General features: G+C 34.4%; 2 non-coding genes across 2 annotated transcripts; one reads left to right on the top strand and one right to left on the bottom strand.

Moving 5' to 3' along the window:
- Positions 1–21,402: 21,402 nt before the first annotated feature.
- LOC121218831 (small nucleolar RNA R71) lies at positions 21,403–21,508 on the bottom strand. The gene has a single exon (XR_005915308.1). It is a non-coding gene; the product is annotated as a small nucleolar RNA R71 (small nucleolar RNA).
- Positions 21,509–48,391: 26,883 nt separating this feature from the next.
- Positions 48,392–48,498, top strand: LOC121218846 (small nucleolar RNA R71). Its single transcript, XR_005915322.1, has one exon. It is a non-coding gene; the product is annotated as a small nucleolar RNA R71 (small nucleolar RNA).
- The last annotated feature ends 23,591 nt before the right edge of the window (positions 48,499–72,089 follow it).

Below are 72,089 nucleotides of genomic sequence, written 5' to 3'. Positions count from 1 at the left end.
GTTACATGGTCGTATTGCTTTAGGAATGCCTGTGCTAAATCTCTCCATGAATTAATCTTGGTACGACTCAGTTGATTGTACCATTTGGATGCTGCCCCTATGAGGCTATCTTGGAAACAATGTATCAGGAGTTGGTCGTTATTGACATAACCAGTCATTCGTTAGAGCCCGATCCAACTTGGAAATTCATTGGTATTGAAGCATCGGCACGAAACTGTTGAGGCTTAATGGTGACAGAGGATTTGCGCGGATATACTTCCTCACACTAAGGAGTAAAGGCTGGAAGATAAACAGGTCCATCACTATCTCCTTCTTCAACATTGAGCACAGAGCCCTTTCCTTTATCAGTTCTCGTGGTCAGCAACTGAGTTAATTGAGCCATCATACTCCCTTGAGATTCCATCATTTTGTCCATCATTTTTTGCTGAATTTTCTCAAGCTGTTCATTCATTTGTTGTTGAAGTTGATCCTGCATTTCTTTTTGGAATTGTTCTAACCTCTCCATCCTTTGGTCCATGTTTTTAGTTTTTGATTGAGTACCGTAGTGGTGTGTGGTGGGTTGGTTGGTTTCCAGATTAACTGAGGAATGATTTATATCAATTAGAATCTTTTAGTGAACTTTAATGCTATGATATCATGTAATGCGAATGCATGAAATGAATGCATAAAGAGACGTTGATTCTGATTCAACTCCATTTAGAGAACTTTACTAGAAAACAAATCTTTTTACATAAAATGAATATTTATACAGCCTTTCCCTCATAGGCGAAGATATTCGATCCTCTTCTTCATTCGAGCGTTAAGATAAATCTCACGAACTTTTCAAAAAGGACGTCTCTTCTATCTCCTTTTTGCTCGATCCGGGCCGTAATTCGTTGCTCACTCATCCTCATAATGCTCGTTGGCTTCTCTTGAAGAAAGTTCAGCGGCTCTCGAATAATCTTTGTCATCTTGAATCCTTGGGAAACAGAGCCATAATCGTGTAGTCCTCCATTAAACTATCATCCTTTTCTTATCACATTTTCTTGGACCATATTCGGACAACCATATTGTCATTCACTTTATCAAGAAACCCATTTTCTTATGACAAGCTCTCTATTTTGAAACTGAACGTGAATCAACACCTCTTTTTTAAGATGCAAATGCAATGTCATGTCATGCAATCAAAATAAAACACAAAAAGTCAGTATCATATAAACATAGAATATAATAGTAAAATTTCTACTCGGATATCTACTAGGGTTTAGTATAGTTCTACTTAAGGTGGATTCCTAAGGTTCATTATATGAGGTTTGGCTTCTAGAGCAAGGGTACCCGAACTAGCAGGTTCCTCGATCTTCACCCATTATAGGCTCATACGGACCAAGTTCAATTCAGGGGAATACATTTCCCTATGGCTGCACGGAGATGAAAATCTCACGAAGACATAGGTACGGATGTATCCCGAAAGCAATCCGCTACCCTGCACAGAGGTGAAGACCTCACGAAGGAAATAGCTTCTCACTCCCACTTAAAACGATAAAATCAAGTGGTATGTAATGCAATATGCAGAAACATCAAAATTCAAACCAATAAAGTAATTACAAACTGAAGTAATTATAATCGTAACAAAAATGGACAAAATACAACAAAATGATTGTAAATTTAAACCAAGTTTTCAGGTGACCTCTAGAAATTCGGTGTGATTCTACCTAGGGTAGGCTCCTAAGGCTCATTATATGCAGTTCGGTTCTAAAGTAAGGGTACCCGAACCAGCAGATTCCTCAATCTTCACCCATTATAGGCTCATATAGATCAAGTTCTGTTCAGGGGAACACATTTTCCCTATGACTATACGGAGATGATAATCTCACGAAGGCATAGGTACCGATGTATTCCGAAAGCGATCCACTATCCTATACGGAGGTGAAAACCTCACGAAGGAATAGTTTCTCACTCCCACTTAAAACGGTAAAATCATTCAACTCATGTAATGTATAATGCAAAGATCAATTAAGCAAGAAAATAATGAATGCAAAAGGATCTCATGAATTTTTAAAAAAATATTTTCTCGACCTTAAGACAAAAATTAATCAACTTTGTGGCTCGACTCTCTTAATTTTTTAAAAAGTCCCCAGTGGAGTCGCCAAACTGTCGAAACCATTTTTTATTTTTTTGAAAAAAATAAAAATTTAGTTGTCGATGAAAATTTGGAGTCACCACCAATCTTTTATTAAGGTGTGATGGGTCACCTAAAAACGACTTTGGTCTACGAATTTTAGAAAAACGGGTCCAGGAGTCGGTTACATATGAGGAAGGATTAGCACCCTCATAACGCCCAAAAATTGGTACCAAGTTAATTAATTAATGTCTTAATGTCAAAAATTTGAAAATATATAATCCTTAGCAAAAAACTTAAAAACGTTACGTATTAAGACCCTTATCATTTCAGAGAAAGAAAATGTCACACCCAATGCGTTGAGCACGACATTCTAATTTCCTTAAAAAATGAATTAGGCCAGAATACTTGTGTAATAAAAATTTAAAAGAATATCCATTTATTCAAAATTTAAGAAATCATGGCCCAATACGTTAGGGCACAATTCCTCCAAAATCCCAAACTTGGAATATTTCCTTTATTATTTTTTAGAAAAAATCTTCATTTCGAGAAATCAATGCGTCACATCCAATACGTTAGGACACAACGTGTTGAATTCCCAATAATGAGTTCTTATTTTTTTGATTAAAGAGAAATGCTCGATTGTTAGATTTAATGAACAAAATCGGAACCCAATACGTTAGGGCTCAATTTCCTTGAAAATCCTAAATACAAGCATTCTCTCAATTTTGAAAAGTTTGAAATCGAGTAAAAAAATTGATGTGATGCTACAGTAAATATACAATGCAATAATAAATATCACAATGGCATAGAAATAATATGAATAAATGAATAAACAAAATCGATAACATGCAAAGTATCAAATAAATAAAAATATGAAAACATAAATCAACAAAAAAGAAAAGAGAGCGCGTAACATATGCATTGGAATTATGAGAAATAAAATATAAAATTTGAATTATAAAATTTATATAATGCATTTATGAAAATAAAGAAAAATATATAAATATACATATGTAAAATTTTTAAATATATGTGTTAAAGATATAATTATGCATTTAAGCATTTTCAAAAAAAACATATGTATTATAAAATGTAAAAATATATGTATATAAAAATTAGGAAATAAAGATAAAACGTATTTACATGTATTTATAAAAGTTTAAAATATATACATATACTATAAAAAATGTGGAAAATATATTTACGATAATTTAAAATAGTGTATGAATATATATATGTATTTGTCTGTAGAAAATATGAAGAATAATATACATGTAAAATATATATAAATATACGTGTATACACATTTATAAAAGCAGAAAAAGGGTTTTTGAAACTAAGATATAAAAAGTATATATATGTTTTATAAATAATTTAAAAAAAATAAAAAGCTTAAACTAAACTAGTAAGGATTAAAATGAACCTAAAACAAAATGAGAGGACCAAACGTAAATAAAATAAATAAAGGACCCAATTTTAAGGCGTGAATAACTCAGAGGGACCGAATGGGAAAATATCCCTACCCTCTGAAATGCACTGCTTTATCGGGATCAAATCAGAAGCCCACCAAAATTTTAATGCTCAATTTAAAAAAGTAAAAATATAAATTAAAATGATTGAAAACTCGGAGGGACTATATGCTCAAATTTCACATTCAAGCCAGAACTCGCGGACCCTGATTGCGGGTTGGGTCGACGCGCAGGTCTGGCCTTCTAAATGGCGCCGTTTTGCTAGCATGATTTAAAACAAATTTTTTTTAAAAAAAAACATTGTTTGCAGCATAAGAAACAAAGAAAACAAAAAAAAACAAAGGCTCTCTACTGGGGTTTTTAACCCCAGCCCTCTGACGCCACCGTTCACTCTTGCCGATGCTCCGATTACGACGGAGACGACACTAATCTGGTGATTCCGACGTGAGAAGTAAGCCCTTTCCTCCTTTCTTTATATTTTAAGCAAAAATAAATAAAGAAATAAAGAAAATACAAATATATATATCTATGTATAAATGAAAAATAAAAGAACGATAATCCTCAAGGTAATATAGAGAGAAAAAAACCTTTGTATTCAAAAAGAAAATTTTCTATTTGCCTTTGTATTTCTCTCGGTCCTTCTCTCTATTTTCCGTCTTCCCCCCCCCCCCCCCCCGCACAAAAAAAAATTCCCTTATTACAGTATATTCAATATGCTTTTATAGCCATTATGAAAATAATAATATAAAGAATCAAATCTTGCTCATATTTGATTCGAAATATTTGATTTTCTTGCCATTTCTGTTGCAGGTGAAGATTTCGGCTCGTGGTGCTTGGTGGCTGCGGCGTGAAAGTTTCCTCAGAAACCCTCGGAGTTTCTGACATTTTTTTGGGCCATTTTTTTGGGCCTCTGTTCATTTCGGGTTTTTGGCCACATAAGCCCATAGTAATTTGGACTGTTTTTGTAGTCCGAGTAAAATTTGGGTATTACAAACGTGATAAAAACATTAGTTATATATATAATACTAAATACTAAATACTAAATATAAAATCGATTATGTTATGTATATATATTCAAAATGAAATAAATAGGTGGAACCATTTGCATAACTCATTTCTAATCCCCATCGTCTTATTGGATTTAAACCGGCTATGCTCATTCGCCGCGGGTGATGCAAACACCTTCGGCATCTTTGTTCTATTAAGGTGGGTTATCTTTCCAACACCCACAACCAGAAGCTGATCCTGAACGACCACAACCTCGATCGGAAGTTGAAGTAAGAAGGAATCTAGCGCATAACCATATACCACCCTTATGTGGCTCAGATTCTAACTGGTACATGCATTGATTTATTTTTGAATATTTTTGTACAAATTATTTTTATATTTTTTCATTTAATAAAATAATTTTTTTTAAAAATATTTTTGTCCAAACCGAATAATATTGTTTCATTTAATAAATTAGTTCTTTCGTTGTGGACATGTTAGCATTGTATGACCTGGGTTACTACACCACTCGTATAACTTTTTTTGGCTTGTTCTTTCTTGGATATCCATATTATCATGTATTCTAGTCGAGAACGGTCGACCTTTTGGTTTGTGACACAATTCTCTATGCGGTAACAACTTAAATGAAACAAGCGATATAGCCACTTACGTTCTTCTAGGATTGGTGGGAATACGTGTCTCCATACGTTGTACATGTATTCTAATTTGTACACTTTGTCGACATAGCTAATGAGATCCAAATGGAGATTCTGAAAAAATGCAATTATATAAGCGCATACGAAATGCGTCAAAACTCCCACAGTCGCATGTCATATTTCTAAGGTGTACATGATATTGTCCGTTAGCAATACCTTAATTCGGTTTGTCGATCTCCATCACCCGAAACAACAGGTTGTTGTGATCGTGACACACTGCATGTATGGAGTTGGATTGTGTCTTAGCCTTTTTAATTTCTTGTAGTACCTTCCGACATCATACATGGCCTCCCTACATTTGGCCTTTATAACTCGCTACATGGTTTGGGAACAGTGCCGCTAAACGGAAGTATGCTTCATTTACAATCAAGGTTATCGGTAAATGACACGTTCATTTTAAAACAGAATTGATGCATTCTGCCAGGTTTGAGGTCATCTGACCATATCGTAGGTCTCCATCATATGATTGGGTCCACTGATCGAAAGGTATGTTGTGAAGGTAGTTTGCACCTTGATCGTTAATTGATCGCAAAATCACCAACATCTCATTAAAACGGTTCTTATTTATCTCGTACCCTGTCAATATAAGTGGATAGCAATAATTACATATCACTCTTTCATTCAAAACAAATTGAATATTACAAACCAAGTAATACCCATGTTGGTCACTTGTCGTCGTTCAGTGATAGACCGATTTTACCCGTAGTAGTTGGACGCAACGTGCCTTAGACAATATCGATGGTGTGTGTGATCTCAGAGGCTTTCCTGTAGTTCAATTGCGATTAGTATTTTAGGACCCCGATCTGATATCACGAAGATATCAGGTTTGGGGCAGACATGCCCCCTCAACCTAGAAAGAAAGAAATGACAGTTGTCACCTAACTCCTCCGGTGTCATTGCAAATGCAATTGGAAGGATCCTCCCATCACCATCCTATGCCACAACTAGCAATAGCTGATGGGTATATCTACCATAAATAAATGTACCGTCAATTTGTACCAATGGATTACAGTACTGAAATGCATTTTGGCATTTCTTAAAGCTCCAAAATAGATGCTTGAACGCTGGGCATCCTCGGAGAAAGTGCCCATTATAGTACGCAGGGCCCATTTCAAGGTCTGTTACGCAACCTGAGACGTACCACTACCACACCTCATTGTATGAAGTGTCCCACCCACTGTGTATCTTCTCCAACACCTTCTACTTAGCTAACTAGACCTTGTGGTAAGAAGACTTGTAGCTAAATTGGCTACAAATATTGGCAATTAAGACCGACACAGCAGTTTTTGGATCCGCCTTCACCATTGGTAGTATTAAGGCCGCTATCATTTTTGAATCTAACTTGGGATGATCTTGTGAGACACCTACCACCTCACGAGTACGTTAAATAATGCAACATTAAATAATAACCATAAGATTCAAAAACCTTAGACACCTAGTGGTACTGTACTAGAGGCAGCACACGTATGCAGATCGATGAACTTCTTTATATTCCACAACCTTGTCTTTTTCTTTACCGAACCCAAAATTTTCCATTAACATGTATCCTCTCACACTACACACTTGGTCTTAAACTTCTTGAATTAGGATTTAGCCACGTGGTAGTTAACCTCGTTCTTGATGTTATATTGTTTTAATGCACCGAGAAAACCATCATTACTAGAAAACTTCTTACCAACATACAAGTCACTCGAATCCAACGACGAACTTGTGTGGCCATGCTTCTTGTGTGGTAGATTTAGAGACTCAAACATATCATCTGTTGATAGATTGACTTTATGCATGCGAGCTGGAGGCGAGTACGCGATGAATCACAGATTTTTTTCTTTATCTAAGCCCCTTTCACCATCTTTAGGTTTGGTTGGAACATGTTCCAGTTTAGAAAATAATGTATCATCCTCATCGGGCTCCTGTGGTGGATCCACATCAAACTCATCATCTGACTCACCAACATCTGCCATGTAAGAGGTCCCTTCGTCCATGGACATCGTAAGGATGTCATCCCTTCTTGTGTACTTTTCAGAACGTCCCCAATCAGATGTGGATCGCCAATCACAAGAAGTTGATGTATTTTCAGCATTGACATCAACCCACCAAGGTGCATGTCTCATCCACTAACGAAGTGTCGTGCAACGATCGTGTATTTCGTCCTGCCACCAAAAATGGATGGTTTTGTGTTCAGCCTCCTACTAATGGAGTGTGGGGTAAAGGTCATATATTCCTCTCAGATAATAGTAGATGTTGAAGTCGCAAGTGTTTTATCTGGCTTTAAAAATTACACATATAGCTTAAGATAGGGTGATCCACTAGCAAGGTGCGTCCGCAAAGTTGCCTCCAAGTGACGAGCACCTTTGATATCAAATGAGTCATATGTCACAGGATCAGTCGAAGCACACAATCGATACTTAATAGACAAAACTCTCATTAGCGTCGTTCTAAATATTTTGCTTCTAATTCTTTGACGAAGTTCTGACAATTCTATGTTCTAGTTAAAAACCAGTCGCGCTATGTTCTTCGATAAAAAACATCGTTCTCGGTGTCACGAACCTCATCGTCGTAGTAAATAACAGCACTAATACGTCCACTCATTTTCAACCAAATTATTTGTCGAAAGAAATTCAAAATAAGAAACATTAGGAAAAAATATAATGATTCGTGTAAATATTAACACGAAAAATTAACTTATACCTTTTCAACCTCTTCAATTTCTATAATTCTAAACTTCTTTAATTTCTCTTGCTATAACGTATGCAACTAGAGAATGAAATATGGGTCATTTATAGCCTAAGGGATAGTGGGATGCTAATTTATGTATAATTCCACAGATAGTGGGGGTTGAAATTTGTAGGACAAACGTTCGAAGGAGGATGCACTGTCACCAGCACTACTGAAAAGGCGCCCAACTTGGAGCTTTTTCAGTACTGTTGCTGACAGTGTATCCTGCTTGGAGCCTTTTCAGCCTCAACTATCAGATTTCCCGAGATTCCAGGGATATTTTTTCAAAACCATTTCCTTAAATTTATTTTTTCAAAATCATTAGTACAAAAAAAGCTTCAAGTTGGAAGCTTTTTCTGTAATATTACTGACTGTGCATCCTACTTAAAACGCTTTAAAAAAAACAAATCTATCTCGTAAAAATAATTTTTTCAGAACATATCACATCAAATTTATTTTTTCAGAACCCATCTTGTTAAATTTAATTTTCCAAAACAATACTTAGCAATTAAATAAAATTAAACTCTAAAACCCTAAACAATTGAAAACTTAAGACTCTAATTTAATTATTCCTAAACTCTAATCAAATCCAAATACCCTAAACCTAGGCCTCAATTTGCAAATAATCCACTAGAGATTACACGGCCAAAAACGCATCCTCGTCAGTGTTTTTTCCTAAAATGTGTCTACGTCAGCGCGCTTTTGCCTGACACAAGGAAAAGAAGTTCTGACGTGGAAGTATTTTTTTGGGATATCCCTTGAAAATGCATCCACATCAACGCATTTTTGAGTTTTCGGTCCATACTTGTCATTAGTTTTAGAACGACTCATTTCTGTAAACAATTTCAAAAATATAACTTTATTGATAGTAAACCCGTTATTGTTAGCACCTATTAGACGAAAGTGGCATAAAACTTTTGGAGTATAGCGAGGAAAAGAACTATAATAACTAAAATAATAATATTGTTTCAATGGGTAAATATGAAGTTAACTTTATATAGTTAGATGCAGAAACCTGTAAGAAATAACAAAGACGAGTATACCAAGTGTTGTATTAATACATCAAATTATATAACATTATGAATAAAAAATCATAAAATCATTATACAGAAGACTTGTGGGGGCTTGCCGGGGAGAGAGTTCTACAATGGGAAATAAACAACAAAATGAAAATGAATAGAATATGAATTAAGTCCCTCTTTTTGTTTTGTTTATATTTAGTAGTATTATTATTACCTGTTATTATTTAAATGTAATTATACTTTTTGTTTGAGCGATGCCCTTTCCCTTTCAGCTTATTAAAGTCTTAATTTTGTTTTGGGTTCTTATTTAACATTGTGCTGGAATTTTAATTTTTAATATATAAAAAAAGAAATAATATAATAACCATGAAACATCATTCTTTTTGTTTTTATGTTATTTTAAGGCATCATGGCATGATATTTTGATGATTAGATATCAAAGATAAAAGTGCGAAGAATATGGACTTGGAATCTGAATATAAACTAGAATGTAATTAAAGCTAAGTACCATTATTTAGGCCAATATAAACTTAAAACCTTGCGCTATGTAATCTCATACCCAAATCAAATTGCAAACCAGCCAACTCGTGTAATGGCTCAAATTTAAGGTTATTGAAATAGTGGTTTCGGGATCACAAATTCGATGAGGAAAAATTTATTTTTATTATATTTCAATGGCCTACAATTTCACAGAAAGATTTCATGAAAATTTTGTTCAAAAATTTTGACGTTTGGACACTCAATTTAGTCAAAAGGACTAAATTGTAAAAAGTGCAAAAGTTGATTTCTATATGTTAGAGGTGTCCAATTGTTATGAAATTTTAATTTGGAGGTCTTTATATGATAATTAGACCACTGGTTAAGTTGGTGGACAAAAATGGACATGGTTAGGCATGTTTCCAAAGTTTTTCATTAAGGGCATTTTAGTCATTTAGTTATTAAAATGAATTAAAAACAAAATTAAAAGCCAATTTTTGATCATCTTCTTCATTAGGCAAAATTTAGCAAGGGGAGAAGCCATAGTTAGGGTTTTCAAGCTTTCAAGCTCCATAATCAAGAAGAACGAAACTCGAGGTTAGACAAAGGAAAGAATAAAGTTGAAGGCTAAGTTGGTGAATTTTGCTATATTTTGTACCGAGGTAAGTTTACCGTAAATAAATAAAATGTTTCAATAATTATTATTAATATTGTTATTTTCCAACAATTATGCATTTATTTTATGAATTTATTTAATGTTGACTCAAGTATGAGATGACAGAGAATCGGTGTTAAAAAGCCCCGTTGAAACATGAGGAATGTATCGGATACAAATGTCATGACATTTGGGTAAAGAGGTCCCATGTAAGACCATGTCTGGGACATGGCGTTGGCACCAAGATGAGAGGTCCCATGTACGACCATGTCTGGGACATGGCGTTGGCATCGAGATGAGAGGTCCCCCGTAAGACCATGTCTGGGACATGGCATGGGCATCGATATGAGAACATCCCATGTAATACCATGTCTAGGACATGGCTTTGGCATGTTATTATTAGAAAAGACCCAAGTATCCTTATTATTCCAACGTGGCTCAACGGGCTAGTAAACGAATCATGTTAATGAAAGTTCATTTAAAAGCATAAATGGCAAGCTCAGATGAGTTATAAGAGTTAAGAACTTACTATATTATCAATTGATACTCAATGTTTCAGCAAGAGAAGAATAAGTTACGATCATGAGTTAACTAAGTAAACCAGCAAGAGAAGGAGAATGAGATTAAATAAAGAGTAAACTAGAGATCTTGACATTTGAGTTTAATTATTTGCGTTAAATGTTGTTATTTATTTGCTAGTAAACTTACTAAGATTTATGCTTACTTCTTTTATTTTTCTTTCTCTTATAGTATTGTAAAACTTACTTTCAGGAACTTAAAGACGTCGGAGATCGTCCACACTATCAACGACAACAACTCGATATTTTATGATGAACCATGTTTAGGTTATGGCATGTATAGGGACTCAGTTATTTTGAATGTTTGTATTTATGATTTTGTTAAAGAATGATATGTAAGTATTTGATGATGAATGGTTGTTAAAATGACTAAGTATGAAGGTGTTTGATGTTACAAATGTTTAGGTGATAAATCATGCATAGAAATCATGAAAGAGTAAAATTTGCAAAGAAACAGATTTCAAGCAGCAACAGTGATGTGACTTTGAAAAATCACCTATGATAGTATAAAATGAATTAGAAGGTGAATGATATATAGAATTAAATCTTATTGAGTCTACTTTCAAGAAAAATAATGGTGTAGCAAAATGAATTTTATATTTTAAGATATGTGAATTTTAGTGAGACAGGGTCTGAACTGTTTTTGGAGTTCTCTATTCTGAGTTTAGAAAATCATTAAAAATTGTAAAAAAATGGTTATGAGTTTTAGTTTATGTATCTAGATTCCTTATTGAGTATATTTTATTTAGAAACAAGTAAAAAAACCATATGAAAATCCTACAATGAGAAAGCTTATTTTTAGTGACAAGAGGTCAGGATAGTTGAGTGGTGAAACAGGAGAGACTTTAACTAATAAACTGTACTAATTGAATGAACCAAAAATTCTAAAAAAGTTATTATAAGGATAAATATGAGTCTAGTTTCAGGGAAAATTTACGGATTTAAATTTTAAATTTCGTAGCTCAAGTTATAACTAAATTAGTAACTGGTGCGCAGGTGGACAGCTTTGTTGTGAATAGTGAAATTAATTTCAAAAGTAAAATTTTATGCCCCGAATTTTTAAGTTAAGTAAAGTAATGCCTCGAGCTCGACTCCAGAAACGGTCTCAGATAAGGGGTGTTACAACTCTTATACTTGATTTATACCTATGTTACTATTTGCTGAATCATGTATAGACATATATGTGTTTTTAAATAATTTATAGTTGTTATGCTTTTAAAACAAGCAATTTCATTACCTTTTTATTGCATTATTGTATTGATTACTTGAATGGCCTTTATCATTTTCGAAGACTCTTGAATATGGGATCAAATAGCATCTTTCTGTTACGGACATGCTTGCATCAAATATATCAGTGAGGGAAGATATTCAAAGAAGGCAATTTATGTAAGAACTATCGATAAGTTTATAGCTCTAGTTTTTTTTATAAAAATATCTAAATTTTTTATTATTTATGAAAATGAACCACTTTAAAAATCATGTATGTAAATAACTTGTTTTGAATAGTAATCGTTGGTGACGCCATACCGTCTATCATTGTCAACCAATCACTAGCCGCGAGTAATAGAAAAATATTTTCTGTTGTGCCAATGCTTTTGGCGTCACTAGTATTTGTTCACGTCCAAAATACATGTAAGTTGAAGGGAGAATAAGAAAAAAAACATTTTTTAAATAGGTAGCGCCAAAGGTATTGGTGTCACCAATTTGTTGGTGGTGCCATAACATTTGGCATCACCAGTGTAAAGGAATCTGGTAAATTTTTTTGGTGGGGTGCCATAGTGAATGTCGTGGCCACCCTGGTGGTGCCATAGAGAATGGGATGACCCACCCTGGTGGTGCCTTAGAAAATGACATCACTAGCCTTAGATATACTGATATTTTTTTAACATTGGTGTAATTGTTTAACCGAAAAAGAAAAAAATAGAAAGAGAGATTGTTGTGTTTAGTAGAAGAGAGCCCAAAAATTGTTTTGAAGATGAACAACCTAGTGTTTTAGTGTATGTTATTTTTTATGGAGAAATTGTAGAAGGTTACGTTGGTTGTATGTTTCAAGGATATGATTTAATAAAATTGTAAAGCTAGAAGAAATAAAAAGAAAGATCAAGCAAATTTTAGTTGTTTATTGAAGAAGGGTGATGTTAAGATTATTTTGCAAGTATCTAATTTTTACAGATCCATGGAAATGACAAATATGGTGTTTGATTGGGAATGAGAATTCCCAACTAGTTGAGTTGTTCACTGAGATAGCTGATTTAAGGTTCGTTGAGAATGTCACTTCAATAAGTCAACATTGTGGGTTTGACTTTAATCTTAATGTCGGATGAATAGATTAGTCAGGATGTGTAGGGATATCGCAAATGCCTAAAAATCCAAAATATGTTGGAAGTTTATATAATAACCCTATGTTGAGTCTCCGTCTATAGATACATTTGGAGGTAATAGGCACCAAAGCATATAGTGAAGAAGAGTTTGATAATGATGAAGATTCTCATACGATGTTGAAAATTATAGTGGCCCTGATCTGGATGAGGTTTTGAGCGGTATCGACGATGTTGAAACTCTTCCAACTACGAATTCCAATCAATACATTCATCGTCGATATCACCCAATAATTCATGCACACTCTCCATATGATCAATAAACGGTAAGGGAAAGTAGTCATTCCTAGTTGCCTTATGGAGCTTGTGATAATCAATGCACACTCTCTATTCCATGGCAGTGCGAGTTGGTATGAGTTTTTTGTTATCATTGTTGACTACTGTGACACCTCCTTTCTTGGGCACACATTGTACATGAGTCACCCAAGAACTATCAAATATAGGATAGATAATACTAACATTGAGCCACTTGATAATCTTCTTCTTAAAACACTTTTTCCCTATTACGTAATTCCAATCAATACTTTCATGTTGTATTGCTTGATGGCGAACACACAGTTTGCTTTGTTCTCAAATTGTTTCTTGGATAGATCTTTCAAGAGTTATATATCAGGCCTCTAAACTGAAATATTTGCTGGTAATTAAGAAAATATGTTTGCATTTTAGACTTATTACTAGAGCATTATATACTAAATCTTGGATTGTGTTTTAACTGTAAATTTATGTTACTTTTAATTCCTGAAAAAAGGTTTGGTAGTGTTTGGTAGTAGGTGCATGTAGGATGAAAGAGGCAAGAAGAAGGAAAAGAGGAAGAGCAAATGAGAACGAAGGATGTGAAATATTGCCATGGCATATAGTGAGATAGATTACCAACAGAAATGTCATGACAATTCTAGGAAGATGACACAACACTTAATCCACGTTACTCTTAGTCAGCTGTATATGTACTAGATAAATCACCCTGAAAAAGGGAAGTAAAATATGTGTGCTGAAAGGGATATATCTATCCTATAAAAGGAAGAGAGAGAAGAGGACACATGGATTGTGAGGAGAGAAGAAAGTGAGTAGTTTCTCTCTCTATAACAGAATCCCGTGGAGAAATTGCGTGGAAAATTTAGAAGAGAAGAAGGTAGCAGCTAAAAAGGGATCACATACGTGAAGAAGGGGAAGAGAAATCTATCTTGGGTTTTGCGTAAAATCTTAAGAAGAAGCTAAAGTGTAGCGAGAACTTATAGTTCTGGCTTTGTTCTATTTTTTTATTTTAATTTCTATGATTCGTAAAACTTGAAAAATGTTGATGAATGATTTAATTTTGGATTTCATTGCCCAACCTATGAGCTAATTATCTTTGGGTTGAAATAATTTGGGTGAATATTGAATTATCTGTAATGCCATTATATGATTTTGATTAAAATTACTTGGGTACAATCAATCTTTGCCATGGCAAAATGCCCAGCAAAATTCAGCTTAAGTTTTTCATCTATGGAAGGTTTATTGAAAGAGTATATGACCAAGAATTATGCTATCATTTAGAGCCAGAAAACATCTTTAAGAGCTTTGGAAAATCAAGTAGGGCAAATTGCCACTACATTGAATTCCAGACAGCAAAGAGCAATATCTAGTGACATTGAGAGTTCTCGATCTCAAGGGAAGGAATAGTGGAAAGCCATTACTCAATTACCAGGAGTTGTAAATGACACCATTACTGAAGAATGAATTTAAACTTTTGGAAATGAAAAGAATTCAAAATCAGTAAGAGAGCAAGTTATAAAGGAAAAAATCAACTAGAAAAATGCTGAAGTAGATGCAACTTGTATTTTTGATAAAAATGCCACGGCAAAATAAATTAGACAAATGGAAGGAAGGCCACCGCCACCTTTTTCTCAGCAGTTCCAAAAATCCAAGCAAGATGTTAAATTCAAGAAATTTCTGGAGGTCCTAAAATAATTACATATTAATATACTATTAATATAAGCATTCGAGCAAATGCCTAATTACGTGAAGTTCATGGAAGATATTTTATCAAAGAAGTGAAGGTTAAGAGAATTTGAAACTGTTGCTCTCACTGAAGGGTGCATAACAATGCTTAGAAACAAATTGCCACCAAAACTGAAGGATATAAGGGGTTTTACTAGACCTTGCTCTATTGACAATCATTATGTAGGCAATGCCTATCTCTGTATTCAAGAAGCTTGGAATAAGAAAGGCGAGATCCACAACTCACACTATAGTTAGTTGACTATACACATTTAGAAGGTAGAATCGAAAACGTGTTGGTAAGAGTTGACATTTATTTTTCCAGAAGATTTTATTATTCTAGAATGTGAGGCTGATAAAAAGGTATCAATCATACTTGTGAGACCTTTTTTAGCATCGGGTAGAACATTAATTGATGTCAAAAAAGTTGAATTAACAATGAGAGTTAATGATCAATAGTTAACTTGTAATTCTTGGATGTTATGAAGTATGTAGATGCTGATAAGAAAAAGTTGAAGATGTTTGTTTTGACAATTCAGAAAATGATACAGATGTATGTGAGTTAATTGACACAGACATGATTACAGATTTTGATAAACTAATGGAAGTTCAGCAAACTGGAAATGGATCAAGAAGAAGTTTTGAATAATTAAATCTATCCAACCATTCTTTTAAACCTCTTCGATCATCCATAAAAGACCCTTTTAGGTTGGAATTGAAGCCCTTTCCAGTACATTTGAAGTACGTATATCTGGAAGATAACAACACATTGCGAGTAGTTATCTCTATTGAGTTAACAATAGATCAAGAGGCTCAATTATTAGAAGTTTTAAGGAAATCTAAGAAAGTCTTGAGGTGGTCAATTGTGGATATTAAGGGAATCAGTCCAACAATTTGCATGCATAAGATAATACTAGAGGTTTGCGACAAATCTATTGAACAATAGAGAAAATTGAATCCCATCATGAAGTTGTGAAAAAGGAGATTATCAAATGGTTGGATGTTGGAATCATAGACCCAATTTCTAATAGTTCTTGGGTTAACCTTGTTTAGATTGTACTTAAAAAAGGGGTGTCACTATGGTAAGCAATGATAGCAACAAACTTTTTCACACTCGTACTATTACGGGATAGAGTGTTTGTATGGATTATCGAAAACTTAACAAAGCAACAAGGAATGACCATTTCCTTCTGTCATTTATTGATCAAATGTTGGATAGACTAGCGGGGAAAGCCTTCTTTTGCTTTCTGGATGGATACTCAGGGTACAATCAGATTGCCATAGCTTATTTTGATCAAGAGAATACCAAATTCATATGTTCGTATGAAACTTTTGCATTTCGAAAAATGCCATTTGGATTATGTAATGCCCCTGCAACTTTTCAATATTGCATGATGACAATATTTTCAGACATGGAGAAATTCTGAGAAGTCTTTATGAATGATTTCTCGATGTTTGGCGATACATTTGAAGACTATTTGCAAAATCTGGAGTTAGTTCTTTGTCGATTTCAAGAAATCAATGTTGTGCTAAATTGGAAAAAATGCCACTTCATGGTCTGTATAGGCATTGTTCTCGGACATAAGATTTCATAGCAAAGAATTACTGTTACCAAAGCAAAAATTGAGGGATTGAAAAATTGCCACCACCTACTTCAGTAAAAGGTATCCAAAGCTTCCTCGATCATGTAGGATTCTATCATCGATTTATCAAGCACTTTTCCAAAACATCTAAACCTCTTTACACATTATTGGAACAAAAAAAATCTTTTAATTTTGATGGGCTATGCTTGCAAGCATTTGAGGAATTTAAGAACTTTACCATAAGAGCAGTCCTAGGATAAAAAAAAGCCAAGGTATATCATGTTATATACTATGCAAACTGTGCGTTAACAGATTCACAACTAAATTACATTGATAACTTTTAAAACAAGTTATATTTAAGGCCTTTAAATAGAATCAACTGGTTGTAATTAAGTGAATACATTTTCATTTTTAGGATAATTTTAAAACATTGCATAACAAAGCTTGGATTGTGATATAATGGTCATTATTTGTTACTTTCATCACTTGGGGAGGAAATGTGTGGTTTTGTGTGAACACGGGTGTAGGAAGATCAAGAAGATGAAAAGGAATAAAAGAAGTGAAATATTTTCGTGACAATTGGCAATATTGATTGCCAACAGAATTGTCATGGCAATTTTGGGAAAATTACTCAGCACTCTATCCTTGTCACTCTTAGCCAGTTGGACGTGTACCAAAAAAACTAACTTGAAAAGAGGAATGAAAAATGTGTGCTGAGGTAGGATGGATCTACCCAATAAAAAGAGTGAAGAAAAAAAGGAGGAGAATTTGTGTGAGAAAGTGACTGGTGATAGCAATCCTCTATCTGCATAGAAAAAATCTTTATTGGAGAATTTCAGAAAAAGAAAGGGTAGCAACAACAGAGAGTAGAATGCAGACGTGAAGAAGGGGAAGATACATCTATCCTAAATTGACATATGATCAGAAGATAGAAGAGAAGCTGGAATGTGGCGAGAAATCCTGCAGTTCTGCCTTTAGTTTTCCTAATTTCTGTGATTCAAACTTCTTTAAATGTTGATGAATGATTTAAATTCGTTGTTTACTTTTCCACCCATGAACTAAATCTTTTTTGGGTTGGAGTTATTTGGGTGGATGTTATCATCTTGAATTTTCATGATTTGAGATTACCTATATCACTGTTTCATTCGATTTATGCCTATTTTAAATACATCCATGCAAGCTTTAGACATAACTGATTGTATGTTGTGTTCATAGATGTATTTTTAATTCTAAAAAAGTTTAATATACTGGATCTATAATCGTTTGATGCAAATGAATATTCGACAGAATATTCGTAGTACTTTAGACAAAGATGTTGCAAATTATGCAGAGAAGAACATTCATTACAGTTACTAATCTAGAGTTCTGTAGACATACAGTAACTTAGATTTTTAGATTAAATCTAGATATCGAAAGAGGCAGGTTACAGTAGTAATTCTCTAAACAGTTGATTAGACAATATTTTGTCATGACACTATTTTGATAAGAGTATTTTACCTGAATAATTCCAGCCTTATTCATTCAACAACAAAATTATTCTTGCTTTTATCTGTAATTTGCCGATACATTTTATTTTTCATATTAATTCTTTATTTTTAGCATTAAATTACATTAATTCATTATACCAACATCATATTCAATTTAAGAGTATTTCTTGCTATTTAGTATAGTTAATAGGATTATAATAACTTAATCACTTTCTTACCAATTTTCGATCCTTGTGGAGACAATACTTGTAACACCCCAAACCCGGCCTAGACGTTATGGCCGAATCTAACGATGTCACATGGAAAGAGATTTGAAGACAAGATTGTCGAGTTTAAAAACCGTTACAGTATGTTAGCTTTTATTTAATTCGAAAAAAAATTAGTTGATTTAATTTAAAACTTGTCACTTAGTGGAAGCTTTTGTAACTAATTAATTTAGGGAAAATCATTTCTATTTACGAAAAACCTTAATTTTTAGAAAAAAAACCGTGTTTTGTGGAGTTGCAGTTTAAAAAAAATCCATAAAAAATAGTATAAAGTCCCAAATTTATAGCCAACCAGTCCATAGTCCAGAAGATACATCAAAAACCCCAAATAAGTAATAAATTCTAGGCATTAATAGAAAACAATCTAAAATTTACGTGTGGCCACCGTCAAGTCCTCCGCTGCACCGACCCGTCAAGTCTGGGGATTACCTGTACAAATTAAACAGAGAAAGGGTGAGTTTTCGCAAACTCAGTGTGTAATCCTCATAGAAAACATGCATACAGATAATCAAAAGAATTCAGTTAGATATAGTCTGGGACCTGTGCCAATCACAGAATCAGTTTGGGCCTCAGCCCATTCAGATACAGTCTCAGAAATACATTAGGGCCTTGGCCTATATCAGATACAGAATGCAGATACAATAAATCAGAATCCTACCCACCATCCTCTACACACAATCTCCGTCCAAACCTACACACCATGTGAGGATTAAATCAACCCACGCATCCCTACACACCATGCTATACTGAAATGAGGAAAATAATTAGAAGGTTGCAGCTCAACTGCCAGATAACAGGCTTAATAGCATTTCAAGCATTTTCTCCAAATATCATCAACCTACCCCAATGCAATGCAACATACAAAATATGTCATGCCATTATGAAATTAATAGTACATACATTCAGATATCATAAGTCATGCTCGGTATAGAAATCAGACAGACAGATCACACATATAGAGGTCTAAGTAAAACTTACCGACCCTACAGTAGGTCCACAGTCGACTTGGGTGACCCGTGCAACCTTACAAAACTTTCAAAAAATGGGCTCATACGTCCATGTGACCCACACAGCCCAAATTGGCCTTGTCCACATGATCCATTTTTAATGTAACCCGTGCTAGTTAATTATTCATATATGTTTTCACTATTTACTTATATGTTCCTTCAAAGATGTCTACTTGAGTCATTATTACTAAATTATTTATATCTTGAGCTACAAAATTTAGAATTAATATCCGCTTGATTTCTTTGATACTAGACTCAAATACCTTTCTACCATAAAATTTTTAGAATTTTTTGTTTAGCCAATAAGTGCAGTAAAATCGTCAAACTTACTGTTGTTTTATTGTCTGACAGCTTCGTTTCTTCTTTGCTAAAAATTAATTATATATTAGTAAAAAATTTGGATGATGTTTCCTTTTGTTTCTATTGAAAATAGACTCATTAATAATTTAAAAATGTAAATTTTAACCCCTAATTATTTTTCTACAATTTTTGATGATTTTCCAAAGTCAGGACAGGGGAACCCGAATTCATTCTGACCTTAGCTCACAAAGTTTGTTATACCTCACTATTTACAAGTCCATTACTTACACCGTTTCCTCTATGAGAAACTAGACTAAATAAGATTTAATTCCATATATTTTTCATCGTCTAATTCAATTTCCAAAATTTATGGCAATTTTTCAAATTTAGCCTACTGCTGCTGTTCAAACAGCAAGCAATTTCGGCTTTTTGCCGAATCCCTTGTTTTTTACATTTCGGGTACACACCTAGTTTTCTTTGATGCTAAAATAGTCCCCGAGCACTCCAAAGCCTATAATCAAGATACTCAACATTAATTTAATGGATTTACAAGCGAATTGACAACTAAGAACGAATAGAAACCCAACTTACCACCAACGATAACCCTCCGTTTAACTATTGTTAAGACAAGAACACTGAATTCAGTAGTCTTAGCCTCCCCTTACGCCTAAATCGTAGAGAAAAAATATTACCACTTCAGTCGCTAAAAGATTCATGACAGAAACGAAGAGAAACACTTACTGAAACTAAGCGAGCACTAACCGCGTGCGAAAACAAAGGAAAATAAATGGAGTAGGGAAAAATCAAGAAGAAGAACAAGAAGAGAAAGATGGAAAAACTGAGAGAATTTTGGCAAGAGGAGAGGGAGAAGAATAGACGACTGAATTTTTTTAGAAAAGAGAGTCAAAATTTGGTTATGGGAAAAGAATAAAATAAAATCGCGATAACCCCTAAAATCCCTTAATTTTCTCCCCTAATTCTCACTACACATCCACTACTCAGAATCCCCCTATTACACAACTCTATCCCAAAATCTGAGCAAAAAAAAAATACCCTTGCTTGCATAAGGATTCGAACACAAGACCTCTACCATAATAACACACCATTTAACCACCAGACAGCAGACCCATTCTAATGTAATTTACCCTACAATCAAATAAAAGCCTAATGAACAAGAGTAAGGCCTAATTAATTCAAAATACAAAAATTTGCCCAAGCAAAGGCTCGAACTTGGGACCTCCCAAACACTCCCAGAACACATACCACTAAAACTGGCAGATATTTGTGTCATATTTTCACAATAATGAAATTAGAAATTTTGGGGTGCTACAATACTTACGTATCACTTTATTACTTGAACGACATGTACACTTGCACAATTGCATTAGTTATTTACACGCAACAAGTTTTTGGTGCCGTTGTTGAGGATCGGCAAAATTTGCGAAAAGTTGATTTGTTATTATTCTTGTTATTTTTGTTAGAACAATTAATTAGTATTTTATTTGATTTTTCAGGTTTTGTAATGGTGCATGAGAAGAAGCATTCAAGAGAATTCAAAATATTCTTTTGATCTTGAGATTGAAATGACATTAAGGCGAAGAGGGAAATGATTAAGAGAAATGGGGAGGACTATGAATGATCCAAACGGAGAATATCAGTTACTCCAGAATGGAAGGGAAGATCCAAGCTGAGGAATGACATTACATTGTTTAGGCAATTTGAAGATGAGACAATATACGAAGCATGAGAGAGTTTCAAGGAATTAATTAGAAAATTCCTATGCATGGTTTTTAGCATTGGACACAAATGAAAATGTTCTACAATTGATTAAATGCTCATATGCGAATGGTGGTGAATGCACTTGGTAATGGGACGTTGCTTGAAAAATCCTATAATGAAGCATACAAAATTCTAGAAAAAATAACAAATAATGATTATTAGTACCCCACTACCAGAGTTGGTACTGGTAGAAGAGTTGTTGGAGCAATGGAACTTGATGCGAGTACATCGTTAACAGCTCATGTATCATTTTTAATGAATATGACTAAAACTTTGGAAAGACCCTCTACAGTGTAGGAGACGAAGGTTGTAGAACTAGCCTGTGTATACTGTAGAGAAGATCATATTTTTGATGACTGCTCGTCCAATCTAGTCTCTACGTATTACATGGGAAATTTTAATCGTAGCAACAACAATTCCTACTCCAACACTTACAATTCAGGGTGGAAGTAACATCCAAATTTTAGTTGGAGTAATCAGGGAATGAAAAATGCCTGCACTATTAATAGGCAGAATACGGCTGGTGTACCACTGATCGGTTGTTTAACATCACAGCAATAATGTGCAAGTGTACACTGTCGATGCAAGTATCATGGACAGATGTGAGTCTGTTGGATATGATCCCACAGGGATGGGTGTCTTTTGTCTATTAATTCAATGCCATAACTTGATAATAACAAGCTAAATTGTGAGGATAGTTGTCAATGCAATAACTTGAGAACAGTAAAATAAAATATGATAATAATAAACTGGGATCCCCAACATGAATCTTCAGCAGAATACTAAGTGCTCACAAGGTAAAAAGTATAGGTGATTTTCGATGCAATAAAATTCAATGTATATCTTACTCAGAGTTACTCCTCTATTTAATCTCAAACTTAACCATGCATATTAACCTGACCTTCTAATGATGACACTATGGCACTATTAAGAACAAGTGGACCAAATTCCTCTAATCCTCACTTAATTTCTGTTGTAATGCTTGTTGGCTCAAATTGTCACTGCACTTTTTAGTGTCAGTGACTGCAATAACACTTCTGTATTAAAAACATTCAAACCCCAAGATTAAATAAGATAACAATTCACCAAGAATTCATTAGTACTTCCATACAATCAGAAATCAGAGAGTAATCACTAGCATTTAGAAAGAAATAAGAAAGAATCGAATGGAGAATACTATCGTTAGAAAAATCAACTGAATCTCTTTATTCCCTCTTGTTATGCACTTAGGTCTCCTCGTCAGGAGCTAGTCTACATCTGGTTTTCACATTGGCTCACCTGTGAGAGGTTTAAGCTGCCATGACCGCAAGCTCCAAGGTCAGATGATGAAGATGATGATGGAGAGAAAAAAAACTCAAGAATGCCCATTTTTCTTCTCATGTCCATATTTTATGTCCTCCCCCATAGTACAAGTGTCCTTTTCCTAAAATTATTATGTCCTTGTTCGTATAGGTTTGTTATACCAGACTGGACAGCTCATGCAATTTTGGTTAATATTCAGACAGCTGTCAGGTGCGGCGACAATTCTGGACACAATCTGGAATTAACTCATGCAGCGACATTAATGCAATAAGATAACAAAATTAAGGATAAAATAGGATAGGATTCATTGAGTTATAAAATGCAATTTAGTAAATTGAAAATACTAAAATGTATGCTAAGGATAACTAAATAGAAACAATTTAACCAATAATGAGGGGGAAAACTTATGTTCTTTCTAGTACTATCACACCCCCAAACTTGAGTTTTTACTTTTCCTCAAGTAAAACAAAAACTAGCAAGGCTACAAAAAATTTTACTAAGGCAAATGATCATTCTAGTAACTTGAACCTTCTAAATTCCCAATGGATGAATCACATTCAGATGAAAGAATATTACATCGACAATTCATAAGTATGAATGAATGAGGTTGCAACCTTATCAATGCTAACATCATAAACAATAGCAAAATTAATGGTGTTGATGCTCTTTTTGAATTGCTAGGGAGGTTTAATGTTTGGAAGATTATGCATACCAAAAGGATGAGAGTAATGGAGATCAAAATTAGTGTATTGTATTAGGGATTTCAAAGGATGGCAAAAATAGGTGAGGGGAGAAAGAGTCGTGTATCTATTATTGGTGAAGGGGGAAAATAGGGCGTTTTTGAAGTTTAAGTTTATTTACCCATGAACTACTCTTTATTTAAACCCTTTTTCAAAACAGTTCACTTCCTAAAATTAAAGGTCGTTTCCACATTATTTTCACAAATTGTTTAGTTTTAAAAAATCCATGGATGAAGACAGTTTTAGGTTACCACACTTCAAAATTTTTTATTTCATCTCGAGCCAAAATACCAAAATTACCCCTAAAACTTCTAGAACCAATTTCGAGATGTGACATAACCAGCTGAGGAATTTTTTTTCTCAATTCTGTTCTATATTGTCTTCTTCGATTACACCAAAGATAAAGAAGTTGAGAAAATCTCTACATGGGGCCTTGATCGTGAGGATTTAGACCAAGAAGTAAAGAATCTAAGAACTACTAAGTCCTTCTATCTTTCAGCATTCATGAGATTAGGGAAAGAGAAGTAAGAATTGCTAAAAAGCTTCTGTATAATTATGGATTCTAGGTTTTTAAGGTTTCAATACTTTCAGCTTAATCGATAAACATGGTTGTCATGCTTAGCTAACAGGACGAAGCAAGCTCCGACGTTTCGATAAGCTAAACTGATGAGGACGAAGGATTTCAAGTGAGTTATTGTATTTTACTTTTGGGATGATTGATGGATGAGTGTTGCTTGTGTGATTTGTGTCTATATTTTCTCTGCATTCTATCTGAAACCTATTGTAGTACATGATTATAGTGAATGAGTGTGACATGCATATTTAGGGTTGAATGAATTTATGAAAGTCTATAAGTATGTTCTGTATGATAGAACAGTGTGTTGATGTATCAAAGTGTGGTGTACTCCAAAATGTAATGTTGTTTGGAATGTTATGAATGAAACACATGTTTCACTATGTGGATTATGGAGGGAGTTACATTTTGGAATGGCGGAATGGACGGATTGAAAAGGGATTTGGAAAGGTTATGCGACATTATGGAATGGCTATCTACTGACTCGCTAGAGCAACACTGCGACAATAGTCTATTGACTCTATGGAGCAACATCCTGACGACATTTATCCACTAGTCTTTTGAGGTGACATCGTGTAAATGGTATATAGGTCCTTAAGGATGACACCGTGCAAACGGTAAACATGTCTTTAGGGGCACACCTCAAAAGAGGTTTACTGATTCTTCAGAATCAAAAGACCATCATTTGCCACAGAGATATGTAGTGATGAACAAGTGTACTTTACTGTGAAATAGAGTCTACCAGGATAGTAAACCAAGAAGCCTGCCAAGGCATAAAAATGAGAAGTCATTGAAAGACTCGCACAATGAGTAGTCTGATATGATGATTATTCTGTGTTTGAGAACATGGGATGTGTGCTAACGATAGGATCCACCAAATTACAAAGACAAGAAAAATTGGTTGGAGCATATTAAATGTGGGTATGCATGAAAGGAAGGGGTATTTCCTTTAAAATATTGGTAAATAAATATCCACCACTAAGAGCTCATCAGTATCGATGCATAAACCTCCATTTGGTGAGAGGTAATGAAATAGTTCTTAAGGGTTTAACTTTGAGTGTTATTAATAGGGGAGGCCACCAAAAAAATGGAAGCCCAATAAGGGCTCTCTTAGATGGAAAGACCGTCGAGAATTTACAAAAGAAGTGGATGTCTATAAGGACTGCTTAGTGTGGGAAAGTCCTTTGGATTAGCAAATGAGGAATTCTTCCAAGGGCATTTTAGTAAGAGATAGTCCACCGAGCACTATGTGTTAATTGGAGTATCTCTATGGAATGGGTTGAAATGGGAAAGTCTTTTGGGACTATCTTGCAAGCATGAGTTTACAAAAAAAAGAGGGGTGTGTATGAATCAACTAAATTTCATACTTGAGACCGCAAAGAAAGATGTTAGATTCGGTTTCAGTGTGGGAGGGTCTATGTCAGGTGTTAAGTCAGAGAAGTTAATCATCGGGGAATATAATAATCAGATGTTTAGTTTAGTATGGAGTGGATGGATCAAGGTAGGGATCCGCTAATATGCTGAAGACTCAATTCTGCCAGTAAAACAAGTAGTCACTGAACCGTATATACGCTTATATGGTCATCTAAAGAAGGCCAAACTAGGAAAGGTACAATGAGAATTTGTGATGAAGCAGGACAAGATCAAGTTCCTAAAAAAATTGTTGTTTGAAAAGAGCACGTTTGTGATTAAATTAGTGGGAAGGTCAGGCAATGGTGGGAATCAAGAAAGGCTAGGCGTCGATCACGACAGAAAAAACTATTGAGTTCCCAACCACACACAAAGAGTTTAAATTATGTGCCTTAATTCTTTTTCCCTGAAAATATAGAGTTGTAACATTTCACTGTTGTTTAGAATCTCACTGATTTCATTCTAAACTTATAATTGTGTTTCCTTTTATGCAGCAACAAGGATTTCAGGACCTTATGGGAAAGGACAAGCCAGATCGCCAGATTTACGCGTTAGGTGTTGGAACTATTTCATGTGTATAGAGGAGTTCCCTTAGAGGCTACGCCTCAAGGGTTGGATTAGCATATGGGTGCGGATTAAGTTTGATGTCATATGAGTGTAATATTAGGGCCTAGTATAGCCATTTGATTGTAAAAATTTAAGCATTTGTATAATATGAGATTTATTTGAAGATAATCTTTGAACCATGTTAATAAACAAGATTTGAAATAAATTGAATTGTAACACCGCACTCCCGACCTGATCTTTAGATCTGGGTATGGAGCGTGACAAGTTTAAACCATTGAACTGACTATACCTTTTTAAAACCAACTTTCTAGTTTGGCGAGTGCGAGCTTGTTAGAGCTTTGTCCCGATATTTTAAAAACATATAGTAGGTTGGAAGCGAGTTAAGAATAATATCACGCCACTTAAAAATTAGATACAAGTAAATAACTTTTGGCAGAAGCTTCATAAATTTTCACAAGTTCAAATGAAATTTCCCAATTGACTTATCACTTGAGTAGCAATTTAAAAATTCAATTCAGTCTGATATCACATAAAACCAATTTTGACATAAAACCCAACAAGGCTATAAATAAGCATCAATATTTGCAAAATATCATTTTCAAATATAGACTGATAATCTCAACTAGTGGCAACTAATAGACGTCCTAATACCCTAGCAAATGCATGTTATACCAAAGCAAGAGATGGCTCAAAATAGGTCGCTAATTTGGTTGATTCCTTCCTACGACAACGTCCAACCTAGGAGCCTGAAAATAAGAAGAAAGAAACTAAGTTCATAAGAATTTAGTGAGTTCCAGGAAAGTATATTCCAACAATAGGGTCCAACAAACATTAAAAGATTAACATTTAGATTGACAAAATAGTACGCCACATCTGGTGGATACAACTCTCTCAATCTTGAAGTATTCGTTGGCGGATACTTCCACAAGTAGACTCAGCCCCAAGGTGAACATTATTCGCAATTTGAAACCTGTGTATAGCGATCACACAACTACTCTACACATACACCACCTTGGCGGGCTGCCCCTATACAACTGTTTATCATACTATTTACATTTTCATGCAACGTTCACAGTTGTTTTACACAATATGCACCCTTTCATCCGCATACTTCTTTCCTTGTGCTAACTTATGATCCTAGTTTCGAAGACCATTATTCCTATATCCATATAATACTTATCAGAGCTAGTATTTCAGTCATAACTTTCATTCCTCCACCATTCCTCCTTGTATTTTGAAGACATAAGTGTTCCCCTGCAAAGTCAGGTAATCACCAATCACGATTTGCACCAAAGTGTCATACCAGAGGGAAAACATAATTTCCTATGTCTTCTTTTCCTCATCATACATAACAACCCTCCGATACCTCTTTACAACATTTTGGATATGGAGCTTTTGCACCAAGGAAAGGGTATTTAAACCTATGCACATGCATGACTTCTATTTCCAAATTACTTATTGTAGTCATACATGCATCGACTCCTTGAACACACCTCCATTGACAAGTACCAGGACCAAAAGTTAAATACACTTATTTGATTGTACAATAAGAAGGATTAAATGAAACAATGCATATAAGAGACTTGAGGTACAAAGGAACTCACTAGAAATCTTTATTCAAAGCTTTTCCTATTCAACGGGTTCTTTCCCTTTAGCATTGAGAACTTCTCCCGTTTCATTAGCTAAAATAATAAAACAAATTCTTTAAATATGAAAAACAACCAAAGCTTAATGAAGTAACACGAATCGATAGACATGCAAATAGTTTCTAGATGGAAGTTTCCTTCCTATCTAGTATTCAAAATGAAAACCCTACAAAACAACTCTTACAACAACTTCTTTCTATCCAGTAAAACTTAAAGAAAGATTTAAGAGTTTACTAGTAGACAACTTAGGACATAAGCTCCTATAAGATTGAAAAACAACACCTTATTTAACTACAAAAAACACTTTTCGTTTTATTTGATGATAAAAAAGGCAAGAAGAGAAGATGAAATTGAAATCTTCTCTCCACTACCAGGTTATCCTATTTATATTTATCTCTAACCCAAATTCCACTCAAGGTTAAACTCTAAGCAGTAATCATTCTCACACATTTCCACTAATGAATCACATCCTACGAGGCTCCCCAAGTGTCCTGGTTATTAACACGTTACCTCCAGTAGGATGCTAGATTACTTAAACGTGTCCTAGTAACCACTAGACTTACATCTGTAGTGACACAGAAACAAGGTTGGTAGACTTATTAGCTGAAGACTCTACCTAATATGGATCTTGCCATAATAATGAACTCACTAATCTAGGAAGTACGATTCTGTAGGCTCAACGAAGTTCAGCAAATACTTCACCCTAAAGTTACCAACCTTAACCTGTGTAAGTCTCGCGAATTAGGCGATTTTCACCAGCACAACCTCACAAACAATACCAACTCGCCAAATGAGGGTGTGACATGAACAAGTAAATCCTCAAATTTCTTGTTGTTTGAATTTATAATTAAGATAATTTTGAAAGGAGAACTTGTAACTCAATTTTTTATGATACTCGGTACCCAGACCTGGCGATCAAGTCTGGTATAGGGTGTTACATTAATTATAAATAATTTTAGCCTCAATCTTATATGTCCAATTGGTCCCTCTGCTAGCTCGTTGAAACTAGAAAAGAATTGTATGTTGAATCAAATGAACATAAATGGATAGAAATGGTGAAAATGGAGAAATGGGAAACATTTGGAAATGATTATAGTTTTCTCCAAAATGAAAATGAAAATGACTTGTAAATGAATTTATTTTTTTGAATTAAATAAAATTTGAAAATGAAAATAAATCATTTGGTAATAGTGAACCCGTTAAATGTAGAGATATTAAATATATTTCTGATAGATTCTTTTATGGTAAAGTCATCCTGATTTTAACAAAATTAAAATTGGGTTGAGAAGATTATTTAATTAAAATATATTGATATGCTTATTTTTGGAAATAGACAAACAAATATCAAGTTGGGTTAAATTATTAAAGTGTTGGGTTAAGTCTAGGAAGCTCTTGTAATTGGACCCGATATGGAAGAGGCCCAAAAGCCCTCATGTTAAAGGGAGGGACAACCAACCCTGGTATTATTCACTGGGGTTGTCGCCACCTATACTTCTAGTTAGACTAGTAACTAGGGTTGTTGCCACCTATATTTCTAGTTAGACTAGGACTTTGTTTTTCTAATTGAAATAAACTTCTACAATTTAACAAGGGCTTCACTTCTTCTTATAAATAGATGGAACCAGTAAGGCTAAATACAAACTTTTAAGATGTTGTTATTCTACTTGAAAATAGTGAGAGTTTTATACACTAAATATAAATTTTATTTTCTGAAAATAGTGAGAGTTTCTGTTGTGAGAGATTTTTCTTTCACACTGAAAGTATAAGAAAACTATTTCTGGTTTTATGTTTGATTCGAATCATTTGAGCCCACACTCAAAACAATTTGTGAATAGCGGAGAAGATTGTTCGATTGAAATCAAAGAACGACAAGGATCCGTCTAGCCAAAAGCACAAGTGCAATTTCAATAAAGGTTTTATTGCTATAAATATTACTATCCACCTCGATGATCAAAAACTTTTTTTTTGTGCAAGAAAATCATTTCCGAACGTGATTTTTTCCAACACCATCAACAAATCTAACCTTATTGTTGCAAGTAAAGCAATTTGCATAGTCCTGCTCTACACGATGTAATTCTCAAAACCAATTAATTGATTAGAAACTAACAAGGTTCTTATAGTACCAAATGGATGCAAATACTAACTAGAACGTTAAATTTTTAAACATGGTAGCCTACATGGCAATTTAGGTGTACTTCATGCAAGTTTTTTTAATTTTCATGAACTATTTATATATTTTTTTATTTTTTTGAATATTTATAGCTTTTCAATTATATTTTGAAGCGACATATATAACAAATGATGCCATGTCAACATGAAGTACACATAGATAGTCACGTGGTTCACAGGCTAACATTATTAAAATTTTAATGTTTTAGCCAACATTTTCGTTAAGAAAAGCAATTGGCTCTTTTTGAAAGGTTAAGGATCAAGTTTAGCTTAAAAAATAAAAGCCAAAATGACAAAAAATACAAACATTGAGAACTGAATTCATCATTATACCTTTCGTATAACACTAATTAAATTAAATAGTTTCAAAAATTATTACCATTTTTTAATATCTTGTGTGGTTACATTAAAAAAAGATATAATTGTATAACTACGCAAAACATTAACACTTAATAAAATATTATCCAATTGGGGAGTTTTATTTAAAAAGGAAAATATGTCAATAAGGAGGATATCCAACATTTCTCCCATAGCCCAAGATGGTTTACTCATGTTGGAGCAAACATGGGAGTGAATTTAGAAGGTAGGGAGTTCCATGATGAAGTGGAAAGCAAAAATATCGACCCAAATATGGCTCTAGTTGGGGAGGATTGCTGATCTACCACAACTCGTGGTGGTAAATTAGTGTCTTTCTGGCTCTTAACGAGTTTGTTTTCTAGCTGATTTACATTTATTTATTGCATTTTTAGTTTTATTAGCTTAGATTTGTTTTATTGCAAAATAAGCATTTTTACGAAATTTTTAGTGTTTCGATCACTTGGTCCTTGGGAATGACTAATATGCTATTTGAGTGTGTAGAGTGTCAATTCAGGCCAAAAAATGCAAAGAACAACAATCGTGTCGCGACTTAGGCATCTGGCGTCGCGACACAAAACTACGAAGCATCCAGGGTTCAAATAGGGTCGATGTCGTGACATGGAGAAACCTAACTTTTTGACATCATGATGTCGTGACATGGAGAAACCTAACTTTGTGATGTCATGATGTCGTGATGTCATGATGACATGTGCTAACTTCAACATCGCAATGTGGAGAAACCCAATGTCACAACGTCGTGACATCATAATGACATGTGCTGATGTCAGTAGAAGCATCTTGGCATATTTTTTATCTCAGTTATTTAATAGTAATAAGGGTATTTTAGGCATATATCACCCCAAGTTTAGCCTATATAAGGAGGTCATCGTAACTCTAAGAGGGATCAACCAAACCAACTAATTAGGGACTTGTTTTAGTTAAATAGTTTTCTTTAGTTTATTTTAGTTTTTATTATGTTCACTTAGTCAGAATTTTTCTACTCCGATGTGTAGACGATTGCGAGCGGAGATTGTTCTGGAATCGCACTTCAATTATTTATCAACAAGCACTCTCTTTTCTTTATTATTTTATTTCGTTATTTATCTTTCGTTAGCCTGGTCAACTGATATTTACATGAATAATGGGATAAATTATTGCGCGTATTTTATATCTTGCATGTTTAGGTTGTGGAATTGATTTATTAATTAAGTAATTATTTATCTGAAATTTGGTGTTTATTCAAGAGCACTTAGTATATTAGGGAGTGACGTCTCTAGTATAATATTTAGACAGGTGAGACCGATAGGGTATCCTGTCAAGTGTAACTTCTGTCAAGCGGTGAGATCGAAAAGATATTATGCTTAAGAAGAGGCCGAAAGGGTAACTTAGGTTGTAATCCTTAGTGAAGATGAGACCGAGAGGGTATTTGTAACTAAGGGTGGTAAATAACTCAGTTGAGGGTAATTAGAGGCTTAATTAATAATTAAGGATTTAATCAATCATAGGATGGGAACTTGCATCGCCGACACTAGGAATACGAAATTCCATTAGGTTATTTTAGATTTATTAAATTCTATTAGATTAATTTAGAATAATAATTTAATTAAGTTTAATTAATATTTTAAATATGCATAAACACTACTAATTTGTGATCAATTAGATTAGTGATTATTTTTTAATTAATTTAATAATAAATTTCTCCAATCCGCAACCCATTAGGTACGATCCTCGGAACACTTCCTGAAGTGTTTCATTGTAGCACTTTACTATATTATAATTTGACTCGTATACTTCTAGACACCCCTGCCTTGTTATTTTCCTTTTGTTGCAGTATTTCCAGTCCAGACATTCGCACGTCTAGCGACAGCCAATTGCCCAATGGAAATTGGGGAAGGAAGGAAGCGTCCCTGTAACACACCATACCCGGTCTGATCACTGGACTCGAGATATGGAATGCTACTATAGTTATCAAACAATATCAAATGCAATTCAGACCTAAAATCAATTAATCATTTCATAATCAATACAAAACATGATTTACAAACTAATCCAAGTCCCACTCGAGCTTACGAAAGCTCTAAAACAAGTTTGGGATTGAATGAGGACCAAATTAAAATTTTTGAAACAAAGAAGTGCAAACATGAAAACAGAGGTCACACGGTTGTGTGGTTAGGCCGTGTGAAAGACTGTGCCCATGTGTGCATAAGTCACACGGTTGTGTGTTGAGACTATGCAACTAGCTATGGTTGTGTGGTTCAAAACTTATCAAACCTACAGCACCCACATGTGTTTTAATTACCTATCATGTGGTGGGTCGCCCGGACGCTCTGTGGTGCAATAGAAAAATTATTTCGATGATCCAAACCAGGAATCCGCTGCTGATTTAATCCCCTTTGCACGCTGTCAATCCAAAGCCATAACAGAATCATCCTGACCTCTACATAGTCCACTCAGTTACGAACAAACAAACAAAAAAATTTTCTGAACGTTTCGGAGAGTTATTTCCAAAAAAATTACGGCTGCTAGACCTAGGTTTCTTTTTCTTTTGTGGTTAATGTTGGTAACACTCTCTCACCTTAGGGTTTTTATGATTCCTTTTTATTTTAATATCCATATTAAAATCGAAATCACCCTTGTACAATGAATTTGTACATATACTATGTTTATTAATTAACTGTCTAATTAAATTAATTCAATAATTAATATAATTTTCATAACAGTTTAATTTAATACCAATTGTATTTAGATTCTGTTAATTTCAAACATAGGGTGTAACCCTGTAGGCTCTTGTAACATTGATAGTAATACTAGAACACTTCTAATGTTACAAGCAATGAGTGGCATCTAGCAATATATCATCGCTACCAAAGTTACAAGAAGTCATGGTTCGACATAACCTTTCTGTGATAAATTTTCATGTATTATATCATTTTGTCCTTTATATCTCTATTGGACACAAGTCATGAAATAGTTACACTTGCAAAGTCCAATCTCATGTTTCTTGATACTCGAAGTAGACTACAATAAAAAATAGTGTAATATCTCATATTAACTTATTTTAGCATGATCATACATTTCTAGTCTCACTTCATCAAGTGGCCAAAGATATTGCTCCGATTATGTAGGAGGGACAAATCCTGTCTTGATCAATCATATCCTACTACATATATTGTGGCATACCCAACATCAGTCTTTATAGTACATCATGTTACAGTAGAGATTTGACTGTATCGAAATATATGACTCACTATGTTAGGACAATGATGACCTCAAGTCTAAGGATCGTATACATAGTTACCACTATGAGTAATTGTAACAACCCATTTTCAGTGAAATCAAAATAGTGGTTTTGGGACCACAAATCTGAATTTGAAAATTTTATTTTATTATTATTTTATTACCTACAGCATTGATACGAACTAGCCCGAGGGCTCAGCCAACTCCAAACAAAATCCACTTGAGCTGCCTATTAGACCAATCACTTGAGAACGAGCTAAACGATTTAAAAAGTCAATATCGGTTTTATTTTATCGAGTTTGGAAGGAAATTACAAATGGACTAGTCAATCAAGTGTTGGACGTTTCAACAAGGGATATCTTCAATTTATTTGAAGCTAAATTCGACTTAGCTAGCTAACTCAGCTGCAAAGATTTAGACATTTTAAATATTTAGCTTGCTTAATTAAGTTTTAGCTTTCTACAGCTTTAATAACAATCCTGATGATTTTGATGATTTATGTCTTTGTTTGTCCATTAAGTGTGTTTAATTTCGGACAGATTTAATGCATGATAGGTAGTCGGATTCGTTAAATGTGACTGAGTGTCTAAATCTAATTACATATTTATTTGAGAGTTTAATTTGTCTTGATGATATTGCCATGATTTATGAAATGTTTTGAATAAAATTTTTTAAGTTTTAAATTTTTTGGTAATGCTCTGTAACCTTATTCCGGCGACGAATACGGGTTAGGGGTGTTACATTACTTGTCTGATCTAAACCTACATCACATATATCTTTGAGTCCGCAAAAAATTCTAGAGCTCAGAATCATTGTGCACTGGAATGAAGGAAATGTGCAAGTGTACACAATCGCAACAAGTAATAAAGTGACAAGTAAATGTTGAGTTATTGTACCCACAGGGACTGTGAAAAGAATTATTTATGAATGCTATTTAAAACACTTTGGTGAAGAAAAATATTTTGTTTGAAGAGGGTGATTACAAACTAAGATTTTAAACTAAGTGAACTAAATAAATAACTCTCAAATGCATGATTTCAAAATACGATTTTAATCAAGATGACATAATTGTGTTAGATTAATTACATTTCTTAACTTAGAATTATTAAACTCATGTTTATATTGTTCCGAATAAGTTCACGGAAACTCGGTAATTTGCTAACTTATGAACATACTCACCTACCAAAATCCATTTATCTCTTGACTATATCCCTATGTCAATTAAACTGATTAAACAAATCGTAATAGGCAAATATTTTATTGCACATACGTACTTATTAAATCGAAATAATCTCTTGTACATATCCCTATGTCAATTCAAACAATTAACTCGATTTAATAAGCACATAAAAGACTATGTGAGGTAACAAAGTATCCTTACCTTGAAACAGTTTAATCACAATAATCTTGCAAGTTATGCAAGGCAAATGTATCGTCAGATACCGTTGCTAATCTAACCCTCAGCTACCTTAGATCATTAAACATGCACTGATTAAGTACTGTGTCCATTAATTATAATTCCAATTCGTTTAAATAATTAATTCATTAGTTACCTAACAATTGTAATGTAAGAATAACTTAGTCATGATTTTACTTAATCAAGCATCTTATCGAGGCCTATAACAACATAACACAATTTTAATAATTTTAACAAACGAAATGCAATCAACCTAACATGAATTAAATTCAAGCTAAATTGATTAAATTAACCATTCCAACAACATAAATATTCATAGATATGTTCAGCATAACAACAACAAAAATTAAATAGATAGGGAACAAGAATCAAATCCGATGTTTTTCCGTGGCTTAACTAGTTGTTCCGTTCTTCCTTCTCCGTTGTCCTCGTCGACCAAGGTTGCTATGAACACTTAATTACTGCTCCAAATAGCTGATGAATGCCCCTTTCCCAAGAGGAGAAATCGGCAAGAGAGAAAGGGAATTTTGGAATGGAAAAGAAGAGAGAAAGTGGAGAGAAGAGAGGAAGATGTGAGTGCTTGAGGTGTGTTTCTAAAATGACCAACCTAAGGGAGTTATTATAGCTGATGAGGGCTGCTAAAAATAACTAAATTATCAGCCAAAGAGCCCTCCCTTCGCAAGGTGGATAGTTTCAACTTTGCTAATTTAGGCTTGGGGCAAATCTATAAAGCCACCAATTGTGGAGGGGTTTGAATGCAACTTGAACAAGTCTTCAAGGGCCTATTTGCAATCTTAAATAATCAGATAATAAGTTGATTTGGGTCAGCTCTTGGGACGGTTTTTGGGCTGTCCATTTCTTGGTCGGTTTGGTTCACTCGGTTCAGTTCAACTAGACCACTTTTTCATAATTAATTAATAATAATTTATTAACCCTAATTTAATTGGATATAAATTAAATTAATTATATTATGAATTAATACATATAATTTTGGTCCGTCTTAGGCTGAAATTTAGTTCGCCTCGATACTTCAAATTGCTTCTCAGTTTTGTGCTTCTAGCAGTGTCTGCCGAGCCATTTTTCGCTCTTTTTGCAAATCTATCGAAAATAACCAAAATTTATCAAAATTAATTATAAAATTAACTAAAATTAAAAATTTTCATATTTTAAGTGCATTTTAATTATTTTGTAAAAATTAATTATTTTTTCGACAAGGATTTTATCAAAACTGTATGATTTTAAGTTAAAAAGGGTATGTAAAAATGTGTAAATTTTTGCGTTTCCACACCCCCAAACTTAATTCATTGCTCGTCCTGAGTAATGTACAAATTAAAAAGAATTACTCAAAAAACACCTTTGAATAATTTCTTCAAAATAACATTCTTCCAAGAATTATGAATTTAATATACTTATGCTCAAAAACAAAAAGTGGTGCCCGAGGCCTGGCCCATTTTCTAAACGGGCCTTGTTTTTTGGCCAAACCCATATTTTGGGCCTATATTTTTACCCGAAACCTCCCATATTTCAGGCGGGCCGTCGAGTCGGGTTGGGCCGCCCGGCCCATGGACACCTCTATGTTAGAGTATGCCCAAAGATCAATCATGAGATGGTTGTAATAACATACTTGATTTATCATGTTTATTATTATAAGGCCTTACCATTATTATTTCAGTTTCTTTTCTATGTGTATAAATAAACTGTTTATAATAATGTCCTGAGAATAATATGGTTATTCTTAAAAGGTCCTTAGTCAAGTATTATTGTTGGCTAGGACAACAATAATGCATTAAGACTAAAATGTAGTTGATTGATGATAAAGAGTTGTCATTGATATGGAATGTCAAAATCGATGCATGAATATGCGTGTTAGAGAACAACATATTGGACTGACCCGTTATGAGTATGTTTCTTGGATTATTATGTAATTTTCACAACATTACTCATAGTGATTAATATGTATATGATCCTCAGACTTGAGATCATCATACTCCCAACATCGTGAGTTGTATATTTTGATACAGCCAAACATACACTGTAACTGGTTGTTCTATAAAGGCTGATGTTGGATATACCATGATCTATGTAGAGGGATATGGTTGATCGATATAGGATAAGTCCCTCCTACATAATGGGAGTAATATCTTAGGCCACTTGATTGAGTGAGACTAGAAAATGAATGGCCATGCTCAAATAAGTTGATATGAGATGTCATACTTATTTGTATATCATAGTCTACTAAAGATATCAAGGAACATGGAGTGGACTATGCAAGTGTGACTATTCCATGACTTGTGTCCAATCCAGAGATAAAGGACTTAAGAATTATTCCTTGAAAGGTTAATCATAAAAAGGTTATATCGAATCATGATTTCTTGTGACTTAGGTAGCAATGATGCATTGCCAGGTTTCACTCATTGTTTGTAAGATTGGAATCGTTCTAGTATTACTACTAACGTTACAAGAACCTACAGGGTCCCACCCTGTAGTTGAAATGAACGGAATAAAACATAGTTGGTATTGTGTTTGGTTGTCGCTTGAATCAAATTAATTATAGAATTAATTTAATTGGGTAATCAAATATCGAATACATTATATGTACAAGGTTGTTGTACGCATAATGAGAACATGAATTTGGTCGTATATAAATTCAAATAAATATATAGTTTACCGAAATCATTATTATAATTAATGTAATTATAATTTTCGGTTTAAAAACATTGTTATATTTATTTAATTTCTAAAAACCCTAAATATATATATAAAATCCCGATTTTCTTTGCTTGGTGTGTCTATTAGCCATAAAAGCAAAGTCTTCTCCAAAACAGTTTTGGAGATTCATTCCGTTCATTGTCAACTGGGTAGATTACGTAGAGCCTGGAGTCACGATAGATTGCGACTTGGTTCGATAGTAGATTAGATTACTCATTGCCGAGGCGTCACTGTCTACTCAAAATAAAGATTCGGTAATTTTGAAACCTTTATTTCACTCCGATTCGTTCCTCACACATGGATCCATGGTTAGGATCGCCGGATGTTTTATTTTTCCGCTGCGTCGTAGGGGTGCCGACGTTCCAACATATGCTACTTAAGTATACATATCGTTCAAATTAATCTCAACAACTATTATGATAGCACAATTAGACTAAATGCTTCCTTAATAAGATATGTTAACCCTTACCAATTTTATTTTATTTCCTTATTCAATATTAAGCTGCAATCATTAAGTTTAACTTATGCCTTCATATGTTGAACATAGCAATTTCTTTCCACTAATGTAGGTAGCATAAAAAACTTGAATCAATAGGTCTTTAAAAAGGTTGTAACGTAGCTAGGCTAGAGGTAGGTAAAAGATAGATAAATTTAGGCTTTTAAACCCGAGACTCAGCTTCAATCGGACCTTTGGAGTAATTTCCCTCAATAAACCAACTTACTTTGCTTTCACATGCCCCTTTGTACATCTATTTTCTTTCAAGTACACGTGCTCTTTTTTTAAGCATTTTATTGTATGTACTACAATTTTTAGAGCATTTGATACTTCTTTCAACTTCCCTAAACTTATTTTCAAAGAATATTCTGAATAGTACTGAGTCTAGTGTTTGGGACAATTTAAAGATAATTAAGAGAGAAGTGATGGTTAAATATTGCAAGGGTTCAAATAAAATTAGGTCATATAGTATCAAAGTTGGGTTTCAAAGGATAAAATTTCATCAAGGTTGGCTTGAAAGGCTCAACTGGTCCAAACAAGAGTTGCCTAAATCATTTTCAACATTCCATGCTTCCTAGGATTTCGCCTCAAGAAACTACTAAGTCAATTCTAGAGACTTAAACTTTCATGCATGCCTATCTTTCTTTAGGAACTAAAAATTTTATGTATGATTTGCATGCTTTATTAAAAATACATTTATATCATTATTCAACTAACATAACAATTTATTGAAATAATAGAACTTTATTTATACTGAGTTTTAGCATACTTAACAAAATTTCAAATTATTGAACAAAATATAACCTAATCATAATTAAAAGAACTATTTATTCTGAGTAGAAATAATTTTAATTTTTCGGTCCCCTACTTAAAATGAACAACGTTCTCATTGTTTAAAGTGAATAGATACTATACACCAGGTAGGATTCTAGAAAAGAGGAGGTGAGTCAATTTGACTGCTTAACTACTAAGCTCTTTCTAAATCCAGTCCTAGACATGTATATATCTATTTCCACACTTTATACTTCGTGATTTGTTCAATTTTATTAATGATTTCCATCTCTTGTTTTATTATACAAAAATTCCTAATTAACTTTATCCTAAAATAACTTAATAATATAAATAAAATAAAGTCGAGATCCCCCATTTATTTATTTGCAGATCCTTCTGAATTCGACTCATCTTTTGCTCCATTATTATTGTCTTTTCATGAATCGCTTCACTCTTTTTTGATAATGGGATCCATGGTTCAAATATGTAATCTGGAAACTCAGGCACAAAAATAAATGGGTCATTGTAAATTTTCGTAAGAGCACTTCTCATCGAGTCATCCCTTATTTTTGAGTATTTCTAGTAAGCTTGTTGCTGCCACTACATATGTTTCATTATGTCCATTAACTTTGACAGCTCATCTCAAAGATCTGGGAGAGGCGATTGAGCTCTGAACATTGAAGTCTCGATATCAGGTCTAGCTTCTGGTTCCATTGGTTCCACCTTATCAGGGACTTCAACCGATTGTACTGGCTCGATCTCTATGGGATCTTTTTCTTCTCCTTTTTCAGGATCCTCACTTTCTTCAACTCGTTGCTATAGAACGGAGTCTCCAGCTATTCGATAGAGGTCCCAATCTGTGATTGTGCCCTGGCTATAGCCTATCTTCTTTACGTTTGCAAGAATTTTAGATTTCAATTACAGAATTGTTTTTGTAAAGGAAGCTGGGCCAGAACGTGAACATCTAATAGCACAATTCCGCATTTCCCTCAGGATATTTTCCCACATCAATCGTCTTCCTAGTTAAAATCGAGTACAATAAGACCATTTGCTCTAATGAGATTCTAGTCCCATGTGAGTTAGGCATAAGGCTGAATTGGATGAAGTAGAACCATACCTTTGTGAGTAGTGTCAAATATTCTCTTTGATAAGTGTGGATTCCTTGCTTTGACACAGTCCACTTAGAACTTGGAACTGTAAGTTCCTCTAGAATTTCTCGCAAATGTTCAGACTCTATATTGCTCATCAAGGAGGAATATCCATCGTTTTCGAAATCAGGCAATTTAAAGAACTCATTAATAGTGTTTGAAGTTATTGGTACCTTGATTCTATGAACTGAAACTTTCGTCAACTCGCTTGAGGTTATATTCGCATAGAATTCGCATACTAACTCCTCATCCACACTAGGTCTCTTCTCACAAAACAAATCCCAATTGAGAGTTTCAGCGACCTGACGAATACGCGCCATAAAACCAATATAGTTGCCTTCTTTCAATGTGAAACATTTCTTTGGATGCATCTGTTGATTCTTGAAGATACTCTCGTATCTTGTAACACCCCAAATAAAGCCTAGATGTTATGGTCGTATCTGGCAATGTCACACGATAGTGTTTTTGAAACCTCGTTGTTACGATGAACACATTCCATGTTATTACCTTTAGTAAACCTTTGTTAGAACTTAGGAAATCATCTTTATTCATTTAAAACATTTGTTTTGAAACATCCCTCGTTGCGGAAGCTTTAATAAAATAGTCTAATTGATCATGCGTTTAGAAAATACTTTAACTTTTTGAAAATCGAATTTCCTACGACTAGCAAGTATAAATCCATAAAGTAAAATAAATAAATAAAAAACCAAATTTTAAACCAAAGTCCCAGAGGGTCCTTAAGTTACAACCCAAATAATCAATAATAATCAAATCATAAATCGTAAATTGAAAACCATGAAGTCCAAAAATTACTGTGGTCACCGTTGAGTCCTCTGTCGCACCGATCCGTCTAAGTCTGGGGATTACCTGTGCACATTAAACAAAAAGGGTGAGTCAGTATGTAATCCCGCATAAACAAACAAACAATCAGTATTCACAGTGCACAGTTGAACAGTCTTGGGCCTAAGCCCTTTTCTGTATCAGTGACAGTTTGGGCCTTAGCCCATCTCAGTACAGTGTCAAAAATGCAGTAGGGCCTTACCCCATCACAGTATCACTAGCAGTAATAGTTATGCAGTAGCAAAATCCTACCCAACCAGCCTCTACACACCATCTCCGTCCAACCCTCCACTCCATGTAGGGATATAATCAACCCACCCATCCCTACACTCCAAGTAGTACCGAATGCGACACAAAACAGTAGTTTGCAGCTGAGCTGCCAGTAAATTATGCTTAAAGCCTTTCAGTACACTTCCCCCGAATAACAACCCCCAACCCAATGTAATGCAACATACCATGGATGATATGCTATTATGTAATTTCAATATATATATTCAATTCAGATATTAACATGCTCAGTGCAAATATCATTCAGTCAATTTCACACATTTAGGGGTCTAAGTAGTGCTTACTGACCTTACAGTAGGTTTACAGTTGACTTGGGGGACCCATGCAACCTTACAGTAGGTTTACAATTTTTGATGATTTTCCAAAGTCAAAACAGGGGATCCCGAAATCATTCTAACCTTGTCTGACAAACTTTATTATATCTCATAATTTACAATTCCATTGCTTACATTGTTTCTTCCATGAAAAACTAGACTCAATAAAATTTAATTTCATATTTTATTTAACCTCTAACTCAATTTCCACTATTTTTTATTATTTTTCAAATTTAGACTACTTTTGCTATCCAAAACTATTTTAGTGCAAAATGTTGATTTACAAGTTTATAACACCTTTATTTCCTTTCTCTACAATTTTTTTCGCATCATTTTCTCTTATTTCTCTTATTACTCGACAGCAAGCAATTTCGGCTTTTCATCGAATCCTATTTTCTACATTTTGGTTACACACGTGGTATCGTTTCTGAAGCGTAAGCACTCCTAAGCCTCCAGAACCTAAAAATCAATCAACATATCTCCAGATTAATCACTTAATTAATTTTTAATCAACCAATTTTGGAAGGAACTCGACTAAAAACCTAACAAAACCCTTACCTCGCTTGAGTAACCATGACTTCGTACAATCACAGCGTCGATTCAAAACCACCAGCCCCTTGATTAACTCCTAAACACCAAAAAGGAATCCCCCTTTTAGAGATTAACCAAGAACGATTAACAATAGACAAAACCGTTACTTACCGAAAACGTGCAACCAATGATAAACAACCGAATCAATTGGAAAAAAAGAAAGAAATAGAAGGGGAAAAAATAATGAAAATTTAGACAGTAACTAGGGGAAAGAATCGGCAGAGGAGAGAAAGAAGAAGAATAAGAAAACGTCGGAAAAAGTTTGGGGAATTGGAGAGAAAACCAAAACTCTATTTTTTTTTGCAACAAAAAGATAATCAGATTATTTTCTGATAACCTCTCCCCAATTATCTCCTAAAATCACTCCCTATTAACCCACTAGAAAACAACTATTCAGAATTTTGCCCCAACATAACTCTTAGCCGAAATTGGAGCAAAAATACTGTCTCCACGCCATCACAAAGAATTGAACACAGGGCCTCCAACACTCCACTTAACCACCAAACCAGCAGACCCATTTTGATATAAACTTACTAACAATTAAACTTAAGCCCTTTGCACAAGGTTAATGCTTTATTTATAAAAATACCAAAATCTGCACAAGTAAGGCTTGAACTTGGGACTTCTTACACGCACCCAGAACACTTAATCACTGAAGCTGACAGATATTTGTGTCATATTTTCACAATAAAGAAATTAGAAATTTTGGGGCGTTACATATCTTGCTTTGGCTTCTTCACAGTGAAACTTATTTTATGATTCGTCAATTTGGCCATATGCACGAGTTCTCTTGCGAGGCATGATTAACCTGATCATAAGATGGTAAAAATTATTTTCTCAAAAATTTAATTAATATAAAATATTAATAATTCAATAAATTTAAAAATTATATAATTAAATTAAAATTTAGGAGAAAAATTGGTCTTACCACCTGTTTTTTGTAAAAATTAAGAGCTCTTAAGAAAAATAATTTTGAATCAAAAGATGGCAAATTAAAATAGGTTGAGGGTTTTTTGGCTAAGGATAGGTGAAAGGGTGGTGTGCCACTCGGGTATGCAAGGTAGCAGCGCACAGCACGGGATGGATGTGAGCAGCGTGCGGATCGTTGTGCAGGTCTGGTGTGGGCGTGCACTGGGTGCTGCTGACCAATCAGCTGGGCGATGTTGTGGCTAGGGAATTGTTAGGAGGTTTCAGCACTTAAGGCCTTTGGTGTTTTTAGAGGGAATGGTGTATGAATGAAAAAAAATAAGAATAGATGGGTGGAATTTATGGTTAAAGGAGTAGGAGCGAGAGTAGAATTCTTAAAAATTCTAAGTTCTAAGTTCTAATTCTACTCAAAGTAAATAACAATTAATAATTAATATAATGCATATTAAATTATTATTTGCTATTAATTTATTAAGACAAAAACTTAAATATTGCTGTGGCTAGGGAATTATTATTTGTTATTAATTTATTTTCTAACTCTAAATAAAGCTTATAATAATTAATATATATTATAATGGATATAATTATATATTAATAATTATCATCTTTTCTTTTCTTTTTTTTGAACTAAAAACATTTATTCTAGATGCTTTTTGAAAATATTTACAAAAAGAGGCATCTAATTTTTAATATTTATAAAAAAGAGCAACCAAATTTTTAAAAATAATTCAATTAAGTTCCTAGACTTAATGAAAATTCAAAATTGAGTTGCAACATAAGACTTGGATCAAAATTGACGCTTTTATTTGAAAAACTAAAAATTTATTTTGTCATTTAGGGAATAATTTCTTGGGAAATTATGTTAAAATCAATTCCCAGGAAAGATTGGAGAGGTCATAAGCGGTCCTGCTTAAGTTCCAATCTCCTAGATAGAATTTATTTAAACATACTAATCCCGAAAATATACCCTAAATCATTTATTCAAACAGAAGAACAAGAAAAATTAAATACCTGATAAAATGAACGAGATTTGCTTTCGTTCAATTTTATCTCCCCAGTAATGCTTCAAGCGTTGAACATTAACTCGAAAATTACCTCCCTTACCTTGAAGTTCAACAACTCCATATGGATAGACTCGATGAATCATAAATGGATCGAACCAACGTGATTTTAACTTACCTGGAAAGAACCTTAATCTGGAATTGAATAACAAGAGTTGCTGACCTGTTTCAAATTCTCAAACTCGAATGTGCTTGCCATGCCATTTCTTGAGTCTCTCCTTAAGTAATTTGGCATTCTCGTATAAAGACATTCAGAATTCTTCTAACTCGTTAAGTTGAAACATTCGTTTCTCTTTGGCACTTTTAAGATCCAAGTTGAGTCATTGGAGAGCCCAATAAGCTTTGTGTTCTAATTCCAAGGGTAGATGGCAGGCTTTCCCAAAGACTAACCTATAGGGTGACATCACTAAAGGTGTCTTGTATATTGTCCTAGAAGCCCATAAAGCATCATCCAGTTTTTTGGACCAATCTCTTCGGTTTGGACAAACTACGTTCTCAAGTATGCCTTTGATCTCCTTGTTAGCTAGTTTAGCTTGCTCATTCGTCTGCGGATGGTAAGATGTAGCGACCTTGTGTTTCACTCGATGTTTATCTAATAACCATTTCAACCACTTGTTCACAAAATGGGACCCTTCATCACTGATGATGGAACACATGTTTTTTAGCTGTAGTACGTGTACCTCCGAAGTATCCCCCACTTGAAGCTAAGTGACAATGGTATAAAATCTTATGTACTTCATCTTCTGCCAGGCATCTCCTGATCTTTTGATCTGTACACTTTTTAAACAAATACGGTTCTTCCCAGAAATAGTACTTCACATTGTGAAGAAACTTTTTCTTTTACTGATACGTCTTCTTATCAATCAACATCAAACCACAAGCTAAAAAGTTTGCAATATCAGCAAACCAATGGGTATTACGAGCATGATTTACTTTCAGTATGTGCTTATCTGGAAATGTCTCTTGAATTGGTATAAGAGGAGAGTTCTCTTTCTTGTAACTCCAATCTGGAGAAGTGGTCTACTACATGGTTTTCTAGATTGAACTCTTGAAGTAGAAGTACCCATCGGATCAGTCTCGGATTAGCTTCTTTCTTGGCAAGTAAATACTTAATTGCCGAGTGGTCCATATAAATAGTCACTTTGGTACCTACAAGATAAGATCAAAACTTGTCAAAAGCAAACACAATAGCAAGAAACTCTTTTTCTGTTATTGTGTAATTCAGTTGACTTCCTGTCAGAGTCTGACTCGCATAGTAGATGGGATGAAAAAATTTGTTCCTTCGCTGACCCATTACAGCTCCGATCGCGAAGTCACTTGCGTCACACATCAAGTCAAATGGAAAATTCCAGTCTGGTGTGACTATTATGGGTGTCGAGACTAACCGACTCTTCAAATCGTTGAAAGCTCTTAAGCACTCCTCATCAAATTTAAACGGTGTGTCCTTCTCCAATAATTTGCATAAGGGCTTAGCAACTTTGGAGAAGTATTGATGAATCTTCGATAGAAACCGGCGTGGCCCAAAAAGCTCCTAACACCCTTTATAGATATTAGAGGTGGGAGTTTCTCAATAACATCTACCTTTGCTTTATCTACCTCGACATGTCATGTTATCCGATGCCCTAGAATAATACCTTCTCGTACCATGAAATGTCACTTTTCCCAGTTAAGTATAAGGTTTTTTTCTTCGCATCGCCTTAGTACCTTGGCTAGATTGGCTAGGCAATCATCATATGTATCTCCGAATACTGAAAAATCATCCATAGAAACTTCCAAATATTTCTCAACCATGTCAGTAAAAATAGACATCATACATCTTTGAAATGTAGCAGGTGCATTACATAAACCAAATGGCATGCGCCTAAATGCAAATGTATCATACGGGCAGGTGAATGTTGTCTTATGCTGACCTTTCAGTGCTACTGTAATCTGGCTATACCTCGAGTATCCATCGAGAAAATAGTAGTAGTCTCGCCCTGCGAGTCTATCTAGCATCTGGTCCAAAAATGGCAAAGGAAAGTGATCTTTCCTAGTTGCCTTGTTCAACTTCCGGTAATCGATGCAAATTCTCCATCCTCTAACCTTTCTAGTTAGTATCAACTCGTTATTCTCGTTTTCAATGACCGTGATACCTCCTTTCATTGGCACACACTGGACTAGACTTACCTATGAACTATCTAAGACGGGATAAATTATACCCACATCTAACCACTTGATGATTTCTTTCTTGACTACGTCCTTCATGATAGGGTTCAGTCTTCGTTGTCCATCAATCGTCCCTTTTTCGCCATCTTCTAAGATAATCTTATGCATGCATACAGATGGACTAATTCCGCGAATATCGGCTATGGTCCATCCGATAGCCTTCTTGAATTGTTTCAACACCAGAATGATTTTCTCTTCTTGCTTAGTTGTTAATTCTGCTGAAACAATCACAGGAAGAGTAGAAGAGTTACCTAAATAAACATATTTCAAATGTGAGGGAAGTACCTTCAGTTCTAATTTAGGTGGCTCCTCGATTGACACTTTTGGTTGGGCATAATCCCTTTTTTCAAACTCCAAAGATTCAAAGCGGGATTGCAGATTAAATCCCCTTTGATTAGCTTCTAACAAAGCTAAGTATTCATCCTCCTCCACGATTAAATCCTCTAAATCGAACACTGCAGAACAATCATCAATTGTGTCAGGAAATCGCATGGACTTGAAAAAGTTAAATGTTACCTGATCATCCTGAACACGTATAGTAAGCTCTCCCTTTTGCACATCAATAAGGGTCCTTCCGGTTGCTAAGAATGGTCTTCCTAGGATGATTGGCACCTCTTTCTCTGCTTCAAAGTCTAGAATCACAAAGTCAGCAGGAAAGATAAATTTGTCTACACGTACCAATTCATCCTCGATTTTTCCTTCTGGATATACTAAAGATCGATCTGCTAATTGAAGTGTAACTGTAGTAGGTCTAACTTCACCAATCCCCAACTTCCTAAATATTGACATGGGCATCTAGTTGATACTCGCACCCAAGTGACATAGTGCCTTACCACAATATGTTGCTCCAATATTGCAAGGTATGGTAAAACATCCAGGATCCTTTAATTTTTGGGGGTAGTTTATCTTATAGATATGCACTGCATTCCTTCATTAGGGCTACCGTCTCAAATTCTCCAAGCCTTCATTTTTTAGACAGGATATCCTTCATGAATTTATGTAGTTCGGCATTTGTTCAAGTGCTTCAACAAACGAGATGTTGATATGAAGTTGCTTGAGTACTTCTAGGAACTTCTTGAATTGAATTTTCTGCTTCTGCTTCTGAAGTCTTTGAGGGTAGGGTGGTGGAGGTTTCTTTACTGGAACTGGTTGATTCGTTTTTTGTGGAAATTCTGTATCTAACGGAGTTATTAGTTGATCAGAATTAGCTAGTTCAAAAGTTACCTTGTCAGATTTTACAGATTCAATTTCCGGTGAAACTAGAATTTAAACACTCAGTTGAACTTCCTCTGAGTCTTGAGCGCCAGCTGGCTCCTTCTCAACTTCGACGGAATTGGGCTCTAAAGTCTTTTCGCTCCTCAATATTAGCGCTTTACAATGCTCCTTCCCTGGATTCCTCGGATTCTCCGTATCACTAGGTAAAGCACCTTGTGGTTGATTTCTGAGTTCAGTTGCAAGTTGGCCCACTTCATTCTCCAAATTCCTTAGAGAGGCATCATTTTTCGCCATGTATGCCTTCAATAGATTCTCTAGGATATTGGATGGTTCAGCTTGGGTTGGTTTCTCAGCTTATTGGGAAAAACTAGGTGGCTGGGTCGATCTAGGTTGGACATAATTGTTACTGGTTCCTGCCCTTTGGTTACTATAGGAAAAATTCAGGTGGTTTCGCCATGATGGGTTATAGAAATTTTATTGCAGCCCTTGCCTTCCTCGATTTTGCTTCTGGTTACCCATGTAATACACTGATTCTGGGTTCGATGGACATTCTTCGAATAAATGTCCTTCCCCACAATAAACACAGGCTACATTTTCAAATTGATTCAGTAGCTATGCTGCAAAACTATTACACCCACTAATAGTAAGATTTTTTAACATTGAGGATATTGATGATACTTGAGATGTGAGTGAAGTAAGAGCGTCTACTTCATGTATTCTAGTGACTCATCTTCTTGACGCTACTCGATTGGTTGGCCATTGATAATTATTTCTGGAAATTCTTTCAATGATTTCATAAGCCTCATTATAAGACTTAGAAAGGAGGGCACCATTAGCATAAGCATCCACTACCATCCTCGTGTGAGCATTGAGACCATTATAAAATGTCTCAAGTTATATGCAATGTGGGATTCCATGATGAAGGCACTTCTATAATAATTCTTTGTACCTTTCTCATACCTCATACAATGACTCATCATCCATTTGTTGGAAAGCAGTGATCTCGTTCCTCAACTTAGCATTCTTGCTAGGCAGGAAATACTTCATAAGGAATTTTTTTGCTAACTCTTGCCATGTTGAAATTGAGTTTGGTGGTAATGAGTTCAACCAAGCTCCAGCTCTGTCCCTTAGTGAATATGGGAATAGCTTCAATTGTAATGCATCTTCAGGTACTCTAGCTAACTTTAAAGAATTGTTCACCTCCATAAGTAGTCTTAAGTGTAGGTGAGGATCTTCGATAGGCATACCACTGAATTGGCCCACTGTCTGAAGCATATGGAACATGACTGGCTTCAACTTGAACTGTTGTGCCTCAATTTTGGGTCTTCTCATACCCGGATTAAGATCATGAAATACTGGCACAACATACTGTCTCAAAGCTCTATCCCTATTATCAGCAATAAGGATAGGATTTTCAGCATGGTTTGCTCCATTTCCTTGATTCAGATTTTCAGAGTTTATCTCTTCATCCTTCTCTAAATTTCTTGTCTTCTTCGCTGTCGAACAGTTCGTTCAATCTCAGGGTCTACAGGGAGTAAATCGATGACTCAGTCAATACTTATAAACACTTGAATATCGCAGAAAACTTAACTAAGTTAAAATTTAAACAGAAAAATAAATTAAGATGCAAAACTAACAACATCAAAAACAATGACTTTTTTAAAACACAGTCCCCGGCAATGGCGTCAAAAACTTGGAACGACGGAAATATGCAAGTGTACACAATCGCAACAAGTAACAAAGTGACAAGTAAATGTCAATTTATCGTACCCACAGGGACTGTGAAAAGAATTATTTATAAATGTTATTTAAAACACTTTGGTGAAGAAAAATATTTTGTTTGAAGAGGGTGATTAAAAACTAAGATTGTAAACTAAGTGAACTAAATAAAAAAATCTCAAATGCACAATTTCAAAATACGATTTTAATCAAGATGACATAATTGTGTTAGATTAACTACATTTCTTAACTTAGAATTATTAAACTCATGTTTCTATTGCTACGAATAAGTTCACGGCAACTTGGTAATTTACTAACTTATGAACATACTCACCTACCAAAATCCATTTATGTCTTGACTATATCCCTATGTCAATTAAACTGATTAAACAAATCTTAATAGGCAAATATGTTATTGCACATAATCCTTACCTTGAAATAGTTTAACCACAATAATCTTGCAAGTTATGCAAGGCAAATGTATCGTCAGATACCATTGCTAATCTAACCCTCAGCTACCTTAGATGATTAAACATGCACTGATTAAGTACTGTGTCCATTAATTACAATTTCAATCCGTTTAAATAATTAATTCATTAGTTACCTAACAATTGTAATTCAAGAATAACTTAGTCATGATTTTACTTAATCAAGCGTCTTACCGAGGCCTATAACAACATAACAAAATTTTAATAATTTTAACAAATGAAATGCAATCAACCTAACACGAATTAAATTCAAGCTAAATTGATTAAAGTAACCATTCCAACAACATAAATATTCATAGATATGTCCAGCATAACAACAATAAAATTTAAAAAGATAGGGAACAAGAATCAAATCCGGAGTTTTTCCATGGCTTGACTAGTTTCTCCATTCTTCTTTCTCCGTTGTCCTCGTCGACCAAGGCTGCTATGAACACTTAATTGCTGCTCCAAATATCTGACGCATGCCCTTTTCCCAAGAGGAGAAATCGGCAAGAGAGCAAGGGAATTTTGGAATGGAAAAGAAGAGAGAAAGTTAAGAGAAGAGAGGAAATATGTGAATGCTTAAGGTGTGTTTCTAAAATGACCAGCCAAAGGGGGTTTTTATAGTTGAGAAGGGCTGCTAAAAATAGCTAAATTTATCAGCCAAAGAGCCCTCCCTTGGCCGACCACACATGTGGCAAGGTTAATAGTTTCAACTTTGCTAATTTATGCTTGGGGCAAATCTATAAAGCCACCAATTGTAGAGGGGTTTGAATGCAACTTGAACAAGTCTTCAAGGGCCTCTTTGCAAGCTTAAATAATCAGCTAATAAGCTGATTTGGGTCAACTTTTGGAACGATTTTTGGGCTTTCCATTTCTTGGTCGGTTCGGTTCACTTGAACTGGACCACTTTTTCATAATTAATTAATAATAATTTATTAACCCAAATTAAATTGGATATAAATTAAAATTAATTATATTATGAATTAATACATATAATTTTGGACTGTCTTAGGCTGAAATTTAGTTCGCCTCAATACTTCAAATTGCTTCTCGGTTTTGCGCTTCTAGCAGTGTCTGCCGAGCCAATTTTAGCCATTTGTGGAAATCTGTCGAAAATAACCAAAGTTCATCAAAACTAATTATAAAATTAACTAAAATTCAACATACTCATATTTTAAGTGTACTTTAATTATTTTGTAAAAATTAATTATTTTTTTGACAAGAATTTTATCGAAACTATATGATTTTAAGTTAAAAAGGGTATGTAAAAATGTGTAAATTTCTGTGTTCCCAGGCATCAACGCATAACCTCGTATACGAAACTTTTACTATGTTCATTAGGATTATCTCAACAGCTCAATTTCATACTAATTTATTACGATTAAGTCTAACTCCAATTTGAGTACTATCTCTTAACCAATCCAAACTTTTGATAAAGCATTAATATACATTTGAATATAGTTCAACAACAAATTAAACTTAGTTATACTGTATGAACTTACGTAGAAAATTTGTAGCAGTTTAGATGTCAAGGACTAGTAACAGTTTTCCCTTTTTTCGCATATATCCTCTGGTTGTTGTATATATCGATCATTTGAACAAGACTTTTCACTTGGTGAGTCCTTACAAGTACATATAACTCACGTATTCTACCTAAAAATAATATTACTGGAAACATTTATTTTACTAACACATTCTATACATGCTACAAAGCTTATAAATAGTTTCCGTGACCTATCCATAATATTTCCATCAGACTTGAACACGTCGACCCCCTTGCTCTGTATGCATAATATCCCATCTCACTACTTCTTTGGCATAGCCCTTAATCCACTTACTTGTGACAAGAAGACCCTAATTGTCCTAGATCTTACTTGAGAAGATCTATCTCCTTGCTCTTATTCTTCAACTTGACTCTGGAAAATTGCCTCTTGGATTCTATTCATTTTACAGTTGGTGTCATGTTTTTTTTTTGAGATCGTAAAATGCATTACCTATCATTGTTACCTTAATCACATTATTTATTTTCTTCTTTCGAAATTTCTTAACCATTATTGTTACAAAGGGCCTTACAGACAGAATACATTTGGTTCACTACTCACGTTAGTGCATTCTAGTTTCATTCTTCTTACCATATTACTATACTGGGTTCACCACAAAACCTTTTACGGAGCCTTTCCTTTAAAATTCGCTATACTTATCGTAACTTCAGAAGACTTTGTATGTCATTTATTAGAGTTTTCTATAGGTTTCTTTCTTTTCGTTCAAAGTCAAACATAGAGGCATTCCATTTTCAGAGATAGCCACAAGGGCTTCCTTATCCGAAAATTGCCACAAAAGCATCTTTTTTATTAAGTACTGGCAACAAAGGCTTTCTATTCAGAGCTTCACCACAAAGGCGTCCCTTTAAATGTTCACCACTAAGGCTTACCTTTTTAGAGTTTTTCCACAAAAGCATCCTTTACATCTAGTACTCACCACAAAAGCTTTCCTTAATATCCAGTACTCACCACAAAAGCTTTTGTATCTAGAGTTGTGCCATAAAACCATTCTTTAATATCTAGTACTCGCCAAAAAGGCTTTCCCATCCAGAGTTTTGCCACAAACATTGTCCTTTACAGTTAGTACTTGGCACAAAGGTTTTTTTGTCAATTTTTTTGTGTTTTAAATGATAAGTGATTTGCCTAAACTCACACTTAGTAAGGTTTGCCCCTCATCATTCCGGAACACACATAGAACCACATTAAGTAATAATCTTCCTTAAATTTCTCATATGATGCCATAACCTACTAGTTACAGTCTTACACGATATGGTCTTCTTCTCATATGATGCCATAACCCACCAATTACGGTTTTACACGATATGGTCTTCTTCTTATACGATGTCATAACCCACCAGTTACGGTCTAACATGATATGGTTCTTCAGTGCCATGGTTATGGACTTGTCATTTCATCATGCACCAACGATTTTAGAGACAGACATAGACTCATCATGTATCGACTCACTCATGATAGACATTCTTCTACTTACCAGACACATTGCTTAACATATTTTCATAACATATACACTTACATAATCATTACTTATTAATCCCCAAATTCACGTCCTAAACTTTTAACCTTCAAACATCATGTTTTCCATACATGCAAGCTCATAGATCTTTATTATTTGTGCTTTAGGTCACTCAGCACAGAAATATTTAGAAGGCATGCAATGCATGTAAGAGTTAGTTTAGGGTCTCATCTAACAAAGATGTTTAACAGCTTAAACTCTAGATACAGCATTCAGTAAGATGCTACAACAACCACTTGGTATAGAGACATTGTTGGTAAAATCTAAGACTTTAACCCCTAACTTGAAGAAATCCCCTTCTTATTCCTCTAGCCTCAAAAGCAATCATTCCTTAAAAAGGGAAGAATGGCCTTCTTATTCTATCCAATGTATCTATTAATGTAACCTATGGCCCTTTTGAAATTTGACAAATGTTACTTCTTTAAGGAATGGTCTTGTCAAAGTATACAACACCCAAGAAATCTAGTTGAGTGTTTCTCTTTCTCTTTTAACTATTCTAATTCACTTATGGTAAATTCATAACTAGCTTATTTCATAACTTAACTGATACGGGACCATACTTACCGGGGTACCATACTATCGAAGTAACTCATATCTAAGAAATCATGTTACTTAGCCATAATTTTCATTCTTCTAACCTTAGTAACCTGACATGGGACAATCATTCTCTCGTATTCATTTAGAGTTTGGCTACACTATACATCAAAATGCATTTGGAAAAACACTACTTCGTCAATCATACTTTTCTAAGACTATGCTCCAAATCTCGTGCCCGTCAACGTCAAGGCGTCATAAGCGTCCTTAAAGGATTCTTATTCTAGGTAAGTTTCCACTACTACACACCCTCAAAACTTCCCCTTAATGTCTTATTTCTCATGAATGGTATTTGAACAATAGGGCTTCATTGGAGGGGATGTTACAATGATGCTTGTGTGTCATATTCTTTAATGCCCTTGAGGCAAAATTTGGATAACTACCTTTGCGGTGAAATCAATGTAAGTTTAAAGACTTGTTCACTAGATAAATTTATGGTCGAGATCTAGATAAGTTTGGAAACATCTCTGTTTGGATAGCCCCATGATGGAATTGAATATGACTTAAAGGCATTTCCTGAAAGAGTTCTCAATAGTGTTTCTGAAGGGTGAATCTGCCATAGTAGTCTATCAGTGCAGGTAATTTGGCGTATTCATAATTATGAGTAGTCTAAGAGTTTTCAAGATCTGAATTTGTTTACACTATGTAAGGAAGTAATTTGAATTATCTAGTATCTGCCGAATCTGAGTGTTTCATGCTGCACATAAAAAGGGTTATCTGAAGTATAAGTTGTCCGTCAAATCAGAGGCTATTGTAGGAGCAAGGCTCTTAGTACATTATGCCATGAAGAGCATATCTTTTTTAGTTGTAACGTCTTATGCTACTTTGAAAATCTAATGTATTCTTTAATATTTTCTTTATTTAATATTTTGTTCTGAAAATGATTAATAAAATAATAAGAAGTATGTTTTAAAATGGTTATACGTTGGTTGTAAATTTTTGCTAATTGTTTATGTGTTGTAACATCCAATATCCGGATTCGGTGATTCGGGTCGGGTAGAGGATGTTACACCTTAAACATTTACAAGCTTACAAATTTAACATTTACTATAAAAAACATACATAAGTTATTAATGGTAGCTTTTAAAACCTTTAACAATTTTACGAGACAGTCTCTAGGCTAGCTAGATTAAGCTACAATATTTTCGAAGACATAAAATTTAAGAAAAATAGACTTGATTTAGCTTACCATGCGTAAAGCTAAATTTAATCGAATGCTTGAAGCTCTATTAATGGCTTCTCAAGGTTTCTTTCTTTCTAAACGATGGAGAAAAATAGAGAAAGTGGAAAATGACTACTTTCCTTTATGTATAATTCCTTTATTTAATATAATTACATCAATTTTTATCTTTATTTCTTCAACTTATTCCACCAAACCGGCCACACTTAATACAAAATGGTTTTATTTCCATTTAAAACCTCAATCTAATCATATTTAGCCCCTTTATTAGATAAAAATCAATAGCGACCAAGTTTTCCTATTTTTACGATTTAGTCCTTGTACTTAATTAACTATTTAAACACCAAAATTTTTGGGCCAAACCTCAATTCACCTATATAATAGCTTCATAAATATTTAATGAAAATATTTATGAGCTTGGTTTAAAAAATGAGGTCTCGATACCTCATTTTCCTAAACCACTAACTTTCAATTGAACCACTTGTACTGTGTCTAACTGACCAATAAACAATTCTATCAAATCATGATTCACTATATTACTAGATTTGACTCGTAAATATTAAATAATAATATTTATAGACTCATCATCAAAATTGTGATTCTGAAATCACTATTTTTGACACCACTGAAAAACGGGTTGTTAGAGTTTCGCACTATATTGTCTTTTTCTGTTTCTGAGGCATTGGATTCAGAAAGACTATGCTTGAGCAAACAAATATAGGATATTGGGATATAAGCTAGCACTATAAGGCAGGGTAGTCAGAGGAAATAAAAATCTTAAGTTGGAATGCCTGAGGGCTGGGGAATCCTTGGGCTATCTGCTGACTTCGAACATATGCTAAGAGATTAACCTCATGGTAGATTTTTTCATGGAAACAAAGCTACAAAGTTTGAGGATGGAGAAGGTTCAAAAAATTTAGGGATTTTTTAATGGAATATATGTAAGTAGTAATGACACAATGGGAGGTTTATCATTGAGTTAGAAGTAAGGTTGTATTATCTCACTTCGTAATGTTTCATTAAACCATACTGACATTATGGTGGAGGATGATTCTGAAGGAAATAGATGGAGATTTATAGGGTTTTATAGAAATTTAGAGGAAAACTTTTGAAATCAATCGTGGGAATTATTACAAAGCCTATCAGTGAATGGTGACTCTCCTTGGCTTGTAATGGGAGATTTCTATGAAATAGTCTTTTCATATGAGAAGAAAGGGGTAGGTTACGAAGTGAGAGAGGTATGGAGGTGTTTTTCTTTGTACTAGATGATTGTGAACTAATGGATTTGGGTTATAGTGGCCATTGGTTTACGTGGGATCATGACAAATTGCCTGAAATTAATATATGGGAAAGGCTTGATAAGGGTGTAGCGAATTTAGATTGGAAAGAGGTGTTCCTAAACTTTAGTGTGCAACATGCATACATTCTATCTCTAATCATTGCCATTTGTTAATGAATATTGGCTGGGCTTTGGTGTTAGGGCTAGTAGATAGTCAGGTTTCAAGTTTGAGGCAGCTGGGATTTTAGATCAGTAGGCTTTGGGTGGAATTAGCAGGTTCAATACCCTTTTGTTGGTCATGGGTTAATGGTTTGGGAAAAAGAGTTAAGGCGCACCTCAAAGTTGTCTTTCGTGAATTTATAGAAGAGAATAGATGAGCTAAACATGTCAGATCCGAATGATGATGCATTGGAAGAACTGCTTATCACAAAAATGTAGTTGAATATGGAAACTGATAATGGGGAGAGATATTGGGACCAACATGCGAGGGCTAACTGGTTTTGGAATGGGGACCATAATACAAATTTTTTTCCATAAATTCACCTCTCATCGTAGGTGGATTAATAAGATTGACCAGATCGAAGATCATAATGGTATGGGGGTGGAGGATGATGATAGTATGAAGGGTGTTGCTTGTTGTTATTTCAATGATTTGTTCACATTGCAAGGGAGAGGGGACACAAGGCATATTCCTTCAAGCATTCTCGTTCATGTTACTAATGGCACGAAAAATTTTCTACGTTCAAAGAGGAAGAGATAGTATCATCTTTACATAGTATCAACCCCACTAAGGCTTTAAGAATTGATGGTATGTCTACTCTTTTATATCAAAAGTTTTGGCACATCATTGGTAGTGATGTCAGCAAATTTTGTTTGGCAGGCTTAAATGATGGAATGCCTATTGTCATTTAAATAATACCAATATTTTTCTAATTCCTAAGCAATATAACCCACGTAATATGACTCGCTTTAGGCCTATTAGTTTATGTAATGTGCTCTTCAAATTTATTTCCATGGCCATTGTAAAGCAGGTTGCAGGTGATTATGCCTCACTGTATAGATGAGGCACATAGTGCCTCTCTGTAACAGCCCATTTTTCAGTAGTATCAAAAATAGTGGTTTCGGAGCCACCAAATCTAATGAGTAAGTTCGTAAATATTATTATTTAATATTTATGACTCAAACATGGTTTTAAAAAAGGTTCTTGATATAGTGATTTTTGTTATATAAGCGAGTTATTAAGTTCAAGTGGTATGACCCTAAGGTCAAGTGGTTTTAGAAAATAAGGTATCGGGACCTCAATTCTATAAACCAAGCTGTAAATATTTTTATAAATATTTTAACATTTCGTTGAAAAAGTCATTAAGGTAAAATTAAAGTTTCGTTGAAAAATTTTAACGTTTCGATAGTTAATTAATTAAAAAGAACTAAATCATAAAATTTGAAAAAGTCAATCACTATTAGTTTAAAGGTGTTAAATTGATTAAATAATTATAATTGGGTGGCCTTAATGGGTAAATTACCCATTCTTTAGTTGGTGGATGGTTAAAGCTTCATTTTCTTTTAATTTTATGTGTTTTATATGTTATTATATTATTATTATTAAGTGATAAAAATAAAATAAAGGTTAATAAAATAAGAAAATATAATAGTTTTCTTCCCCATTTGGTTTTGTTCATCATCGAACCACCATGGGAGCGTTTGAAGTTTGGCCTACCCATTTCTAATAATTTTGATGTTTTTGATATCATTGTAACTAGGTCTAGCTAGCCCCTATCTTCGATTTTGAAAATTTTAGAGATTTTTAATGTTGCCATTAATGAATCTGGTGACTTTTTATGTTAAATGATGAATTTGGAATGTTGATTGATAATTTAAAGTATTTTGTTAAGTGATATTTGATGAATTTATCGATTAGGGACTAATTTGTTAAAATAATAAAAGTTTAAGGTTTTGATGTGAAATTGTTGCACATATGGGCTGATATGGGTGCCATGAATGTTCAGCTATTATAAATTGGCATTAAAAATTGTTAATTTGCATGTTCTGGGCTTAGGGACTAAATTGAATAAAAGTATAACTTTAAGGGTAATTTTGTAAAACTGTCAAAAATAAATAAATTGTATAAATTAAATTTTTTACTGTGTAATTGATAGATTGAATGAAATTATTAATTTAGATCAACATCGGGTGGAAAATCGAGGAGAATAGAAAATTACCAAAATGCCCCAATACTTTGACATTTTTGTAGTTTAGCCAGGTAAGTTCGTATGAACTATAAACACTTAATTGTGAGTTAAATTGATCGTTTAATGTGCTATTCTATTGTACATGAATTAATATATAAATGTTATTATGCAATTTATTATGTCGTGAAACGATAGAAATTTAACGACATACGATGATTACCGACCCCCGTTTGAACCTTAGAAATTCGTAGGATACAAATGACATGTCATTAGGGTTTACATGATTTGGGTGCTAGTCTTCAATATCCTACCGATAGTTGAGGTCCGACATGTGTTGCGAATACTCCATAGCTCTGTGAGTAGCATCGTGGTGCTACGTTACGACCCACAGCTCGTGTGAGGAGACCCATTTTCACATCTCGTGTGAGCATACTTATTCACTGCTCATGTAAGCATATATGTACATGAATTGACAAATTATGATTATATGAGTTAGCACACTTTGTGTGAGCTATTCCGGGTATCCAATGATATTTTATTCGGTTCAACGGGCATAATTGGAAAGGAAATAGTAAATGTTCAATATGAGAAAATACAGGTATACATGAAATACATTGAAATGATGAGATACATGGTCAGCATGTTATGTTATGAAGGATGTTATATCCAATTGAATCATATTCAAGTATAATGGTTATCCATGTTGAATTCATGTGAAATATTTTCAAGTATGCTAACATGTGTTGTTGTTTGATGCTTAGGCATGTGCCAAGCTATTGGTTGGATTGTATTATGTTTACTTATAAGTATTGCATTGAAATGGTAAGTTCTCAAATGGAAATATTCTTGTGTTCATTAAAGAATGGTAAGGTTTAAATTATGTAATTTCTTATGAAATGGTTTATCATATGGTTAATTCCAAAAGTGTTATGTTTAAATGCACTAGCTTGTGGCTATGGTTGATGATATGCTTATTTCTTGTGTGTTATGCATATGGAACGGGTGTGGAAAGGTAATGAAATAGTAAGTTCATACTTGAAGTGTAAAATGATGAAAAAGGGAAAGATGAGTTGAATTGATGTTGTTACTTAAGATAAAGAAAGCAAATGCAATAGAAAGTAATGAAATGAAAATGAAAATAAGAAAATTTGAAAGGGTTTAAGTTTTATAAAATCCTACTATGATAGGGATGATGTGTATATGCGATGTTGTGGATTTATTCACTTTGTGAGTTGTTGAATATGGTTTCATGAATCTTGCGGTATTGGTATAGGATTATTCTTGATTTGTATAAATTTCATATTTGGAATGGATTGATTTAACTAAAGTTTATACAGCTTATTCATTGCTTACCTAGTTGTTTTTCCTTTACTTTTTAGATTATCGAAAGCTCGATCAGGTTGGAAGCTAGTCAGAGATCCATCACACTATCCATCAATTTTATCTGTAGATTTCTATGCTTTTGTCGCGGTTATAATGGCATGTATAGGTGGACTATGTCTAATGTTTAATTGATGAGTGTAGTATATATATTTCATTTTGGTTGATTATGGCATGAAATGTTCCCTTGGCTTTGAGGTACTTAAGATACTATTGATAGCTTGTTGGTTGTGGTTAATATGGTCAAATTGGTGTATGTTTTAAAATGGCCAAAATTGGTATGGTTGTTATGTATCAATTATGTTATGTTTTGGCATGAAAATAAGTTAAGTGATAATCGGTTAAATATGCTCATGTATAGGTGTTTTGGTTGATATTATAGCCATTATGTTTTTGCTTGTAATTATGGTATATATATGTGACCTTATGATGGTTGATTTTATAGTCTTTATGATGCTTAAATGATGGAAGTTGAAATGATATTTAAAATGTGTGTAATGGAATGTTCTTTGACATGGTTGAATATGATCATTTTGGTATTTGGAATGTAGTGGACATATTTGGCTAATGGTGCTAAATGTGGAATAGCCAATTTGGTTTTTTTGTGTGAATTTGATAGGTAAATAAAGTGCTAAGTTTTGGCATAAACTTAGTTATAAGTTGATTGAACTTTTGGCTAAACTATGCATATGGTTATACATGTTTAATTGTTGTGATTGAGGTGTCGTTTGGGCATATTGGTTGTATGCACATATACCTTATTGGTTTAGCTTGTGGATGCATTATTTGGTGCATTTTGAATGCTTGTTTACATATGGAAAATTGGTTGTAGGTGTGTGCATGATTTGGTGAGAAAATGGCTTGGAAATGACCTATTTTTTGTCCACACGGCCAAGGACATGAAAGTGTGTCTCAATCATGTGTGACACATGGCCATGCTACACAGCCGTGTGTCTGCTATATCTTTCAACGGGTTGCAAGTACAGTAGTTACGTGGCTTAGCACACGGCCTAGAACACGGGCGTGTGGCTTGGCCATGTGACCCAAGTCAAAGAGTTACACGGGCTGAGACACGGCTGTGTGTCCCTACTTTGAATGCCCACATGGCCTGAGACACGGGCGTGTGTCTCAACCGTGTGACCCCTGTAGTTTAAAATTTTTCATCTTTTTCTTAAAAATCTTATATGTTTTTTATTTAGTCCCGATTTGTTTCTAATGTGTTTTTAGAGCCTTAAGGGCTCGTATAAGGGACAATATGTATGTCATTGATTGGTTTTGCATTGATTAATGTTGTGAATTAAATGTTTTAAATTTTTCATAGTTTTGAAACGTAAAATCTGGTAATGCTCTGTAACCCTATTCTGGCAACGGATACGGGTTAGGGGTGTTACACTTTGTGCTCAGAAAATTGATTCTGGACAATGTGATGGTAGCCTTTGAGCTATTGTACTCCTTTAAGAAGCGAAGGCTAGGTCGAATCGGCTCATTTGCACTCAAATTGGACATAAGCAAGGTGTATAATCGGGTTGAATGGTATTTTGTGGAAGAAATTATGCTAAAGATGGGTTTTGCAGCATAATGGGTTGAGCTGGTAATGAAGTGTATCTAGTCAGTTCGATATTCAGTTGCATTAAATAGGGAGGCTAAGGGGAAGATTATACCAACATGAGGGCTTAGACAAAGGGATCCACTAAGTCCCTATTTATTTATCTTTTGTAGTGAAGGGCTTTCAACACTATTGAAATTGGTATGTTGAGAAGGTGTTTGAGAGGTGCTAAGGCAAGTAGATCAAGGCTGGTGGTTACTCATTTATTCTTTGCGGATGATAGCCTAATTTTTTAGGAGGCCTCGTTTGCGAAGGTGAAAAAAGTGAAGAGCATTTTGGAATAGTACGAGGTTTCTTCAGGTCAAGCGATTAATTTCAATAAAGCACTTATCTACTTTAGTTCAAATTTGAAAGAAGGGGTCAAGAATTCAATCATTGGGCATTAGCAATTTGGTGTTCTTTGGATCTTGAGAAGTATTTAGGTTTTTTTATTGTGGTAGGTAGGAATAAGAGGAGAGCCCTCAGGTGCATCAAAGATAAAATTAGGGCACGGATTAGTGGATGATGCAACTGTACTCTCTTGAAGGGTGGGAAAGTAGTTTTTATTAAATCAATTTTGCAAGCTATACTGACTTATATAATGTCACATTTTTTATCGCTAAATTCCTTTTCTAAAGAGCTAGAATCAATCTTGTGTCATTATTGGTGGCAGAAATCTCATACGCGGCGGGGGATACATTGGTGTTCATTGGGGGAGCATTGCGATTTACAAGAGGTTCGTGGTTTGCGGTTTCATAATTTAGTAAAGTTTAATATCACTCTTTTAGCGAAACGAGGTTGGTGCTTGCTTTGTAACCCCGCTTCGTTAGTTGCTCATGAATTACAAGCTAAATATTATGCAAATAGCGATTTCTTAAGTGTTGAGTTAGGAAATCAACTATCGACGATTTGGAGAAGCATATGGGCGGCAAGTGGACTTTTTGTAATACCCAAAAAATAAAATTACTACAGTAAGAAAGTAAGATAATATTCCTAATATAGTAAAATAAGGAAATAAAGTGATAAAAAGGGTAATTTTGAGTTATGTCAACATTGAGAACTATATTATGACATATGAATTCAAGAAAGGATTAAATCGCAAAAGTGAGAAAAGTTTTGTGGCCCAAGAGTAAATACTCAAAATTTAAGGGGTTAAAGTGTAAATATGAAAAATTTAAAGGACCAATAGTGCAAATATTTTAAGGGTAGAATAATCTAGAAACCAAGGAAAATGGATGAATTGGGACCAAATTGAAAAGGTGAAGAATTTTGAGGGACTAAATCGTAATTTTACCAAATTAAGTGATGACTCAAGGATGGAATTTTAAAAGAACATAAAGGGAAAAATGGTCAATTAGAAGAGAGAGAAATCTATAAGGCAATGATGATGTTGTTGATATTTAGATTAATTAATTAATTAATTAATTATTAGTTTATTAATATTTTAATTTTTATTTTTAAATGATATTTTATTATTTTATTATTAATTTATGTAGTATATATATGTGGAAAGAAAGATGAAAAGCAACCAACCCATCATCTTCCATGCATCCAACGTGAGGAGAAGAGAGAAAGAAGGAAAGTTTTGCTTTCTTTACAATTGGGTTCTTCCTCAATAAACTTACCATTTTCACCTAGAAATCAAAAGACTTTCCATATCCATCAAGAGAGAAAGATAACAAGGAGACTATGGGGAGCTAGAATATCAAGTTGGATTCAAGAAATTGAAGCTGGAGGAGAGAGAAAATCAAGTTAAAGATTGAAATCAATAGGACAAGGTAAGAACATTGAGATTTCAATATATTTTTAAGTTTAATATTATCTAAATAGCATGGAAAAGATGTTATAGTAGAGTTTTCTTATATGAAGTCTTATGTTCTTGATATATTAGTGAAGATAAATAAGTGAAAGTGATGGGAAATATTATAGAGAAAGGGAATAAGGAAGTTATAAACTTAGTAATTAACATTTTGCACTAAAACAATTTTGGACAGCAGCAGTAGGTTAACTTTGAAAAATCACCATAAATTGTGGAAATGAAATTAGAGAATTAACAGAATATGAATTAAATCTTACTGAGTCTAGTTTCTCATATAAGAAACTGTGTAAGTAATGGAATTGTAAATCATGAGATATAATAGATTTTGTGAGATAAGGTCAGTTTGATTTCAGGATCCCCTATTCTAACTTTGGAAAATCATAAAAAATTGTACAAAAATAATTATGGATTATATTTTATATTTTTAAAATCCTTAAAGAGTATATTTTCAATAGAAAAAAACAGGGATATCATCCAAATTTTTTACAAGAAGATAATTAAGTTTTAGTGAAGAAGGGTCAAAACTGTCAGACAGCAGAACAGAGGTGACTTAAAAGAATAAACTGTAATTATTGGATTAACCAAAAATTATGAAAATTTTATGGTAAGAATATATGTGAGTCTATTTTCAAATAAAATTAATGTATCTCAATTTGGAGTTCTGTAGCTCAAGATATAAATAATTTAGTGACTATGACTCAAGTGGACAACTTTTAATGAATATATAAATAAATTGTGAAATTATAGGTAATGTTACATATAAGCATGTTATATACATTAAGGATGTGGAATGAAGAGGAGGAGGAAAATATATGATTATTCAACTAGCATGAGTTTTCATTACAAATGACCAATTTACATGTTTTAGGTTCAGGGACTAAATTGAACAAATGTGAAACTTTAAGGGTAAATTTGTAAAAATGTCAAAAAGTGACCAAATTACATGAAATGAATTGTTTTATTATTTAAATTAGTAAATTGAATGAAATATTAATTTAGATCAAGATTGGGTGGAAATTCGAGGAAAATAGAAATTTTCCAAAATGTCCCTGAATTTTCCTATTTCTGCAATTTAGCCTGGTAAGTTCGTATGAACTATATTTTGTATAATTTTAATAGAAGTGAATGCTATTTGGTAATGAATATTATATATATGTGTGTTTTATTATTGGAATTTAATTATTATTTGTAATAGTTATAATTATTAGATGTTTTGAAATGATTATCGGAAGCTCGATTGGGTTGGAAGCTTGTTGGAGATATATCACATTATCCATTGGTTCTATTGGTAATTTTGGATGATTTGATTCTTAATGACTTGTATAGGTTAAATTGGTTAATGTTAGCTCATAAATGTTTTGATTTTGATTGGTTATAAGTATGAATGCTTAATGAAATGCAATGTTTGAAAATTAATTTGTAAACTCCGGTAATGCTCTATAACCTTATTCTGGAGAAGGATACTGGTTAGGGGTGTTACACTTTTGGGTAAAGGATGTAGTTGGAAGGTTGGAGATGGTAGCCACATTTCTGTTTGGAACATGGCTTAGCTTCCAAGAGATAGCCCTTGCAAAATACAATCGCCTCAGGTAATGGGGTCAAACGGGTTATGGACTTAATCAATGAATAGTCACGAACATGGAAGGAGGAATTGATTTTGGCATCGTTTGATTACCAAGAGGCTAGAATGATTCTGTATCCTTCTAGGGTAGCATAGGTCCGTGGATCATATATGGCAGTGTCCTGAAAGCTCTAGGAAGTATGCTGTTCGAAGTGGATATCAACTCCTGCTTAAAGGGTTTCAAGGCTCGAAGGAGGATACATATGGAGCCATTGGCCAAGATGTTCACAATGTTTACATATAGATATGGAAAATGTAACAGCCCGCCTGGCGAAGAATCTAGATCGCCCTCTCTGACTGACCATCAGATTGTGGATGATAAGTTGAATTGAAATAAAGCTTCAAAACCAAATCCTCATGCAACGCCTTCTAGAATCTAGAAGTAAACCGTTGATCTTAGTCCGGTACGATTGAAATAGGAACTCCATGAAGATGAACTATCTCTCGAATGTAGAGCTCAGCTAATTGATGCAGACTAAAAGTCGTACGGACTAGCAGAAAATGTGAAAGCTTCGTAAATCTATCCACAATCACTCATATCAAATCCTTACATGTTGGAGTCAAAGGCAAACCTAAAATGAATTCCATCGTAATCCGCTCCCATTTCCACTCCGGAATTTGAATAGGTTAAAGCAAACCTAATTGACGCTGATGTTCGACTTTCACCCTCTAAAAAACCAAACATCTCGCAACAAATTCAGCAACATCCTTCTTCAACTCGGGCCACCAATACAGAACTTGAAGATCCTGATACATCTTATTCCCACTGGGATGCATAGTAAAAGGACTACTATGAGCCTCAGTAAGAATCGAGTGGCTCAGATCCTCATCTCCCGGAACCGACAAGCAACCTCGAAAACATAGAACACTATCAGAGTTGAGATCATAATCCCCCTGAACACCTAACTCAACCTGACGAATTCGACGAGCCAAACTCTCATCAAAAGGCTGATGCTCACGAATCTATTGCAAAAGAACCGGCCTCACTTAAAGTTCAGCCAATAAAACCTCTGTCTCAAGTTCAACTCCTTCTAGGTTAGGAGATACTTAAGACTCTTGTGATCAATGTATATCACACACCTTTCACCGTATAAGTAGTAACACCAAATCTTGAGTGCGAAGATTACGATAGCTAACTCTAGATCGTGAGTCGGGTAGTTACACTTATACATCCTTAACTGCCTTGATGCATAAGCAACTACCCTACCCTTCTACATCAGCACACAACCCATTCCCATATAAGAAGCATCGTTGTAGACCACACACTCCTTATTGGATACTAGTTGTGTCAACACAAGCGCTTTGATCAAAATTGACTTCAGCTTCTCAAAGCATTTCTGTCTATCATCAGTCTACTCAAAGGCAGTGTTCTTCTGAAGTAAATTCGTCAAAGGAGCAGCAATATTTGAAAACCCCTTAACAAAGAGACGGTAATAACCAACTAACCCTAAGAAACTTCTGACCTAAAAAGCAGTCCTCAGCGGTTTCCAATCCAAAATTGCCTCAACCTTCTTCCAATCAACCCAAATACCCTCAACTGAAACAATATGAGCCAAAAAAACCACATCACGAAGCTAAAACTCACACTTGCTTATCTTTGCATACAACTACTTCTTCCACAAAACTTGCATAACCACTCTCAAGTACTCATCCTCTGATCAAGAATACACTAATATATCATCTATGAAAACCACTACGAATCGATCCATGTAGGAATGGAATACTCGATTCATCATGTCCAGATTGTGGCAGGTGCATTTGTCAACCCAAATGGCATGACAAGAAAATCGTAATGACCATACCGAGTCTTGAAAGTATTCTTCATCACATCCGAATCCTTAACCTTCAACTGATAATACCCAGACCTTAAATCAATCTTTGAGAAAACTGAAGCTCCCCAAAACTGGTCAAACAGATCATCAATCCTCAGTAGCAGATACTTATTCTTGATGGTCAACTTGTTCAGTTGGCGGTAATCGATTTACAGCCTCAAAGTCCGATCCTTTTTCTTCATGAACAACACCAGTGCTCCCCATAGAGACACACCCGGACGAATGAACCCATGATCCAATAACTCTTGCAACTACAACTTCAACTCTTTTAGTTCCTTAGGTGCCATGCAATAGGGCGCAACAGACACCGGAGCAGTATTGGGATAGAGCTCAATACCGAACTCAACTTCTCTATTCAATGGTAATCCCAATAACTCCTCAAGAAACATATCCAAAAAGTCACAGACATCCCGAATCTCATCCAATATCATCTCCCTACTATCAGCATTCAGGATATAGACTAGATAAGCTTTGTAACCTTTTCGAACTAACTTATCAGCACGAAGTAAAGAAATCACATTCGACAACAAGTCAAACTTCTCACCAACAACAACAACTTCCGAACTGCTAGCACCACACAGAGTCACCAACTTTGCCTTACAATCAACCTTAGTTTGAAGCTCAGACAACCAATCCAAACCCAAAATGATGTCGAAACACCAAAATGGCAACTCGAGAAGATCAATCAGTAACACTTATCCCTAAACCATCATAGGACAACAATGATAAACTCGACCCACTACTACACTATCACCTAGAGGGCTCTTAACCGTAACACTCAATCTAGATGTCTTTATAGCAATCCCTGACTCTCTAGCTACGTCTATCAAGATAAATGACCTCGTCGCACTAGAATCAACTAAAGCTAGCAGAGGAAAAGACTGTAGCGTGAAAGTACCTCCGATAACATCAGTGGCCTCTCTAATCCGGGGCTTCCTCACTGCGTAAACTCTGGCTGAACCACCATCATCACCTCGTCTAGCACCACGCTAACCAGCACCTTTACCACCATCACCTCTACCATGGCCTCTCCCTCGAGTCGGAACAGGTGTAGCAACAACAGGCTGATCGCGAACAATAATGGCTCTCCTCAGGTAGTCACTCACACGGTGCTCCATCGAACCACAGACAAGACAAGCATCCCTCATCCTCCAACACTCACCGTGATGACGTCGACTACAATGCTCATATACCAACCATGTAATAGCCCCTTGATCAACAGGACCAACCTCAACTCTCGCAGCCTGCCTATCCTGACCGCGGCCACTAGCAACACGTCGTCTAAATCTACCTAAGCGACCTTTCTTATCCTTATGACCAGAACCTCAAGCAACTTTAGTTGGCCTCTTAACAGCTCTAGACGAAGCAGATTTAGGCTCCTCTCCTAAAGTCTCATCTAATGCACGAGCCTTCTCAACTAACTCGTCGAAGACTCGGTATTCTGAGAAACCAGATATAGCTTAATCTCACAGTTTAGTCTGAACCTAAACCTCTTACAACAGTTTGCCTCAAAAGACACCAACTTGGGAGCATACTGGCTCAATCGAACAAACATAGCCTCATACTCGTCCACCGACAGAGTACCCTGAACGAGATCAATAAACTCCCGTCTCTTAGCCTCGAGATGTTGCTCGCCCATAAACTTCCTCCGAAACGATGCTAAGCAGAAGCCCCAAGTTAGACGATCCGACGTAGTACCCCTCTCGATAGTCATCCACCATCTATAAGCCTCGTTCATCAGTAGCGATACAACACAACCCAACTTATCCTCGTCATCACAACCCATTTGATTGACAAAACAAACTATGCCCTCGAACCAATACACTGCAAGTATCGGATCACTGCCCTTAACACCACGAAACTCCTTACCACCAAGAGCTTGTAAATGCTCCAGTGTCAAACCCTGACGAACCGAAGTAGCGTTGGCACCAACGATAAACTGTAGTGCTCCTACCATCTCAGACTTGAATGCTCGACGTGACCCATTTGAGCATCATCCCGTAGTAATGCGTCGTCATCCATACTACCTCAATCACGATGCAGAGGCATAACAACTATTGTATACTAAAGAGAAAAGAGTAAAGAAAACATACCATGAGTGAGCAGTAGAAAGAGATCCAAGATTTAACTAAGTATAGTTCCTCTAAGGCATTGTGTTCCCAATCCTACCCCAAGAACAATTTATATTACAAAGATCATGCATAGGCAAAAATAGGAAATTTTTAATCAACATAATCAACTAAACATCATACTCTAAGATCATTCATATTCAAGCAACCAAGGCTAACCTAAGGTATTAAACCTAAAGCTCTGATCCCACTAAATATGACACCCCAAACCCGACCAGGAGAGACCGACCCGAATTTGAAGCATTACATTAGCCTCCTAAGTGACTCTCCGGTTAACGACCACCCAAGACACACCCCGAACTTAGAACACCTCAAACTGATCTAATTATTAGTTATTTATTAATGCGTAAGCAAATTATGAACCAATTTTAAACTTTTCCTAGGTAATTTAACCTAGGGGCATTTTCATCATTTTATCACCTATGGTACAACTAATCCAATTTTAGATCTAAAGGTTTTCCGACCTTCTTTTAGTCAAATTCTGCAACCCTAAAAAATAAGCTTAATTTGAGTTCATTTACTATGTCTAATCCAAGTTTTATTATTAGGGACAAATTATAACTTAAACAAATTAGAACACCAATTTAAAGAGACAAATAATTCACACCCACAAAACACACACGACCGTGTCCTCCAGGCTATGTGTCATTAAACAGCCATGTTCGCGTCGTGAAAAACTTTTAGACCGATCACACACACTCATGTGCAAATCCCACATGCCCGTGTGTGATAGCTCAAATCTCTACATGCCCGTGTCACTTACCCACATGCCCGTGCGCAACCCCTCACACAGCCGTGTGAAAACCACTGCACCTATTTTTTTACGAAAAACTTGTTTTAAAACTCAATTTTACATATTTGAAGGGCCAATTAAACTCAATTTTACTATGATTAATTAACATACATATACATACACCTTCAATTGAGTTAATTAACATCAATCGAGCCTCAATTTTAAAGAATTAGGCAATCAATTTCAAGCATAAAAAACACCGAATAAATCAAACAAGTGGCGTACCTTAGTCACTAGTAAACCACTCCATGGAAGCTTTATTTAAACAATCGTTAGTACAAATTTCATGTCTCACACACCGTGTTATCAAGCAAAAATACACCGTAAATCATTCAACAATTAAACTCAAACATGCCTCAAAATTATTATAAAACTATCCAAAATAAAATGTCCAATGTCCAAAGTCCAATTACAACCAAAATTAAACTAATTCTCGGGAGTTCCACAATGCTTATTTTCAGGATATAAAACGTATAATAAAGCCTCTACCAAGCCTAAATCTCTTGGAACTCTCTTGCTTGGCTCCTCCGCTCCTCAAGCCCGACTATTATCTACACAAATTGTGAAGGTGTGAGCTTTAAAAAGCTCAGTGAATGTTAATAAAAATGACTAGTAAATCAACATTGAAATCATGCTTAAATCACATCCAATCAATCACCAATTATCAGCCATAATATGAAACATGTCAATTTAATTTCCATATGATTTATCAATATCAAGAACCAATTATTCATGGTTTACAAACATCGAATGATATAACAATAATCACACATAAATATATTCGCATACACTTCACATGGCTTAATCTGGTGATCATACATCGGATAAATGGATCTCTAAACTCCTACAAATATCAAATACAGTCCACCGAGTTGAGCGGCCGGAAGCCCCAGCTCCCTTATAGTGCCTTAAATAACCCAATGAATGGGGACACATCCTCAACACTCCCTAATCTACCCCAAACAAATCAGTCCACCTAGAGTCATATGCTCACAATGTTACAAATAAAGGTAAGTACTCACAAATCCTATGGCATGCCAACTATATCCAATGGATCCGCCATGTATGTTGCCAATATATTCAATCAAACATAGCATATAAATCAGTCATTTTTGTGCTCAATTTAATGTGACAAAATGCTTATGTGTAACATCTAACATTCTCATTTAACATCCAATTAAACCTAGCATTTCATTTGTCATTTTCCAATGTTCAATTACCAATTGTAACACCAATATATCATGATCAAAAACTCCAGTAACCATGCTCTGATCATCAATATAATTAGCCTAATTAAATTGCACAAAATCACCTAAATGCTTACTTACCATTATTCTATAAAAATTCAACTCTTGTATGTATAATATCAATCCTGGAAAAATCAGCCATTCAACCTCAATTAATCAATTGAAATCATCAATTAAGCTACTAATTAAATATAAATGAGGGTCAATTTACCAAATCGCCCTTAGAAACACTCACCACAGAATTTATTCTACCACAAACAACTGATTATTTTATTATTAAATAGATAAATGTTATTTAATTGATATTTTATTAAGATTTTTAGTATTATTTTATTATTAAATGATTAATATAAAAGGGAGGAAAGATGATGAAAAAAATTATCATCTTTTCCATGCAACCAACGTGAGAAGAGAGGAAAGAAGAAGTTTTCCTTTCTTTACAATTTGGTCCTCCCACCAAAAATTCACCATTTTCACTTAGAAATCAAAGAAATTTTCATAACCACCAAGAGAGAAAATTGATAATGAGACAATGGGGAGCTAGAATATCAAGTTAGATTCAAGAAATAGAAGCTGGAGGAGAGAGAAAATCAAGTTAAAGATTGAAATCAATAGCACAAGGTAAGAACATCAAGATTTCAATATATTTTTAAGTTTGATATTATTGAAAAAGCATGGAAATAATGTTATAGTAGAGTTTTCTTATATAAGGTCTTAATTTCTTGATATATTAGTGAAGAGAAATAAGTGAAAGTGATGGGAAATATAATAGAGAAAGGGAATAAGGGAGTTATACACCTAGTAATCAACATTTTTCACTAAAACAGTTTTGGATAGCAGTAGTAGGTTAACTTTGAAAAATCGCCATAAATTGTGGAAATTGAATTAGAGTATGAATAAAATATGGAATTAAATATTATTAAGTATAGCTTCTCATAGAAGAAATGGTGTAAGTAATGGAATTGTAAATCATGAGATATAATAAATTTTGTGAGACAAGGTCAGAATGAATTTGGTTTCCCCTGTTCTGACTTTCGAAAATCATCAAAAATTGAAAAAATTAATAGAGGCTTAAATTTATATTTTTAAAATGTTGAATTAGTATATTTTCAATATAAACAAATGGAAACATCATCCAAATTTTGTACAAAGAGATAATTAATTTTTAGTGAAGAAGGGTCGGAACTTTCAAACAGTGAAATAGTGGAATCTTTAAAGAATAAACTGTACTTATTGCCTAAACCAAAAATTCTTAAAATATTATGGTAAGAATATATGTGAGTCTAGTTTCATAGGAATTTAGCGGATCTTAAGTTGGAGTTCCGTAGCTCAGGATATAAATAATTTAGTGACTATGACTCAAGTGGACAACTTTGAATTAATATATAAATAAATGGTGGAATTATAGATAATGTTACATATAAGCATATTATACATTAAGGATGTGGAATGGAGAGGAGGAGGACGAAAATAAATGATTTCAACTAGCATGAGTTCTCATTAAAAATGGCCAATTTGCATGTTTTAGGTTCAATGACTAAATTGAATAAAAGTAATATTTTAAGGGTAAATTGGTAAAGATGTCAAAGAGTGACCAAATTGCATGAAATGAATTGTTTTATTATTCAAATTAATAAATTGAATGAAATATTAATTTATATCAAGATTGGGTGAAAATTCAAGGAAAATAAAAAAT

The sequence above is a fragment of the Gossypium hirsutum genome, chromosome D06 (genome assembly GCF_007990345.1).
Source record: "Gossypium hirsutum isolate 1008001.06 chromosome D06, Gossypium_hirsutum_v2.1, whole genome shotgun sequence".
Taxonomy (NCBI): Eukaryota; Viridiplantae; Streptophyta; class Magnoliopsida; order Malvales; family Malvaceae; genus Gossypium; species Gossypium hirsutum.
The sequence above is the reverse complement of the archived record's forward strand: the minus strand, read 5'-3'. Positions and strand labels throughout refer to the sequence as shown.